The sequence below is a fragment of the Panthera pardus genome, unplaced genomic scaffold, assembly GCF_024362965.1.
Source record: "Panthera pardus isolate Hobbes unplaced genomic scaffold, ASM2436296v1 HiC_scaffold_348, whole genome shotgun sequence".
In the NCBI taxonomy this organism is placed as follows: domain Eukaryota; kingdom Metazoa; phylum Chordata; class Mammalia; order Carnivora; family Felidae; genus Panthera; species Panthera pardus.
Window position 1 is genome coordinate 104886 of NW_026526930.1, and position 72089 is coordinate 176974.

The 72089-nt window shown below is 42.9% G+C and overlaps 2 protein-coding genes and 1 long non-coding RNA gene across 4 annotated transcripts in view; 2 read left to right on the forward strand and 1 right to left on the reverse strand.

The window, feature by feature from the left end:
• Nucleotides 1-12051: 12051 nt before the first annotated feature.
• Nucleotides 12052-15948, forward strand: LOC109261418 (PWWP domain-containing DNA repair factor 3B-like). The gene is made up of 2 exons (XM_019439971.2): nt 12052-12252; nt 12990-15948. Exon 2 carries the CDS (start codon nt 13208-13210, stop codon nt 15560-15562), a length of 2355 nt encoding a protein of 784 aa, XP_019295516.2. The 5' UTR covers nt 12052-12252; nt 12990-13207; the 3' UTR covers nt 15563-15948.
• A 25871-nt stretch (nt 15949-41819) lies between these two features.
• LOC128774646 (uncharacterized) lies at nt 41820-45736 on the reverse strand. Its single transcript, XR_008419076.1, has 3 exons — nt 45322-45736; nt 44890-45026; nt 41820-43407 (listed from the first exon to the last, which is right to left on the reverse strand). It is a non-coding gene; the product is annotated as an uncharacterized LOC128774646 (long non-coding RNA).
• Nucleotides 45737-71921: 26185 nt separating this feature from the next.
• Nucleotides 71922-72089, forward strand: part of LOC128774644 (paraneoplastic antigen-like protein 6B) — a 3452-nt gene continuing 3284 nt past the window's right edge. For both annotated transcript variants that reach the window (XM_053893693.1, XM_053893694.1), the window contains exon 1: nt 71922-72089. This exon is cut by the window's right edge and continues 106 nt beyond it. The gene's annotated coding sequence lies outside the window, so the exon portion shown is untranslated.

Here is a 72089-nt window from a genome sequence, read left to right on the forward strand (position 1 = left end):
AAAAATCTTATGGGCACTCAATAATATAAAGCAAGCACTCAAATATTGATAACAGCACAATAATATTAATGTTTATAATTAGTTATACCACAATTGTGATTATATTATAATAATTTTTATATTGTCATTATTATGGCCACATTTTTAGCCACTGGTATACAATTTCCTGAACATCAAACATTGACTGCAAACTAGTGCCTGCTATATATTTCAGAGCCTAAAAAATGAATGTTTTGATCATCAAGATTAAATATAACATTAAAAAATTTGGGATGGGAAATATAATATATTTCAAGTATATGAATTATTTAGGGTGTGTCAAATGTCACAGGGCATTTTTATTCTTTTTATAAAAGTTTATTTATTTATTTTGAGAGACAGAGCATGAGCAGGGGAGGGGCAGAGAGACAGAGAGAGCAAGAGAGAGATTGAAGGAGGGAAACCCAAGCAGGCTCTGCACTGTCAGCATGAGCCCGATGCTGTGCTCAAACTCACGAACTGTGAGATTATGATCTGAGCCAAAATCAAGAGTCTGACACTTAACTGACTGAGCCACCCAGGTGCCCCTCTCGCAACTTCTTATTACCATTGCAAGTTCCTTCTTTTCAAATGAGCCCTCACATGATGGCATTCCTCAAGACTTGATTTTACTCAGTTCTTTTCTCAATTTATACCCTTTCCCTAAATGTTTCCATATAGGTCCATGGTTTTGATTACCATTTACATCATAGTTTCTCAAAGTGTGGTGCGTGGGATCACCTATATCAAAATCACAGAAAGGAGAGTGTTAGAGTCCAGATTCCTTGGGTCTATCCAAGGCCTGCCCAATCAAATATGTGGGTGGGCACTGGGAATCTGCATTTTATTTTATTTTTATTTTTTTATGTTTATTTACTTTTGAGAGAGAGAGAGAGAGAGAGAGAGAGAGAGAGGCAGAGAGAGAGAAGGAGACACAGAATCTGAGGCAGGTTCCAGGCCCTGAGCTGTCAGCACAGAGCCCTACACGGGGCTCGAACCCACGAACTGTGAGATCATGACCTGAGCCAAAGTCAGACGCTTAAACTGACTGAGCCACCCAGGCGCCCCTGGGAATCTGCATTTTAAATAAATTCTCCAGGTTGCTCTCAACCCCACTGAAGTTGGAACCACTGTTATTTGTCAAGGAGGACCTGACTGTCATTAACAATGGCAGCTCAACATCTCCATCTTGTGGCTTCTTAACACCATTGTCATTGTTTTGCAAATGCAGTCCATGGATGTTAGGAAACTATTAAAAATCTGAAAAACAGAAAAGAAATAGGAACAAAGGACATTAGTGGAGTATCTGCTCCACGAATAACCAAGACTGAGTTATAACATCTTTTGACTTTTCCAACACCAAACTTGAACTTATCTGTATTAAACTTTTAAGGGGAAGTCAAATTGATGCGTTTCAATTGTCATCCGACTACACGAAAACACAGGTATTGGATGGCTGCTATCTATAGATCATTACACCACGTCTTGGTTTCGTACAGTGATGCCAAGAGGATTTCATGAATTATCAAGTTATCCTTCTAGAGCTTAGCTAATAAGGAACATTCCACTTTCCAAAAATAATTTAATATGGAGCACTCTTAGTTAAATTCAGTTCTACTGTTAAGTCTTTCTTCTAATTATAAAAGCAATAAACATTCATGGTAAAATAATTTTTAGAAAATATAAAATTTATGAAGGAAATGAAATTCATACTTTATTCCACCACTCCGATATACCGTACAATTCGAAATTGGGGGATACTATTTGCTTTTGTCCTTCTCCCTTCCCCTCTCTCCCTCTCTCTCTTCCCCTATACTCTTTCCATTTGACATTTCGCTTTTTTGTACCTGCCTTACTTTCTACAAGCTCTGTATTTTTTTCTGTTTTTAACCACACATTTTACTTCTTTCATCTGAGATTTGGAAGCAAAGCTTCAATATTTTATTCAGTCTGATCACACTTTCATACTGCCTACTTCAAGTAACAGGTTAATGCTAAGCCAATGATTTATGTTTTACTTGCAGTTCTCTTCCTTATAATGCTCAGCATTTCACTGGCGCTTGTAAGCACACCAGTGTGTTGGGTGAGGGATGACTGATGATGACCATTCAATGGGGTAAGGATAGTCTCTTTAACAAGTGCCTCTGGGACAATGGTGCATCCATGTACAAATGAATGAAGTTGGACACTATAGTCACACCATACACAAAAAGCCTAAATATAACAGCTAAAAATTTTAAATTCTTAGAATAAAACAGAGGAGTAAACCTTCATGACCTTGGATTTCTTAAATATTAGACCAAAAGCAACAAACAAACAAAAAAATAGGTAGGCTGGCCTTCATCAAAATGAAAATGTTTTTGCATTAAAAGACACTATCGACAGAGAGAAATGATATCCTACAAGATGGGAGGGAACATTGGCAAATTATATGTCTAGTGGGAGTCTAGTAACTAGAGTATATAAAGAACCCTTACAACTCCAACCAAATGACCAAACAAACAGCAAAAATGGGAAAGGGATCTGAATACATATTTCTCCAAGGAAGATATACAAATGGCCATCAGTCACATGATAATATGCTCAACATAATTAGTCATTAGGAATTGGAAATCAAAACCTAACAATAGCTGTTAACACCCACTAGGGTGTCTAAAACTAAGGTGCAGGGGGAAGGGAAAAATAACAAAATTGCTGTTGAGAATGTGGAGAAATTGGAAGCCTTATACACACACTGCTGGTGGGAATTTAAAGTGGCGCAGCCACTGTTGAAAACAGCTTGGAGGTTCCTCAAAAGCTTAAACATATAATTAGCATATGATGCAGCAATTCTGCTCCTAGAGATATATACCACCCTCCATTTAAAACAGGCATTCCAAAAACGCATGAACATGTATGTTCATAGTAGCACTATTCAAAACAGCCAAAAGTGGAAGCAACTCAATCTTCTATCAACAGATGAATGGGTAAACATAAGGTGGAATATCCATAAAGCAGAATATTATGCAGACATTAAAAGGAACGTTGCAATGTAGATGAACCTTAAAATCATCATTCTACATGAAGTAAGCTAGACCACACTATGTGTGGTTCGACTCATATGAAATATTCAAAATAAGACAACCCATAAAGACAGAAAGTACAGTTGTGGTTGCCAGGAGGTAGGGGCAGGTGGGAATGAGGTGTGGCTGGGTATAAGGTGGGTATACGATTTCCTTTAGAACTTCTGAAAATGTTTTGTTAAGAAGATAGAGGTCATGATTTCACAACATCGAAAATTTACCTAATGCCATCGAATAGTATACTTTAAAATGTGACAATGGAATATTAACTGGCCATCAAAAAAAAAGATGACACCTTGACATTTGCAGTGACGTGGTTGGAGTTAGAATGTATTATGCTAAGCGAAATAAGTTAGTCAGAGAAAGACAAATACCGTATGATTTTTCCACTAATATGTGGAATTTACAAAACAAAACAGATGAACATATGGGAAGGGAGGCAGAAGAGAAGGGAAACAAACCACAAGAGACTCTGAACGATAGAGAACAAACTGAAGGTTGCTGGAGAGAGGTGGGTGGGAGATGGGCTAGATGGGTGATGGATATTAGGGAGGGCACTTGTTACGATGAGCACCGGGTGTTGTATGGAAGTGATGAATCACTGAATTCTACTTCTGAAACAAACATTGCCCTGTATATTAACTAACTAAAATATAAAAAAAAAACCTAAAAATAAAACTAAAAATAAATAAATAAATAAATAAATAAATATATGAATTTCAATTCAATAAAATATTTTAAATTTTTAATGAAAAATAATGCTTTTTAAAACCAATGCTACAGTGTATGTTAACTAACTTGATTTAATTTTTCAAAAATAATGCTCTTGAGGCCACTTTAATAAAATATTCAAGTATTTTGAAAAAGACTAAGCAGTCTATTTTTTTTTTCCTTCTTTAAAATTTTTTAAGCGTTTATTTATTTTTGAGTGCGAGAGAGACACAGGGGAGGGCAGAGAGAGAGGGAGACACAGAATCTGAAGCAGGCTCCAGGCTCTGAGCTGTCTGCACAGAGCCCGACATGGGGCTCAAACTCACCAACTGTGAGATCATGACCTGAGCCGAAATTGGATGCTTAACCGACTGAGCCACCCAGGCGCCCCGTAGCAGTCTATTTTAATGCATTCATTTAAAAATAATATTCAGCTCATTATTGCTTACATGTAAATATGGTTTTTGAAAAAATTACAATATTTTTGAAAACAAACAAAAGTATTAAAAGTATGGCATTGTTTTACATCTTTGCAAGTCTATTCAATACCTACCTGAATAGGAAAGGCCTCGATTTTCTTACCTGCCTCTTCACCTCTTACAGTCTGTTGTTTCAGTGGAAGGCAACCAAGAAATCCAGATTCACTGATACTGAGTAGGGAGAGGAAGACCTCACTGGCCCTCCAGCAGGTTCTCAGGGACCCCCCTCCCCACCAGGGTTCCAGAATGACCACCGGGCACTGCTGACGTCCAGTGTTCTTTCATAAAGTTTAATCAACCCTTTGAGAGCAGAGACACTATGAGCTGATTTGACAAAAACGGACACTAGGGAACAGAGACCTTAGGGCACAATGTGAAAGTCACACAGCTGAGGAGAGGCAGAGCTGAGACTTAAACCCACATCCGTCTTTCAGAAAGTATCTCTGATTTGAGAAGATCGACCATGAATGCACCCCACTATTTTCCCTCCCCCAAAACTACATAGGCTACACCGGGGGGGGTGGGGTGTCTTGATATCTCTCTCCCACTCCTCTACACTAAGAACATGTTGAAAGCCTTTATTTAGTTGGCACACTGTTATATAAAAGTCCAGCTTGCCCTTCTCTTGTGGATTGCATGCGGGATGGGAGGGCTTTGTCTTGCTTCAGAATCTGGGGTCCAGGGCTGTGCTGGGCCATCTGTGTCTGTGTCTGGATCCATCACCTCATGAGGGCTGATTTGGGGCATCACTCGCCAAATCAGCATTCAGTGACATCATGTTGGTGGCTTAAAGTCGGCCATAGTGGGAGTATTTACATCATGGAAATAGGAAAACCCTGGAAATCGGAACTGCACTCTCCCTTCCCAAAGACCTGTTTCCAGCACATCACTGCCCAAGACTGGCCACAGAAGAATCGCCTAGAATTCATTAATAGGAGGAAAAGCTGCACCACAGGGCCGCTCTGTCCCCTAAAATAAATGACCATGAGAGAAGAAGTATGTGCTGTGTGCCCTGATGATAGGAGCCCTATCTCTGAGCATAGTATTCTTTGGCAGTGTGGTTGCAGCAGTACATGCTGAGCACAGATCCCAAATGTGAGAGGTTCATCTCCACCTCCCTTAATGTCCTAGATCAATGACATTTGTGGAAGTTGTCTCTCTTCTCAGGAACCACTGGTGTCCTGAAAACCCTGTCAATACACATTTGTCCAAGTATTGACTCAGGGTCATTTGGTCCTGCTGCAACCTGAGTTTCTAGTTTGCCTTCCCCTGACGCCCAGGTCCTTTATCCTCACATGTTTTCTCCTCTTGGGTCATTTTAAATTGAGTGACAGTCCTTGGATCCCACCTACACAAATGCACCTGGCCTCATGTGTCCTGGAAGGTTGAAAGGAGGTCCTTAACAGGACTTGGATCCTAAGTGTGGGGCGTGTGTGTGTCTGTGTGTGTGTACGTGTGTGTAAAGCTGTTATCTTTCTACTTTATTTCCTCTCTAATCCATTTTGTGAAAACTCCCCTGCCCTCAATGCCTTTTCCATGAGAACATCGAGTAGTGTCTCTAATGTTTTATTCATTCATTCATTCATTCATTCATTCATTGGATTGGTCAGGGTGTAACTGACTGAGAGTGAGATCAACGCTCTGCATCTGAGGATGTATTAGTACTTCCTGGTTTCCATAGAAAGCTAACATCAGGGAGAACATTTTGATGATATTCTGGTTTCCATGACAACTGGGGTAAGCCATTCCTTCCTGGAGACAGAAACATTTAACAAGGATATTTACAGACTGGAGAGATGGAGTAACTGTAGAAACATCGACACTAGTCGGTGTCTGCTATCAATGTGAGTTGTGTGTGTGTGTGTGTGTGTGTGTGTGTGTGTGCATTGCCAGCGTGTGGTCTTTAGTTGGACATTGAGAGCTCTAATCTCTCCTGTTTTATAAGAGAGGATGGCAGCTCCTCTTGTGAAGGGTTAGGGTGATTGAATAACCTGTCATACCTCAGTCCCGTTTTACTGTCCTAAGGTGACACCACTGCACGAAGGAATTGTTACCTGAGTACTTGAAAGCAGAGGTCCCCAAGTATTTCTCATCATGTACCTCTGCTTAACGATTGTCCCATGAACCCTTAAGATGTAAGTTTACTCATTGACACCTACTTATAGTAAAATTATTGTGTGCATAAAATGAGAGAAAATTTGAAGTCAGTAAATGAGGGAAATGGGTAGGGTTGGGAGATCTAATGTTACTTTGTGTAACCTAGAGGATAATATTGTGAGTATTATCACACAATGAGTAGCTCATACACACACAAACTAAGAAGCATGTCTAAAAGACAAAGTGTGAGCCCAAGCTCTGAGGTCTCCTCCTCAGATCATGGCTTCTCAGAAGCACCATATCTTCCCTTGGTTTTTCTAGAACTACAAGTGCCCACTCTTCCTATCATGGTACTCTTGTCTCATTGCTCCCTTTTTGACTTTTTTTTTTTTTTCCTTTTTGGTCTCCAAAGAATTCTATCAAGTTCTCTCTAATTAAAATAATAAGAGAATATTGCTTAATAGCCATGCTTGTTTTTCCCTCTTTGTTTTTAAGGCCCTTCCTTTCCCTTTGGTTTCTAGAACTTTTACTATGATGAGCCTAGACCTGTTTGTATGTGTGTCTTCGTGTGTGTGTGTGTGTGTGTGTGTGTGTGTGTGTGTGTGATGGAATGTATTATGCTTGCAGTTTGGCACATCAAATATACCACCTGATATCGTTCTTTATTTTGGAAGATTGTTCCTTCACACATTCAGCAGTCCTTTGCTCTCTTCTTGGACTGCAATACAGTATCTCTTATGTGGTTAAAAATATACATTTTAATAATAATTTTTCCTTTGACCAATGTAAAGTACACCTCAAAGACATTTCAAATATATTCTCATCACTTTCTATGCTAACGGTATGGTACAGTTTTGGTTGCCTTCTTTTTGTTCACTTACATCCAGTATTTCACTTCATATCTCCTTAGAGTCCTTATAAAGTAAGGTTTTTGGTGCCTATGTACACATAAATGTGTCCTCCCTGTAATATTTTAAAACATGATTTGAAAAGTGATATAGGGGAGCCTGGGTAGCTCAGTTGGTTAAGCGTCCGATTCTTGATCTCAGCTCAGGTCTCAGGGTCGATGAGTTCAAGCCCTGTGTTGGGCTCTACACTGGGGGTGAAAACTACTTTTTAAAAAAAAAAAAAAAAGGAAAGAAAAGTGATGTCTACCCTCACCACCCACTTCCATCCTTTTTCCTCTTCTGTTTTCAGTGGAACCATACCATGACGTTTCTGTTTGCCATTCTAGACTTTTCTCTTTCATTTACATGTCTTTTGTGTCCTAAGATAAAGTATATACCATTGTTCTCCATGTGAATATGTGCTTTATGGAAAGCATATTATTTGTACTTAATTGGTCTCTAGTTCGATTTTTTTTGCCCGAATTTTCTTCCTGTGTCAATACATGAAGGTGTGCATCAGTCTTTGTGTTGGATACATAACATGCCCTTGTCAGATTAGATTATAGGTTTGTTAGTCTTTCCCCACGGGTATCAAGGACCTGGCATATGTCCAGTGTCGTTGTGACAAACTACAATGCAATGACTTATCATATGAACGAGGGCACATTTTTCTCCTTGTGCATGACACAGGGCAATCAATAGGTTCTGAAATTACACCTCATCAACTTGCTTAGATACTAGTAATTATGGAGGCTGCCCTTGACTTTTTTTAACCCTAATGCCATGCATGATTTCATTAGTGTTATAGAGGGTAGTGGAGGTTTCCTTGTGGCAGGTAATAGGGACCCAAGGGGTTAACAGAACATCTTTGGAAGAAAGTTAGCCTACTGGAAGGAAGAAACCACCTGAGTTTGCTAGAGGGATAGGAGAAAAGTCTCTTTAGTCTTAAAATAAGGCCCTGAGGGAAACCCTGAACTTTGTATAGTTCTTTGCTCAAGTGCTCTTGCTTCCCCTTCTGTGAGTAGATAGCTCTTGAAGATGTGTGTCTGCAAGACTAGGCGCTGTTGGTCCTTCTTTGTTAATGAAAAATTGGGAGGCAGACCTCAGCAATTTGAAGGTGTATGTCTATGTAGTGTCATAGCTGATCATTTGGAGGTGAGAAACAAGCCTAATTTTTTCACTTCTTTGAGACGACTGAGGGCAGTTCATGATTTTTCAGTTTGTAACATTTGCCATTTAAATGTTTGTACAAAAATGGCTCATGTTTCCAAGTAGGCATGACCTCTATGAATTTATGAAACTAGTGAACAACATAAGGGAAAGGTTTGAAGACCCCACTCAGTTGTCCTACAAATAGAATTCAAACCCAGTGAAAGCTTAACAACTCTTGCATGTGAAAGTTCATGCTGAATTCATCTGGCACTGGAAAGGTGCAAAAATAGGCAAGAATGTATTTTCTTTTATAACTGAAATGACATAAAATGTGCCTTTATAATAAAAAAGGGGAACTGCCAACTCATCCATTTAAGGAAATACATATTTAGGGGACAGTTTAAAATCACAAAACCTACAGCGTGAAAGAAGCTCCAACAAATAGGCAGTAATTGTAGGGATGGGTCATTGGGGTAAATATGAGAGAATTCCTGCATCTGGGGAGTGGGATGGGGGCAGTCATAGCAAGGAAAGTGCCCTCATTTTGAGACAACACCTCCAGAGGGTTGTTTTCTTTTCCTTTTTCTTTGGAAGTGAAGTGATTACAGCCCTCCCTGGGGAAAAGAGTTAAAGAATAGAGCTTCCAAAACAATTCTAAAACTCATGGCCGTTGATTGGATAAATAAATACTCTCTGCCATCAGGCTCTTTCATTCCATAACCAAAGAGCAAATGGAATAGAACAAAAGGTATACCAGGACTTAAAAATTGAAGCTGGTCCAACTGAAGGCTCTACTTCTTGATGGTCTGGAATTGACTGTGAAGTTATAGATTGTGGAGTTGCTATTTATACCATTCCACTTCTGTCTTATTCTATGTGATTTTACTGGGCAGGCATGTTTGATAGATCATAGTAAACTAAAATTCTGGATACATTTTCATATTCAAGGTCTCTGAGGATTGGGGGTCACTTGGAAAGTTACTTTCGTGTCATTCAAGATTCTAATTTTTTTAATTTTTTTTAATTTTTGTTTATTTTTGAGAGAGAGAGAGAGAGAGAGAGAGAGAGAGAACAGAGAGAGACAAGAGTGCGAGCAGGGGAGGAACAAAGAGAGAGGGAGACACAGAATCCAAAGCAGGCTCCAGGCTCCGAGCTGTCAGCACAGAGCCCGATGCAGGGCTTGAACTCACGAATTGTGAGATCATGACCTGAGCTGAAGTTAGACGCCTAATTGACTGAGCCACCCAGACACCCCAGGAGTCTATTTTAATTCATTGCCCCTGGTGTGCAAAAAGAGGATCAACATTTAAATATTATTATCTCTTTCTATCATGTCTGTCTATGCACCCACCTGTATACATCTTTAGAGGGAAAGAAGAGAGCTGAGCTTCTGTTAGTATGAAAAAGAAAACCCTCTGCAAGATTAGGTACCAACCCTTCATGGAAGATATTTGGACAATGGGCCAAAGCATATGGTGAGAAGGCCACTTAGGATTTAATATTTTCATTTCACACCCTTCTCTTCTGATTGCCTGTCTCAAAGATGCATTGCTTTAGTAATCGGAAAAACAACCGTAATTGCTGTTTTGGTTGTCTGGTGAAAGTTACTCCATCGAAGTGTTTCATACTTTTATAATAGATATACACAAATGTGAATATGAGAGAGTATTCAAATAGGTGGTATGGGTTTTGTTTTAAGCTTATTTATTCATTTTGAGGGAGAGAGAGAGAGAGAGAGAGAGAGAGCAAGCACGAACAGTGGAAGGGCAGAGAGAGAGGGAGAGAGAACCCCAAGCAGGCTCTGCACAGTCAGCACAGAGCCTGATGCAGGGCTTGAACTCACGAACCGTGAGATCATAACCTGAGCCAAGGTCAGATGCTTACCTGAATGAGCCACCCAGGTGCCCCGGTGGTACGGTTTTTAAAACCCTTTTTAGTATCTTATATAAAATATGTACAAATAGAGTCTGTGGACTCACATATTTGCAGTTAGCATTCTTCCTAGGTGATCAGATTATTGATGCTTAACATTTTTTGTACTTTATAATTTTAAACAGCATTTTAGATTTTCCACGTGTATTTTCATTTTTTTTAAATACGAAATTTATTGTCAAATTGGTTTCCCTACAACACCCAGTGCTCATCCCAACAGGTGCCCTCCTCAATACCCATCACTCACCCTCCCCTCCCTCCCACCCCTCATCAACCTTCAGTTTGTTCTCAGTTTTTAAGAGTCTCTTATGTTTTGGCTCCCTCCCTCTCTAACCTGTTTGTTTGTTTGTTGTTTTTCTCCCACGTGTATTTTCAAAATAAGGAGCTGAAAACAACATCTACACTGGAAGCAGAAACATTTGCTTGCATGTGTAGAGCAGAAAGCATGGATTATATGCATCAATATCAGGCATCTTGGGTCACTAACGTCGTTGCTCTGAGTGTATGTACATATCTGTGAGTGTATGTGCGTAAGTGTGTGTATGTGTGTCTTGGGGGTTGGTAGCTATCTGGTTGGGGCTGAGGTGACTCAGGCCCTCCTGTTTTGTGTGACAGGCTGGCAGGTCCTGCTGCAGGGAGATTGCAGTGGCTGAGTCACCTGTTTTTCCTTCTCCCTTTTGTTCTGTGTCCTCACGTGACACTTGTGTTCTGAGAGCCAGTACGCTGAGTTCTCTAAAGCAGAGGACACAATACCTGCATGATCATACAGTCTGGCAAGAAAAAGTGTGTGCAGACTATGCCCAAAGTATGTATAGTTAGTCATACATTTCATATTATATCTATGAGTATGTGTGAAGAAAGTTGTGCATACACACATTTCCTAGGGAAATAATATTTTGTATTATGAAACATATCATTTGAAACTGATAATGGATGAGCTAAAATCTATAAATGAATTATTATACATATTTGTACAGTGTATACAGAAAAGCGGAACCCATGAACAGGGAATTTCTGGGGGGGAGGGATTGAGAGAACAATTGCATTTTCTGCATTACACACATCTGAGTGTTTGAAATGTATTTAAATAAAGTTTTTAAATGTCAGGGAAAAACCATATTGTAAAGAGACTCACAAAAGTTATGTGAAAAATCAGCATTCACATGAAACAGTGATCAAATATGCTCTTGAGTGAAGAAATATAGTCCTAGGTAATATGCACCAGGCATGTGTATATGGATGCATAGGAAATGTGTGAGAAGCCCATACACCATCATATTGAGAGTAAGCATCTATAATGTATTGCCTCCAGTATATATCTCTCTACACGTTTTATGTTCTCCGCAAATGCATTTAGCGTTACTTCAGAAACACCAAAAACACACTTACTTTATAGACTCTGTTTTTGTTACACACACACACACACACACACACACACACGTCACTACTGTCATTAAATCTGTGTGTCCAAGACAGGCAAAGGCTACTATGAAAGCAGTACTTCCCACTGTTCTGAAATAGGAGGACTAGGATAAACTAAGTAGCTTCACGTGGAGATGTATTTGAAATGCAAAAGAAGGAAGAAAATAGACATGTCTACATTATAAGTGAGATTTAACTAACATTTCTGTTTCAGAATGGCCTGCACTCCAGAGCTGGGGAAGGGAAAATGATGAATCCATCCCCATTTCATTGGCTTAACTTCCCGTCTGCTTTTCTGATTTTCTAGATTGACATTAGAGGTGCATACGTCCTGGGTATCTATCTACATTTGACGTCATTTGATCCCTGGAAGGACAGAGCACCTCAGAAGCACAGAGCAGAATAAAGGGTCTGCTGGACATGCAGTTGGAGTGTGTGAATCAACAGATGCAGCTCACAGAACCACACCTCCCAGGATTTACGTGGCGTTCAGTAAGACGTTCCCATTTTACTAAGCATCTCATTTGCAGTCATCTCATGTTGAATCTGGAGTGTGGTTTACTTTGCTCCTCACTCTACAGCCACTTCTTTACACAAATTAAGTGCTTGGTGTGGGGAGGGTGGGGTGGGGGGAAGCCTTTTAAACCACCATAGAGAAATGAAAAAGTGCAGGTCACAGCCAATGGCCCATGCCTGCAGCAACTCTTATGAAGATGGTACCAGTAACCACCATAATGATCTTTGTGAACCTCTGGATTCTAGGCTCGTGCTCTTGAACACAACATTGTGCTGACATTCAGTGTCTGTAGGCTGGAGATCACCTCTGGCTTCCCTGGGTACACAGGGTGGCACCAGCACCCCAGAAAATAAAAACTGAAACATTCCCCCAGAATGAACCCGGGGGAGCACAAAAGGCACAGGATGTCCAATACCACAGATGAGATCTAGAAAATGACACCCACCTCCCCACACAGATGCTCTTTAATATGCAGTAGTAACAAGCAGGGCAAGAAGTTGGGTTTGGCAGGTTATAAAACTCCTCTGGTATCTTCTGTATTTTTCCCTGATACTTGCCGTGTATTTTACCCCCCACCCCCACCCCCGTCTGATACACACTCTATTTCTTTGCTTTACCTCTTATCGATTCTCATTGACCAACGTTGTTCTAATTTCACACAAAAGGAGTATTTTTTCTAATACTTTTCTTCTTTTCCTTTTCCACATTCCAGTACTCTCCAATATAGTCCATTCAAAACACAGGCTCCAGCGACCCTGGGAGATTCAGGTGAAGAAAGACAGGCCACATAAGGTGTAAACCCTTTGTGGTCCTAGGCCAAAAGGTGTGGTGAAGAACATTGCTTTAGGGAACACCTGCCATGGCTGTGGGTATGACGGCCAGACCCTTCAACTTCTATTAATTCCGTCTTGAGAGGAAACTCAAATCATAATGGCTGCTGAGTATATCCTATGCAATTGGAAAGGCCACATTTGGCCAGCAAAGGTTTTGTCCAGATCTGGGATCTCACCAAAATATATGAGGAAAAGAGCACTTTCTCTAGAAGTTCAAATACTCTCAGTAGGTAAAAAAATTAAAGTGAAAAGCACAGACATAAAGATCCTAAATGAGTCTCAAATTGAATCCATTACCTCCTTGCTAGTGTCCCAGTCAAAGGCCAGTGTTCCACCAGGACAGAAAGTGGCCTACAGAAATGCTCTTAAAGTGGCACTGGAGATCCTGAATAAGAGAGCAAATTTCGGTCCAGCAAGAGCATCAGATGGTCTAGAGACCACTACACCATCTCAAAGGGGACCACAAAAGCAAGCTCATAAAAAGTACCGGAAGCCTAAAGGTACCTTACTGAGGAGTCTTAGGAAAAGAAAAAACCTCAAATCGCTGCTGGTGTGTTCACAGAATAAAAACGCCCCAGACAGTGGCCAATCACAGGCGCACACAACCATCACGCATACACTAAGGGAAAGGCGAGCAAAGTCCTCGCGAAGCTGCAGCATGTGCTCAAAGTTCCCATCACTTTTGGAAGATGATCATAAGACAGGAGGCCGACCACACGCACACACAATGGTCACGCGTACTCTAAGGGAAAGGCGAGCAAAGGCCTCGCGAAGCTGCAGCGTGTGCTCCAAGTTCTCATCACTTTCAGAACATGATCATAAGACAGGAGGTCAACCACATGCACACGCAACAGTCACGCGTACTCTAAGGGAAAGGCGAGCAAAGTCCTCGCGAAGCTGCAGCGTGTCCTCAAAGTTCCCATCACTTTCGGAAGATGTTCATAAGACAGGAGGCCGACCACACGCGCACACAACGGTCACGCATACTCTAAGGGAAAGGCGAGCAGAGTCCTCGCGAAGCTGCAGCGTGTCCTCAAAGTTCCCATCACTTTCAGAAGATGATCATAAGACAGGAGGCAAAGGAAATAGGGACACCTCAAGAGGTATGTCTTTGCATCGCACAGTCAAAGAGAAGGGTACAAGTGCTAAAGATGGAGGTGTCCTTCCACCTTTGTCACCAAGCTTCAACCTCACTTTGCCCAAAGCTCACAAAGAAGGGGCACATGACACCTACCCAAGGACCCTGGCTGTCTCCTCTGAAAGCTCTGCCTTCTCAGGGAATGTTGAGGACCATGGAGAGGTTGCCTGGAAGCCAGGCTTGGAAGGTGCAGCAGCATCCTCCAGTGCCCCTAACCAGAGGCGGTGTTATTCACTCGGTCTGGCAAATAGAAAAAGGAAGCTGCAGGTGACAGAGTTTGAGAAAGGGCTGCAAGAACTTCAACCTTCAGTCAACTCAAAGGCTATTAACCCCACCACCACTATTAAAAAGAATGCCAACAAAGAAATGGGACAAGTGGCAAGCATGGGTTTTCCACAAGGGCCTTGTCCCATTGAAGGAGGAATGATGGTCTGGTTTAAATTTCAGAATCACCCATTTTGGCCTGCAGTAGTAAAGAGTGTCAGCCAAACAGAGCAGACTGCAAGGGTGCTTTTGGTTGAGGCAAACATGCACTGTGAAATGAGTGGCATTCGAGTTCCTCTTCGAAGATTAAAGCACCTGGATTGTAAAGAGAAAGAAAAACTAATAAAGAGAGCCAGGAAATTGTACGAGCAAAGTGTGAACTGGTGCCTCTCCCTGATTGCCCACTACAGAGAAAGGCTCAGGCGAGGTTCTTTTGCAGGCAGTTTCCTGGACTATTATGCTGCTGACATCAGTTACCCAATTAGGAAAGCCATCCAAGACAGGGATCTGGAGATTGATTTCCCAAAGGTGAATTATGCCGACCTGGAAGATTCTGAGGAGGAGACCTCCCTGGACGGGAAGAAGCCCTGCAAGAAAATTCTCCCTGACCGGATGAAGGCTGCTCGGGACCGAGCCAACCAGAAGCTAGTGGACTTCATCGTGAAAACAAAGGGGGCCGATCACCATCTTCTGGACATTGTCCAAGGCAGGAAACAGTCCAGGTGGCTGGTATCATTTAGGAATTCGAGCAGGTACGTGATCTGCGTTGAAACATACCTGGAGGACGAAGACCAGTTGGATGTGGTGGTAAGACATTTACAAGAAATCTACAAACAAATAGACAAGAAAACGCTGAATCTGGTAAGGGATGACAAAGTGAGTTTTGTTCTGGAAGTTCTTCTGCCAGAAGCAATCATTTGTTCAATTGCTGCACTTGATGGATTAGATTACAAGGAGGCAGAAAAAAAGTACCTACAGGGGCCACCTGTGCATTACCGGGAAAAAGAGCTATTTGATAAAAATATCCTAAAGAAAATAAGAAAGAGATAAGCAACAAGGAGCAAGACTAATTAACTCCCCCTGTACCCACACTTTAGCAGGAAGACCTCTCATTACCCTGTCTGTATGAAATGTGTGATCGTTCCGCTCTCTATGGCATGCAAATATGTTCTGGAAATTTGAGACCTTGGGAATATGCTGGATTCATTTTGGATCCATCTCTAGCACTTGTGGGTAGCACGGTCATCATCTTTTCTAGTACCCAAATGCCTCACAAACTAATTTGTTAAAATATTGCAAACAGTTGTACTTCCCTCTACTTGCTTGGATGTGTAACTGTCCAGATGTTTTCCTAACATGGCTTTTAACCGTACTTCATATTTTAATATAGCACACACACATTATTTTATTACATGAAAGAGCACTGGTATCAAACATTAAGCAACAATCATTTTTAAAATCCAAGATAGTGATTTGTGTGTGTGCAAAATTTTCAAGAGTTAGCTGTTTTGATTCACAATAAAACCACTGTATCTTTCACCTTGAACTTTTGCTTCATCATATTTATATAGATAGATGAATAGATGATAGATAGACACATAATATTTTGGAATTTTAGTAATTTAGTTGTCACCTTTATGGTTCATTATAAATTTTCTTCTAATCCTAAATATTCACTTTTGTACTTGTTTTCATAATTTTAGAAGAGAACCTTCCAAATGGTGTGAGCTTCAGGCCCAACAGAACCTTTTGGGACTCTGCCTGAGAGTCACCAATGACTCCTGAGGCATTCTGCATGAGCTAATCCACATGACGTTCTCATGGTCCTGGAAAGTACTTGGAAACACACCATCTCCACACTCTGTGTGGACCTTGTGCACTGGAACAACACACGTTAGTTCCTCTATAAACATCATGTTGCTGAATCAAATGTGTCACTCAACTTCAGCTTTCTCATATAGCCATATTTGGCTCTACATTCTAATATTTTCTTCACTACCTCATTCATTCATTCATTGAGCTGTCCATTGATTCATAGCATTGTGAGTCAGTAGAGTAAGATGTGGTTTAAGACCGCTCTGAGGATAAATTTCAGGTGCCACAGAAAGAAGATTGGCATCATGGAATGATGACCTATAAGTGAAACCAGAACCCCAGATTTTCCCATACTTGTGAGATCGTGGGTGTCCCTTGGTTGGGGATGACGGGAAAGGACCTGGTCCCTCCTGGGGTGCCATCGATGCCAGAGGCAGTCACTGAAGAAGAAAGACATGCCTAAGACATACATCTATTCTCCTCCAGGATCACATTTGGGGTATGCAGCTGGACTGGGGGCTGGCTGTGTAGACTGTGAGATACCTTACAGCTTGAACAGTTGTAGTTGTTAAGGTGGCTCTAAGATTGCCCTAAACTGGTTCTCTATCATGGGTGTGTGTGTCTGACGGGATAGCCCAATCTGTCACCCACCCTAATCTACTGGATTAAGGAGACCTCCTCTCCTGCAGTCATAAGGCAGATGGTGGAATATCAGGTCCTGATCCTAACTGTTGGTTGGCAGAGCTGCATGGAGATGGCATGCACAGAATTTACAGGTTTCCATATTTATGTATGAATCTGACAAAGAAAAAGTGGAACCCCGAGACACGCTATAGTGACCAGCAGGAGAACACTGAATACCCAGAATCCTCCTGAAACCTCACCTGATGCTTGCTACTGGAGAGAACCCCCTAATGCTTGCTACTGGAGAGAAGCTGCCTCATTCCTGGAGAGCCTGCAAAGACCTCATCTAGGGCAGCTGCCTGAACAGATGTTGCTTCTCTTATTCAATATTAATCTCTGCTAACTTTCATTGCTATCGGACTAATGACAAGGGCAAGTAAGACTAGGTAAGATCACAGCACAGGAAAACAAAATAAAGTTTTGTTTGGATGGGAAATGCCTTACATTCAGAAAAACTGTAGGACGTGGCTCTTCTCTACTTGCATGAAGTGAGATAATATATGTGCCGATGGATTTTGAGAATATTGAGCCTGCAAGTCAGGGGACAGAATATAAGTCGATATGGGGGAGAACTTAATAACGTGGGAGCACAGGGATGTGACTCAGGGTTTGATGTCCTTAAAGGGGCCAACCCAGCAGCCTAATATGCATGTTATATAAGCTTGGACAACAACAGTCTACAGTAAATGGCATGGAAATAATTGGAAAATTGAGGAATTGGCGAGAAGGTCCAGGGCGGAAGGTTTTTAGCTGTGATTTGTAACATGAGATCAGATGTCCTACCTCCGGCCTCTGTTTCTTTGGAGGGCAGATAAATCACTGCTCAAATAAGGAACATGCTGGTGAAGTGGCACTGGCATCTTTGAGAAACTCAGTGCTGACTCTCCTCTGCAAACCATTGTTGGAAGCAAGCAATGCTGGCATGGAATTGGCAATCAATGGAGAAGACAGGATTCTCAAAAGGCAGGGTCCCAATGGTGGCACAAAACTATCATGGACAGGGTGAGCATCATTACCCTACTGGGCAGCAAGGCCAAGGTGGTGGTCAGTCTCATCTGACTGACCAGAATCTGTGGCAATGTTATAGACAGTAGTGTTCCAGGATCTAGATGTGTGTACAGCTAGCTGAGTTGTTATTTGCTTTTTATAAGGAAAACAAAAAATAAACAAAATGAGAGCTGGCAAGCAGAAAGCTGATGTTAGCAGCTGTAGTGGAAAACTGTAGTCTCCCACCAAGTATCCAGGTCTAAGTCATCCCCCAGGCCCAGACAGAGCCCTCTGAGTGAAGTGGCGGAAAAACCCAGCCAAGCCTTTCCTAAAAAAACCCTTATCTATTTTACCAAGGTAATTGTGCACTGTGGTAAGGAGGATACCTGCATTAAAAAAAAGAGAATATTGAATATGAGTTCTCTGCTTATAAAGGGACTTATGAAGTCTAGGCAATAATGGACTTCTGTCTCATTTCCCTCTGACAGGACATCCAATGGTTCTGTGGGTCCACCCAGGGTTTGTTTGTTTGTTTGTTTTTTTTTCCTCCAGACTCTCAGTATATAGTTGGCAATAATGTGCTTGGTAGGTGACAGAATCTTCATATTAGCACAAGTGACATTATATGGAAAGGCACACATGGAAGCCTACAAAGCTGCTATCTCCCTACAATATAAGAAAATAAAAGAAATACTAATTCTGTACTAAGAAAAGTGAGAAGACTCAGATTACTCACAAGCAAAAGAAAAAAAGTAACTATGTGCATTGGTGGATAGGTTAACCAGCTTAAATGTAGTGATTATTTTAATGTGTAAGTATATTAAATCATCAAGTTGTATACCTTATATATATACAACTTTTGTAAATTAAATCTCGATAAAGCTTGGGAAAAACAAGAAAAAAAAGACATGAAATTGGGAACATTACTATCAGCCTTACAGAGATTTAAAAAAAAAAAGATTATAAGTGAATTCTATGAAAGATGGCACCAAATTTAAATAAGTTACATGAAATGGACAATTTCCTGGAAACACAACTGGCAAAACTGACTGATGAAGAAATAGAAATTCTCAATACACCCATGAAAAAGTAAAGAAATTGAATCTGTTATCAAAAACCTCAGAACAAAGAAAAGCTCAGGACCTGGTGGCCTCACTGGTGAATTCTACCAAATGCTAAAGAAGGATTACAAATCCTTCTCAAACGCTTCCCAAAGAATAGAAGAGAGGGGGGAAGCTTCCTAACTCATTTTATGAGGCCAACATTACCCTGATAGCAACGTGAGACTAGGACACCACAAGAAGAGTGCAGACCAATATCCTTTAACAATATAAATGCAAAAACACCAAAAAATATACTAGCAGACAAAACAGCAGTTTCCTTAATTAGAAGAATTTTAATTAAAAGGATTATACATCATCGTAAAGTGGGATTTATCCCAGGAATGTAAAGGTGGTTCAACACATGAAAAGCAATATAACACACCACACTAATAAAATGAAGGGAACAAACCACAGGATTATCACAAAATGATGCAGGAAATGCATGTGACAAAATCCAATACTCTTTCATGGTAAAAAGCATTCAGAAAACTAGAGTTAGAAGGGAATTTCCCTGGGGCACCTGGGTTGAGCTCAGTCAGTTGAGCATCCGACTTCGGCTCAGGTCATGATCTCACAGTTTGTGAGTTCGAGCCCCACATTGGGCTCACTACTGTCAGCGCAGAGCCTGCTTTGGATCCTCTGTCCTCTCTTTCTCTGACCCTCCCCTGCTCACGCTCTCTCCCTCAAAAATAAATAAACATTAAAAAAAATTAAAAATAAGGGAATTTCCCCAACTTGAAAATGGGCATTTATGAAAAACCCACAGCTAATATCACACTCCATGGTAAAAGAATGAAAGTGTCCCCCTAAGACCACAAACAAGACAAAATGTTCACTCCTGCCACTTCTATTTAACACTGTACTGAAAGTTTTAGCCAGAGCAATTGGGAAAGGAAAAGAAATAAAAGGCATCAAATGTGGAAAGGAAGAAATAAACCTAAGGGCACCTGGGTGGCTCAGTCGGTTAAGCATCTGACTTTGGCTCAGGTCATGATCTCACGGTTTGTGGGTTTGAGCCCCACATCAGGCTCTGTGCTGACAACTCAGAGCCTGGAGCCTGTTTCGGATTCTGTCTGCCCCTCCCCCTGCTCTCTCTCTCTTTCTCTCTCTCTCAAAAATAAAATAAAACATTAAATTTTTTTAATAAAATAAAAGAAGAAATAAACCTAACTCTATTTGCAGATCACAGAATCTTATCTATTTAAAAATCCTAAGAAATCTATTACAAAAGTTCCAGAATACAAAATCAGTACACAAAATCCAGTTGTGTGTCCATGTACTTGCAATGAACAGTCTAAAGAGGAAACTAAGAGAATAATTCCATTTCCATTTACAATAGCATTAAAAAGAATAAAATACTTGGGAGTAAAGTTAGCTGAGGAGATGCAAGACTTGTATGCTGAAAACAACAAGACATTGTTGAAAGAAGTTAAAGAGAACCTAAATAAATGAAAAGACACCCTGGGTTCATGGACAGGAAGATGTAATATTGGTAAGATGGCAACACTCTCCAAATTCGTCTACAGTGTCAGTGTGATCCCTATCAAAATTCCAATGCCCTAGTTGTAGAAATGGAGATGTGATCCTCAAATTCATATAGAATTGTAAGGGACTCCAACACCAAAACAAACTTGAAAACAAAAAACTGAGTACAAAGTTATGGTAATTAAGACAGCGTGGACATTTGGGCTCTTTCCATAATTTTGCTATTGTTGATAGCACTGCTATAAACATTGGGGTCCATGTGCCCCCTTCGAATCAGCATTTTTATATCTTTTGGATGAATACTTAGTAGTGGAATTTCTGGGTCATAAGGTAGTTCTACTTTTAATTTTTTGAGGAACCTCCGTACTGTTTTCCAGAGTGACTGCACCAGTTTGAATTCCCACCAACAGTGTAAGAGGGTTCCCCTTTCCCCACATCCTTCCAGCATCTGTTGTTTCCTGGGATGTTAATTTAAAGAATATATATATATATATATATATATATATATATATACATATATATATATATTCTATATATAGAGAGAGAATATACATATTCTTTATCATATGATTTCACTCATATGTGTAATTTAAGAAACACAACAGATGAACATAGGGGAAGGGAAGCAAAAATAAGATAAAAACAGAAAGGGAGTCAAACCATAAGAGACTCAAAGAAAACAAACTGAGAGTTGTTGGAGGGGAGGTGGGTAGGGAGATGGCTAAATGGGTGATGGGTATTAAGGAGGGCACTTGTTGGGATGAGCACTGGGTGGTATAAATAAGTGATGAATCACTGGGTTCTACTCCTGAAACCAATACTACATTGTATGTTAACTAACTTGAATTTAAATAAATATATTTTTTTAAAAAGATAGTGTGTACTGTCACAAGTCTAGACATTTAGACCAGTAGACTATAGAATTGAGGGCCCAAAAACAAACACATACACATACGGCCATTGATATTCAACAAAGGTGCCAAGACCATCCAGTGGGAAAAGAACAGTCCTTTCAACAAATGGTGCTGGAACAACTGGGTATCCACATGCAAAAAGAAGGATGGTAGACCCTCTTCTCACAACGAACACAAAGATCCACTCAAAATGGATCAAAGACCTAAATATAGCTAGAACTATAAAACTCTTTAAAGAAAACACAGGGGTAAATCTTCATGACCTTGGATTTGGCAATATTTTCTTAGATATAGCAACAAATGTACAAGCAACAAAAGAAAAACTGCATTAATTGGACTTAATAAAAATTTTAGCATGAAAGGACACTTTCAAAAGAGGGAGAAGACAACCTGTAGCATGGGAGAAAGTATTTTCAAATCATATATCTGATAAGCATCTAGTATCTAGACTATATAAAGAACTCTTACAACTCAACAACAAAAAGACAACTACATTTTAAAATGGACAAAAGACTTGAATATAGACATTTCTCCAAAAAAGATAAGATCTACAAACAGCCAACAAGCACATGGAAAGATGCTCAACATCATTAGTCCTTAAGGAAATAGAATTCAAAATTACAATGAGACATCACTTCACACTAAGAATGCTATAATTTTTTAAAAAGGAAAATAATTTCTTCAAATAAATTTCCTGCCCTCCCCTCTTTTCCTTCTGGGATCCCTAGAATGCAAATATTACTATGCCTGATGATGTCACTGAGTTCCCTCAACCTATTCTCATTTATTACCACTCTTTTTTCTTTTTGCTGTTCAGCTTGGTTGCTTTCCATTACTCTATCTTCCAGATTGCTATTCTGTTCTTCTGCATCCTCTGATCTGCTATTGACTCTCTCCAGTGTATTTTTAAATGTTTGCTTGTTTGTTTATTTTGAGAGAGAGAGAGGGAGGGATAGAGAGAGAGAGAATCCCAAGCAGGCTCCACACTGTCAGTGCAGAGCACAGTGCGGTTCTCCATCTCACAAACCATGAGATCATGTCCTGAGACGAAATCAGAAGTCAGTTAACCGACTGAGCCACCCAGGCGTCCCCCTTCTAGTGCTCTAGTGTATTTTGTATTTAAGTTATTGAATGCTACATCTCTGACAGCTTCTTTTTTTATATATATCCCCCATCTTTATTGAAGGCTTCACTGAAACAACATGAATGGGCCTGCAAGGTATAATGCTAAGTAAAGGAAGTCAGATAGAGAGACAAATACCATATGATTTCACCCATATGTGAACTTTAAGAAACAAAGCAAATAAACAAAGTAAAAAAAAAAAAGACAAAGAAGAAACAAGACTCTTAACTACAGAGAATAAACTGGTGGTTGCCAGATGGGAGGTGGGTGGCTGGACAGATGAAACAAATAAAGGGGATTAAGAGTACACTTATTGACCGTGATGAGCACTGGTAATGTATACAACTATAGAATGATTATATTGTACAACTGAAACTAATATAACACTGTATGTTAATTAAAAATAAAAAGGAAAATAATAAGTGTTGGCAATAATGTGGAGAAATTGTAACCCTCATATATTACTGGTAGAAATATAAAATGGTGCAGCCATCATGTCAAACAATTTGGTGGTTCCCCGGTGTGTTAAATTAGAATAACCATATGATTCATCAATTTCACTACTAGGTGTGCACCCAAAATAATTGAAAACAAGCACTTAAACAAAAGCTTCTACAAGAATGTTTATAGAAACACTATTCACAACAGCCAAGAGATAGAACCAGCTCAAATTTGCATCAAATGAAGAATGGGTAAACAAATTTGGTATACCCATGTGGTGGAATATTATTTGGTCAATTAGAATGAAAGAAGTTCTGATGTATGCTACAACATTCATGAACCTTAAAGACGTTATGCTAAGTGAAAGGTGCTGGACACAAAAGACCACGTGTTGTTTGATTCCATTTATATGAAATATTCCGAATAGGCAACTTGAGAGAGACACAAAACAGATTAGTGTTCACCAGATTCTGGGAACTGGGGGAATGGAAAATGACTGCTTAATGGGTAAGCGTTTCCTTTTGGGGTGATGAAAATGTTTTGAAGCTAATTAGAGGTGATGGTTGCACAACTTTGTGAATGTACTAAATGCTCCTGGATTGTACACTTTAAAATGATTAAAGTGGTAAACATTATGTTATGTGAACCTTAACACAGTAAAACAAGAAAAAGTAACAGGAAAAGTATGAAGGAAGATCCTACAGATTAAAAGGGACTTAAGAGACATCTCTACCAATCACAATGTATGATACTTATTTGGTTTCTGATTCAAAGAAGCAAACTGGTTAAAAAACTTTTTTTACTATTGCTTAATGTTGACCTAATGGTTTGAATGGTTTTTCATGCAATAGAAGAAGCCTTATCACTAACCGGATATTTAATGATATTAAGAAATTATTTTTAGAACCAACAGTTTAGGAGCGCCTGGGTGGCTCTGTCGGTTAAACGTCTGACTTTGGCTCAGGTCATGATCTCACGTCATTGAGTTCGAGCCCCGGATCGGGCTCTGTGTTGACAGCTCAGAGCCTGGAGCCTGCTTCAGATTCTGTGTCTCCTTCTCTCTCTGCCCCTCCCCTGCTCATGCTCTGTCTCTGTCTCTGCCTCTCTCTCTCTCTCTCTCTCTCTCTGTCTCTCTCTCTCTCTCTCTGTCTCTCTCAAAAATAAATAAAGATTAAAAATAATTTTGAAAAAAGCTTGGTTTTGCTTTTGTTTCCCTTGCCTGAGGAGAAATAAATATGTTGCTAAGGCCAATGTCCAAGAGATTACTGCTGATGTTTTCTTTTAGGTGCTTTATAGTTTCAGGCCTCACATTTAGGTCTATAATCCATCTCTAGTTTATTGCTGTGTATGCTGTAAGAAAGTGGTCCGGTTTCATTCTTTTACATGCAGCTGTCCAGTTTCCTCGACACCATTTATTGAAGAGAATGTCTTTTCTCCATTGTATATCCTTGCCTCCTTTCTCATAGATTAATTGGCCATATAAGTGTGGGCTTATTTCTGGGCTCTCCATTTTGTTCCAGTTATCTATGTGCCTATTTTTGTGCCAGTATCATACTGTTTTGATCACAGTTTGGGTCTCCTTCATTTAGTTGCCCTGTGCACAGAATCTGACCATTACATGAGTAGAATCATGGGACTATGAATTTTCCAGTTTCCAGGATCCTCCATGTCTACTATTCTTGAAGTCCTGGGAGCCTTCCAGGAATTGTTTCTCAGCCTCGTATCATGGAAGAAAGCATATCTTGGGCATCATATACCCTTGTTCTTGCCTTAGGTCTACTAATGGCCAGCCAGATAACTACAGGAAAGTTGTTCAAACTTGATATTGGAAAGGGATATCTAAAAGCATCAAAACCAGTGCTGTAGGCCCAGACCCTGTGAACAGAAGCTCTTTACAACTGCTCAAGCCTACTTGAAGAGAAGGAGGATCCTTAACCTGGATTTCACTGCCAATCCTCCCAAGCCTCCAGGTTTCTTCCTAATCTTCTGTTCCTGACTGGGACCAAAAGGTAACCCTTTAAACTAGGTTTTGGAGATGGGCTTTTAGGAAGTCAGGAAAGGTGAATTCTGACAACTGAAATCTAGCAGTGGGCTAAGGGGAAGCATAAATTCAGAATGAAAAGTAGAACCATAGTTGACGAAGGTGTTAGATTCACATTGGGATACAGACAACACTTACTGCCTTGGACATTAAGTAAAAGAGAGATGTCATTTATGTGTGTGACTCACAGAAGAATTATTTATTCAAAAGGTAATTTTCAAAAAAATACATGTGAAATTTGACTTTTATGTATTCAACTTGATAAGAATAAATCTGGAATATAAGAGAAAGTTGGTACATCTATTTGACTATTATTTAGATAAGGAACAAAAACAAGAACAACAAACTGCATTATAACCCCTAAGCTCTAATTTGCTATCTTAATATTGACTAATTTGAAACTTTACCATGTACCAAGTTTCCATGTACTATGTGTGTATACATACATACATACATATGTATGTATATATACATATGTATACACATACGTATATGTGTATATACACATATGTATATTCACATATGTGTATGTGTATATATATGCATGTATGTATGTATACACACATGCATATACATGTGTATACACGTATATAGTATGTCACTTCAAAACATTTGAAAAGCCCTAGATTAGATGGCCTCACATAACCTTCCAACTCCTTGGCTTCCTCTCTCTCTCATTTCAGAGTTCTCAGTGTTCTTTACCGCACTTTTTCACATTGCACAACTCTACCCACTGTTAGTATAACTTCATCTGTCCCAACCTACACATCCTAAAACCTCAAGTGGCAGTCACTGTGGGACTTTTATAGGGACCAGAAGTACAAACACATAATATGTAAGAGCATCATGCCCTGAAAAATCCCAACTGTATTTTATATAATACTTTTAATACTCAACATTTACATTTACATTCAATCCCTTGATTTTGAAGCCCCAACAAATGTTAATTCTCAGTCCACTCTAATTTACAGGGGAAAGAGATATATTTGCAATGGTATCTTACCCACACAACATGCAACACAATCCTAGGCAAAGGGGAGGACCCCAACATTTCCTACAATGATATCTCAGGATGGGAAGGAATATTAAAAGTTAATTTCAGTAATCCTCACATCCAATGGTCCCTCTGAGCATCAACATCCATTCATAGGCTCTGCCTCCAGTGTAAATACTCTGGTGCAATTCAGTAAAGGAATTATAATATTCATAGGGCTTTTCTGTAGTATGAATTTTCTGATGATGTATAAGGGATGCACTCTAGCTGAAGGTTTTTTCACATTTCTTACATTTATAGGGTTTCCCTCCAGTGTGTATTCTCAGATGTTTTGTAAGATGTGAGCTCTGAATGAAGGCTTTCCCACATTCTTTACATTTGTGGGGTTTCTCTCCAGTGTGAATTCACTGATGTTCAAGGTGTATACTTCTACTAAAAGCTTTTCCACATTTTGCGCATTTATAGGGCTTCTTCCCTGTGTGTATTTTTTGATGCTGAATGAGCCCTGAAGGGCTACTAAAGGCTTTTCCACATTCATCACATCTATAAGATTTCTCTCCAGTGGAAACAAAGAGGCATCTAGAAAAAGATGAGGTATCAACAAAGGCCTTCCCACATTCATTGCATTTATAGGGTCTCTCTCCAGTGTGGATCCTGTAATTCTGGGTCAGGTGAATGCTCTTGTTGAAGGCCTTCCCACACTGACAGAACTCTTATGGGTTTTCTCCAGTGTGAGTCCTCAGGTGCTCATTAAGTGATGAGCTCTTGCTGAAGGTTTTCTCACACTCAGGACAGCCATAGGATTTCTCTCCAGTGTGAATGCTGAGATGTTTGGTGAAGCAGGAGCTCTGGATAAAGGCCTTATTACAAATGTTGCACTCATAGGGCTTCTCTCCAGTGTGGATCCACTGGTGGTTAATAAGAGACAAGCTCAGGGGCGCCTGTGTGGCTCAGTCAGTTAAGCGTCCAACTTCGGCCCAGGTTGTGATCTCATGGTTTGTGGGTTCGAGCCCCACATCAGGCTCTGTGCTGACAGCTCAGAGCCTGGAGCCTGCTTTGGATTTTGTGTCTCCCTCTCTCTCTGTCCCTCCCCCACTGGCACCCTTTCTCTCTCTCTCTCTCTCTAAAAATAAATAAACATCAAAAAAAAATAAGAGTAAAGTTCCAAGTTAATGCTTTCCCACCTTCATTTCACTCATACAGCTTTTTTCTGGTATAAATTTGAAAGTGCTGAGTCAGGTATATGCCCTGGCTGAGAGCTCTTCCACATTCATTGCATCAGAAAGGCTTCTTTCCAATATAAGCTACCTTGATGGTGAATAAGAGATGAGTTCTGGCCGAAGAGAGGGGTTTTGTCACATTCACTGCATTTAAATAACTTTTCTCATGTATGAAATCTGAGGTGTTTTATTAGAGATGAGCTCTGGCTGAAAGTTTTCCCACATTCAACCATGATAATGTTTCTCTCCAGTATGAATTCTTTTGTGCTGAGCAAGCTCTGAAAGAGCATTGAAACCTTTCCCAGTCAAGACATTTATTTATAGGGTTTATGTCTTTTGTGAATCAATGTCATGAGTGACAGAGGAGGCATCTTTAAAGGTCTTCCCACATTCACAGAACTCATAAGGCCTCTCTCCAGTGTGGATACTGCGATGCTGGGTCACGTGTGTGCTGTGGCTGAAGGCCTTCCCACACTCATGGCACTCATAGGGCTTCTCCCCTGTGTGTATGCATGTGTGCTGAGTCAGGTGTGTGCTATTGTTGAATGCCTTCCCACATTCACTGCATTGATAAGGCTTCTTTCCTGTGTGGATTCTCTGGTGGTCAATGAGTGATGAGGTCTGGCTGAAGGGTTTCTCACATTAATTATATTTAAAGGGTTTGTCTCCAGTATGAGGTCTTTGATGCTTTGTAAGAGATGAGCTCTGAATGAAGGCTTTCACACATTTGTTATACATAAAGTGTTTTTCTCCATTGTGAATGCCCTGGTGCCCAATGAAGGTGGAATGGTCACATAATGACTTCCCACATTCACTACATTGCCGCAGTTTCTTGTCTGCACAGAAGCCCTGTTGAATAATCAGGTTTAAATTTGGTGTCAGACTCCCTCCATGTGTGTCACATGTAAGGAGATTTTCTCCTGTAGTAATCCCCTACTGTGAAACAAGAATTGACTACAGACTGAAGCTTCCCTCGAAAGCACTGCATTCATAAATAGTGACCTCCCTAAAGTTTCTCTTGTGCAGTATGACTACTTGTCCTGAATGTTTCTCTAAATGGTCCTCACATCCCCAAGTCTCATGCAACACAGAGTCCCAGGGACCATTCCCTGTCAGTCTTTCTATTGTCACTCCCTGGAATGAATCTTCTTCAAAAATGTCCTGCTGGGAAGTTGATCCTTAGTCTCAGGTCTGTATTCCCAGTCTGAAAGCAATACAAAAGTGGCAATTGGGCCAGGGACATGCAATGGAAAACAGTACCTCTAAGGCATACATGGTGTCAACAATTCTCAGAGTCACCTCTGTAGATTCAAAATGGGATTAGAATAGAGAAGTGGAACTATTTTTCCCCCTCCCCTTCCCCCATGGTCTTCTGTTAAGTTTCTCAAGATCCACATATGAGTGAAAACATAGTTACAAACAGAGAGGAAGGGAGGCAAACCACAAGAGACTCTTAAATACAGAGAACAAACTGAGGGTGGATGGGGGGGTGGGGGACAGGGAAAATGGGTGATGGGCATTGAGGAGGGTACTTGTTGGGATGAGCACTGGGTGTTGTATGTAAGCCAATTTGACAGTCAATTATAGTCATAAAAAAAGAATAGAGATGTGTACAAGCAGGCAGATAAATAACAGAAATGGTACGTGAGAAGTGAATACCAAGGAGAATGCTATGGTCTGAATGTTTGTGTCCCTGCAAAATTCATATGTCGAAACCTAATCCTCAGAGTGATGCTATTAGGAGGTGGGACTTTGGCGAAATAATTATGTCATAAAGATGGAACCCTCAGGACTGGGATTAGTGTCCTTATACTTATAAAACAGGCTCCAGACAGCAAAGCTCATCCTTCTACCATGTGAGGACACAGCAAGAAGTTGACTTTCTGCAAACAGAAGAGGGTCCTTACCAGACCACAACTATGCTGGCACCCTGATCTTGGACTTCCAGCTCTAGAACTATGAAAAATAAATGTCTGTTGTTTATAAGTCACCAAGTCTGTGGTATTTTGTTGTAGGAACCCAAACAGATGAAGACAGACAGCTTCACTAGGCCATAAAGTAGCTGGGAAATAAAGCCATGGGAAAGGAGGTAGAGAAGGATTGAAGATAACAAGCAACAGCAGAAGATGATCTCAGGACTGGGAGGACTGGTAGATATGACTGTACAGTGCTGAGTCTCTCTAATGGCTTCTTGGGTAATTTCCTTCTCTCCAGTCTCCTGATTTATCAAAGTCAATCTTGCATATTGTCAGGTAGAAAACCAAAAATTCAGGGATTTGGAATGAGCAGTGGGTGTTGTATTTAAGCAATGAATCATGGGAATCTACTCCTGAAACCAAGAACACACTGTATACACTATATGTTAGCTAACTTGACAATAAATTATATTTAAAAAAAAACTCAGGGATACAAATAGTATTTTCCTCTCTTATTCTAGTGGACAGTTACCTTTGTGGGAAAAGAGAGCACGCAGGAAACACAAAGATGCAGTGACTCTGCTGATTAAAATTTTGGAACACACTTTATAATACTAGAATAGACATCTCTTTGCAAAAGACCAAGAGCTGATTTGCAAATGACTTTTAAAATGTGTTAACTCACAGAAGATTCATAAAACTGATGAAGAATTTGAATTCTAGGGGTTCCTGGGTGGCTCAGTTGGTTAAGCATCCACCTTTGGCTTAGTTCATGATCTCGGGGTTCATGAGTTTGAGCCCTGTGTTGGACTCTCTGCTGTCAGCACAGACCCTGCTTCAGATATTCTGCCCCCCTCTCTCTCTGCCCCTCCCCTACTCACACTCTTTCTCTTTCCCTCTCAAAAATAAACATTAAAAAAAAGAATTGAATTCTAAATACAGACAGCAAATAGATGGTTGTCAGAGGGGAGGAGGATAAGGAGTTGGGCAAAAATGGGTGAAGGGGAGTAGGAGTTGCAGGCTTCCAGATATGGAATGAATAAGTCATGACAATAAAAGGTAGTATACGGAGAATATAGTCAATGATATTGTTTTTTTAATGTTTATTTATTTTTGAGAGATAGAGACAGAGCATGAGTGGGGAAAGGGCAGAGAGAGGAGACACAGAATCCGAAGCAGGGTCCGTGGCTCTAAGCTGTCAGCACAGAGCCCAATGTGGAGCTATTGTAGATAATCCTGCTATAAACTTTGGGGTGCATGTATCCCTTCAAATCAGTATTTTTGTATTCTTTAGGTAAACACCTAGTACTGCAATTGCTGGATTGTACAGTAGTTCTGCTTATGAATTCTCAACTCCCTTTGTAACTCTCAAACTCTCAAATTCCCAAACCTGTGCCTGCCATATCATCCCCATCTCAGTTACGTCAACTGTACTCCCAGTTGCTCAGGCCAAAAACCTTAAGTTCATCCTTGACTCTATCTCACATCCTACTATCTGACCTACCAGCAAATCCTGTCAGCTCTATATTCAGAGTATCTTTTGAATCTGTCCACCTCTCTTCCCCTCCAGGGCCACTCCCCTGGTCCAAGTCACCATCACCTCTTTCCTAGATTGTTGTAAGAGCAGCCAAACTGGTCACCCTGCTTCTGTTTTACTCCCTGATACACTCTACTCACAAGAGCCCAAGAGAGTTTCTTAAAATGTTATGGCAGATCATGGCACTTGTCTGCTCAAAGACCTCCAGGGGCTTACCCTCTGGCTCTGGGTCAAAGTCTAGGCCTTTACAATGCTCTAGAGAACTCACTACATCATGGCCCCTGGAAGGCTCTTGAATTTATTTCCTCCCATTCTCGCCTGCACTCCCTCTTCTTCAGTCCCACTAGCCTCATTGCTTTTGCTGTAACATATCAGATGCCCTTTTTCTTCAGGGCCTAGTCTGCAACCTTCTGTAATATAGTTGTATGTTTTTTTCCCCAAAATGATGTCTTGACCCAGTTTTGAGGCTTTGGTCACAGGCCAGTCAGTTCCCTTTCTTGAGCAGCTGGTTAAGTCTGTACTCCAACTACTTCCAACACCATGCTCTAACACTCCAGGCTACCTGTCCTAATTATCCTGGGGCCAGGTACCAGACACTTAGGGATAGCCTCTATGCCCTGGAACCTAGGAAATTATTTATATTAGCCAATCCACAGAGATCTTACAAAACCTAGCTAACCTATCCAGACTGCCATACATAACTGGCCGCTAAAGCTCCAAAATTTTACACTTAGGCCTTCCCTGACTGCCTATGGAAAACTGCAGCTCTCAGGCCTGGCACTTCATATCCCCTCACTGCTTTATTTTTCTTCACCACTTGCCAGGCATCATATGTTCATTGTGTCAATTATCTGATCCCATTCAAATGCCACCTTTATGAGGGCAAAAATTTTTGCCCCACAGTAGGTGTTCAATAAATAGTTGTTGAATGAGTGAGTGAATGCATGAGTGAATAAAATGGTAAGAGTAAAGTACAGAAATAGCAGAGATACTAAAGTCTCCAATGAGCTATGACTGCAAACACACAGGCACACACACAAATAAAACAGCCATAACATTTCCCAACAAAACAAGCCTCCAAGGATTTTTAAGCCATATGTGAAACAAGTCATCCAAGCCACTCTAGTAGAAGGTCCCTGTGGTTCACACAGTAGTGCTCAGCAAATATCCTATTTGTTTCTTTATATTTCCCAGTCCCTCCCTCCTCCACCTCGACCTGACCCCATGCAATTAGGAAAACCCATGTGATCAGTGCTGGCCTGTGGCCCGTAAATAGTGCATGAATGATGTTTAGTGCTTCTAAACCAAAGAATTTAAGAGTTGGTATGCTTTGTTCTTTGAGTATGAGGACGTCATGAGTTCCAGAGGATGAAGGTACAAAGTAGATGGAGTTCCTTGATTATCCAGGACCTCTGTTGACCTGTGATGAACAGGAAGGATGAGCTTTAAAAAGCAAGGTTTTCTGGGGTGCCTGGTGGCTCAGTAGGTTAAGTGTCTGACTCTTAATTTTGGCTCAGGTCATGATCTCTTGGTTTATGAGTTTGAGTCCCACATCAGGGACTGCGCTGACAGCATGGAGCCTGCTTGGGATTCTCTCTCTGCCTCTCTGTCTGCCCCTGTCCCACACGTGTTTCCCTCTCTCTCTCTCTGTCTCTCTCTCAAAAATAAATACACTTAAAAAAATAAGGTTTTGTGATGAGAAGGTACTAGCATTGGAAGCTATCAGTTTAGTAGCATAAACTGCCCTACCGTGAACAATTCCCATAGTGTGCTGTTGAGCATTTGGTCTAATGGGGCTACTGATTTCTATGTACATTATATGAATATCTATGGGTGATATAATTTTTATGAAAGTACTGTTTTAGTTCAAGTTGGTTTCCTTTTTTTCTCTTGGGAGGCAATCCACATGGTGGTAAGAGTCCAGTCTCTGGCACCAGACTGCCTGGGCGTCTGTCCTAGCTTTTCCACTTATAGTTTTCACTCTCTGGCCTTGTTACTTTACCTGGATAATGGGAATGATACTAAAATCTAGGCTCATAAACATTAAGAGTTAAAACATGTGTCTTAAACACTCGGACAAGAATGTGAGGCAAATCTCCTCCTGAACCCGATACTCATTGTCACTTGCAGATCATTCTCCTCCCCTCTTCCCTAAAAAACACCAAACTTTAACCATCCTGTCATCAGACTCTGCTAAATTCTACCTTTCCCTGTAGTCATTGACTAACTCCAAGTCAGTATCCCTCTTTTCTTGCAGACTACAGCTCCTGGATGAATGTTTCCTCTCCAAGCCATGAAGAGGATGGTTCTTTCCTTCCCTCTATCTCCTGTTTATCTTTCCTCTTCAGTTCTTCTTCCTTTCCTGGCCCTGAAGTGTTTCAGTTCTCAGGTTCCCTTCTCTGCCTTGTGTTTACTTCACACTACACTCTCCCTGAATAATCTCGTTCTGGCTTCAACTATGACCTTTAACAATGTCTTCCAAATCTCTACCTCTAGCTTCTAACTCTCTCCCAAGTTTTCAATACAAATTTCTAAGACTACTGAAAATTCCATGAGTATCTTATTTTTAGTGTGTCCAAAATCAAACATTAAACATTATTTCCCTTACTACCCTTGAAATCCCTTCCTAAAAAGTAAATACTTCAACTACATCTCTTCTCTCCATGCTTTGCAACTGTGCATCTCCATTGCTAGGATTGCTTTAATGTAAATTTAATCCAGCAAATATGTAGCAAGCATCCACTACAGTGTCACACTCTATCCATTTAAGTCCCAAACCTGTACTGGCTGCCTCTCGCATACTGGCTCTCTTTTGTCTTCACATTTCCCTCTAATGACAGCCCTGGTTCTCTGTGCTCCTTCTCAGTAAAACTCTTCCATAAAGTCATCTGCACAGTTTTTCTCTTCCTCCTTCACTCACTCCATGGGGACCATTTGAACTCCTGGGAGTGGTGAAGGGGTAAAGATGCACTAGGGAAAGAGGAAGCACATGGGCCACATGAGGATAGCCTCAGGGTTACAGAGTCCCAGGCCTTCAGAGTAAGCAGGTTACAGTGACATTTCCTCATTGTACAGATGGGGAAACTGAGGCCCTTGGAGGAAATGGACTTGCTCTATGTCCCACAGTGATGGGACGGCATAGCTAAAGCTGAAACATGCTCATTTCCCTAGTTCTTAGATATATACCATGCTACATTCAATTATTATAGTGAATTCCTTTATGGTTTTCATGGTTTTTGCCCCACAGTAATAACATGATATATTATATGTAAAAGAATGTAAACGGTCCACATTTATGTGGAACAAAATATAAAAGCATATCATGGACCTCTTACAGTCCCACATGCTCTATTCCTCTCCCCAGCGGTACCCGCTGTCAATGATGATAATGATAAAAAGAATCACACTCTAATGAACTGCCTCTGGAGAGTTTGCTGCACTTTCTCAGGCTCATTTGCCCTGGAGGTGAACTTGCCTTGGGCCAGCCCCTCTCAGGCTGCAAGCTCACTCTGCCAGACCCACCACTTGGCTCCCTTTTATTGCTCATGGAAGTTTCTTTGGGTTATTTTGTCCTAAGAGACCTGAGTATGTCCCAGCAAGACTCCTCAGTTTAGAAATGACCTTTCCTCCACGCCCAATGATCTTGATATCTCTCTCCCTCTCCCTTCCCCTCACCTCTCTGTTTCTAAATGATAACCATAGCCCTGTGGTAATCCAAGGTAGGTGCCTGGGACCAAATTCTCACATCTCCTTCTCTCCCTTACTCACCCACATTTACTCTGTCACCAAGTTCTGTCCATTCAGCTTCCAGCAGTCTTCCAAACCCACCAACTTCTATCTCCATGGCTACACCATAAGTCCAAGATGCCAGTATCTTTAGCTTAAACTACTGACTGCATTCACCTCCTATTTGGTCCTCTTGTGACCTTTCTTTCCCGTTCCATCTTTCTTTCCCAAAGCAGCTAGAGAGATCCTTTAAAAAGTAAATACAAACCTGTCACATCCCTCTCTTAAAATATGCCAGGCTGGGTCTTCATATCTCTCTTGGAAATGAATCTTGACCTCTTCTCATGGCCTTCTGCCTCACTGACCCAAGTGCCTATCTGACCTCACCTCATGCTGATCCCTTACTCACTCTGCTCCAACCACTCAGATCTCCCAGTTCTAGGGACTCATCAAGCTCTCATGTGCTATTCCTTCTTTTGGGAGTGTTCTTCCTCTCCAGATGCCCAACACCTCCCCATCATTCAGGTCTCCATCTAATACCATTGCCTCCGCAGATGATGTAGGAAGATTTATTTGGTCATAAGTCTCCCTTCCCTCCCTGTCCTTGCCATGGTTCACTGTAGGTAGAAAATACTTACATGCCCCACTCCTTTGGGCTTTGATCCATGACTTGCATTGGCCAATGAAATGTGAACGGAGATGAGGTATACCATGTCCAGCGAGAGGCTTCAATGTGATTGCGTCATTTAGCTTGCCATAGTCTACCCCTGTCCTAAACCATCAGGAGACCCTGCCTTACTCAGGTAGCCACTGTTCCTTCCATTTGGGTCCCAGAATGAGAAGACAAATGGAGCAGACCTGAAGCTATGTCCATAAACTGATGCACACCACAACCAACCCAAAGGCCTGTGCATGAGAAAGAAATGTTATAAACCACTGAGGTGTGGTGACTGAAGTATTCCAGCAAATGCTGATGCATGCCTTGGGGTAGAAGCACTTACTAAAAACTAGAAAATGAGGTGAAGGTGTAGATAGATGAACAGTGAAACACCCAGCTCCATTTCCCACCCAGCTCCCAGACCACTGGTAATAAGGTGAATATCTCCCAGGCAAAAGATGAAAAAAAAATTTCTCCATTGAGAAAAAAAACAAAAAACCCTAGGTCAAGAGAAGAGACCTTCAGACACTACCATGAGTAAATCCACCATAGGAAACCCAGTTCACCTACTTCTGACTCCACAACCATGGCCTCCAGTGAGTAAGTCTCTCTGACCCCTGTACACACAGAGCTTCTAATCAGTTCCAATCCATTAAGGGCCTTACCCTTTTATATGTATATATATATATATATATATATATATATATATATATATATATACATACATACCAACTCTTCATTTTGAAGTGAGTAAGAAGTGAATATTCATCAAAAGAGACTCCTCTGCCTTTGCAAAAGGGGGCTATAGTGTGAAGCTTGGGGCCTACCCAGACACACCTCCCTGGGGTGCTTCTGCATTGCTCCATGGCTACTGCCTCTCCATGCCACTGCCATATTTACCAAGGATAACTCACTATGTTCCCAACCACTCACTCCTTGTTTGGGTTTCTTCTGCACCCATTTTCCAAAAAGTAATCAGGGGGTCATTCTAAAATGCTTATCTCAAGGGGCACCTGGATGGCTCAGTTGGTTGAGCATCTGACTCTTAACTTCAGCTCAGGTCATGATCTCATGGTTTGTGGGATCAAGCCTCATGTCCGCCACCCCGTGTCAGGCTCCCCACTGTCAGCACGGAGCTTGCTTGGGATTCTCTCCCTCCCTCCCTCTCTCTGTCTGTCCCCTGCTCATGCTCTCTATATTTAAATAAATAAGAAAAATTAAAAAAAAATAAACTGCCTATCTGATCACGTCACTGCTTGGCTCAGAACACTCCAATGGCTACCTGACTCCTGTCCATGGCCTATGAGGTCCTTGCCTAGTCCTCCCAGTGCAGCTCCCACTCATGTCCCTTTCAGTGGTTCTACTCCAGGCAAGGGGCTTAGGCCTTTTTATATCTTGAAAACGCCTGCCTCAGAGGTTAAACCCTTGTTGTTCCTTTGCGTTCCCGGGCTTTTCCCCAGTACTCCCAAAATTTGGGCTCCTTTTCATCCTCTCATCTTCTTAAAGTGGCTTTTTAAACCACCCTGCATACAGTAATTCTTCTTCAATGCTTACTTTTCATCCTTTTGTTTTCATATTGACCATGATTTGCAATTATATAGATTTTCCCCTTGATTTATTGTCCATTCCCCTCATTGACTGTAAGGACCACTGGAGCAGGCCTCATTATGACATTCAGTTTGGAATCGCCAGCATCTGGTGCAAGTCTTGGACCAGAGAAGGCCTTCCAGAAATGGCTCTGAATGAAAGAGGAAGGTGGTATCAGTGTTAAGGGGGAAAGTGCTTGATGTAAGTACTCACTAGAGGGCAAACCACCATGTCTCTATGTGTGTGGTTGGGGGGAAATGGGGCAGGTTTATGCACAAATGAAATCAGAGTGTTTCTCTGCCCCACTGTCACCTTCTCTGCCTTCTCTCTGGAGCGTTTCTCTCCCCTGGCCACATCCCTGAGTTCCTGGGCTAAGGGCTGCAGCAAAGGCAGAGAGACTGGAGAAAGGGGAGATGACTGGGTCCTGTGTATGCAGAGCAAAGATCTTGGAGAAAGCGGGAGCCCAAAGGGGCTGGAGAGAAAGAAGCAAAGGAGTAGAAAACTGTGTCCATCTGGGGAAGGAGAAGGAACCGTTCCTACAAATGGCAGGGGCTGCATGGAGGAGGCCCCTAGGCCCAGCTAGCTTCTCCCCACCCCTCCACCCAACAGTCCCAGCACCCCTGAGCCCCCACGATGGAAAAGGTGCACTTGGGCCCTCTTTGGGCCCATGTTTGGCAACATGAAAGGGGAGCCTAGGCCCTGGGCAAGGCTGCACTGGATGGACTCTGTGGGACAGTGCCCTCTGAACTAGGGTGTTGCGAATGCCACCACTGCTCCTCTGTACTTGAATGACAGAGAAAAAGAAGACCCCCTTCCCTTGTCCACCAAGTTGTGCCTGGACACAGCCACTAAGAGCCTAAGGTTCCTCAGGAAGTCCTGGAGAGACAGGGACATGGCCTGAGGTAACAAGTCCCAGCTTGGAGCTGTGCAGCTGGAGCCCCAGGAGAGGGAGTTGTCCCAGATCCAGCAGGGGTGTGGGCGAGGGGGTAGGGCAGAAGGGGTTGTCCTGAGGGCTGTGCCTGACGAGGTTGAGGGCCTCCAGCAACAGGCGATGTGCTCCGCTCCGGGGCAAGGAAGCACAGCCCTGGGAACACCAAGTACAATCTAAGGGGACAGGAGCTCCTTGTTTCAAACTGCATGGTTGCCGCAGGCTGAGGGGGTCGGTGAGAGGACTGGCAAGGGACACGGGGTCCACAGGGTCCACGTATGTGGGCAGTGGCCTGGCCCTGATCACCCCGAGGCCCTGTGGCCTCTCTGGGGCCTTCCCCAGGCCTCTCCCAGGGACCAGTTTCTGCCCCAGGAAAGACCCCAAAGGCTCTGGGACAACGTGGGCAAAGGCATCCCCTTGTGCCAGCTCAAACCCACTGGCCCCACAGGGGGGCTCCCCATCTTCTTGTGCAGCCTCACCTTGCTTCCTGCCCATGTGTCCAGATCCCCTCCAATTATAAAGCTGTGCCAAGCCCTTTCAGTCCTGTTCCTTGGTCTCTACTAGGAAGTCTGACTCCCAGGATGGGGTGGGAGTGGAGATGGGGACATGAGTCCTGCCTGACATGCACTTCACACCTGAACCACTGATCTGCCTCCCCTCTGGGAGTCCGTTTCGCCCTGGGCTTCCACAGAGCCTGGTGCTGGTCCCCACATCTTCTGGTCTGAGGACAGCCACAGCATCAGACGGAGGGCCTGGGAAGGACATGAGGGTCCCCCAAGGTCAGGTACGGTGGGATTAGAGCCCACGTCTGCAGGCCCCGTGTCTGGCGTCTGGTGTGCTTTCCGGAACAGGGACTAAGGTGAGCCGAAAGGCCTGTTCCACTTCTGCCTTAGCCCTTCTGTTGCTCTCTTCCTTTCCATTTCCAGGGGTCCTGGCCACCCTTGCTTGCCATCATGCTTGGACCAGGGTACCACGTGTGCAACAAGTTTGACCTGGCTAAGAGTGAGCAGGTGGTGTGCACAAAAAAATGGTGCACAAAGACACACCCAGTAGGGCCCCAAGACAGGGAAGGGATGACATCCCAGGGGACGCCAGAGAGACATCCCAACACCTGCCCCAGCAGAAAGCTGGCAACAGGGCCATGCCTAGGAGCATGTGGGAGGTGAAGGCTAGGGCACACCCCACTGGGTCTCTTCTGCCACTGTGTCTAGGAGTGCACGCTTGACTAAAGGCTTCAGAAGACAAGCTGAGAATTCACCATCATCGCATCTCATAAGCATGCAGTTGCCGTGAGTGTGCGACACGTGTACATCCAACCTCTTTCTTGGAGGCCTTAAAAAGACATCGACGTTCTTGAGTTTTTGCTTTGATGGCAGAAGCACGACATACTCCCCACCCGGGGAGCATCCATCACTGCTCCCCACGTGCGGTATGTCTTTCATTCAGCTATTTCTCAGGGCTGTCACCATTAGCAATCTGCCGTGTGTCCGTCGGCTCTCCTTCCAGGACCGTCACTGCTACCCACATGCCTCGAGGTTCTTTCCGTTGTTTCCAGGGGCCGGGCTGTGTGGTCTTGCCAGCCTGACCTAGAATCCCAGCACATCCACTGAGGGGCTGTGGGACTTTGAGCAAATCTCTGCATCTTTCTGCACCCAGTTCTCATCTGGAGAAGAGGGGCCATAACAGTGCCCACCTCCCGCCAGGGCTCCTCTGAGGACTCTTGGAGAGAGCGCAGGCCCAGTTGCTCAACCCAGTGCCTGGCATGTAATGAGAATTGACGTTACTTTTAGTTGTTGTTTGTTTGTTTGTTTGTTTGTTTGTTTTCATAGTTAAGGCTATGCTATTTATGTGTACAATTTCATGTTTTGGCTTTTTTCTTTAGCACTATTAACCATGTACCTCTGTTCTTTAAGTCTTTGTTTCTTTTTTTAACTTTTTAATGTTTATTTATTTTTGAAAGAGAGAGAGAGAGAGAGAGAGAGAGAGAGTTGGGGGGAGGGGCAGAGAGAGAGGGAGACACAGAATCTGAAGCAGGCTCCAGGCTCCGCACTGCCGGCACAGAGCCCAATGTGGGCTTCAAACCCATGCACCATGAGACCATGACCTGAGCTGAAGTGTAACGCTTAACCGACTGAGCCACCCAGGCACCCCTGCTTTCACTGTTTTTAAGCTCAGAATATTCTTTCCTATCCAGAGTCGATGTAAGTACTCACTGGTATTTTATTCTAATATTTGTCTTTACATTCTGCCTTTAATCCTGTGGATATATATTTTAGAGTACGCCATGTGTTAACGATCTGCTCTGTTTTCCTCCAAATTGCTAAATGTTCTGATACCATCTCTGAATCATCCTTCCATGGTGATGACTGCTGTTTCCTTCATTTATATTGTACATATGTGTGCGTGTGTATACCACCTGTAGTCTCTTTCTAAACCATTTGTTTGTTTATTTTGATGCCACAGTGACTTGGTGACTCTACAGTCTAGAGTTCTATGTTGTAGCACTAGGAGACGTGTGAAATTCTGGCATCAAGTGAACCACAGGCAAAAATAGATGAAAAACAATTTGTAAACATGAAGTTTGTTGTGAAGGAAACCTATGGTGGCATTGTGTTAGTACCTAAGTTTTAGCTTGCTTTAATGAATAGAGTTCAGTTTTGTACCATATTTTGGCAAGGAAACTTAAGCAAGGAGGCAGGAACTCCCGCCTCCAAATATACAACCCTGAGGGCCACAGCTCCCAGAATTTACTGTCTGAGCTGCCCCACTGGCGACAACATTCAATCATTACAAGGCAATCACTAAAAGGTCTACGTGTCTTAAGTGAACCAAGTGATTAGCAGCTATGTAATGTGAAACACACAGTTAGTGAAGAGAAAGGAACCAAGGAGCATTTGCAAGAGGCCCAGAAGTAGCCAAAGCTACTGGGAGTGTAGCACAATGACACAAAGCAAGTGTTTTTAAGAAAATATGCACTGTCCAACACAGAGAAGCACAAGAGAACAAGGATGAGGGCCAGCCAATGGGGACCTCCTTCAGGATCAGGGGTCACATGTTAAGTACACATTGGAGGAATTTGACAAATTCCTTAACACTTCATATACTAGAAAAGGGAATAGGAGTAAGTATGAAGTTCTGATTCTGATGGAAGGCAGAGAATGCATGACTTCAAGGGGAAAGGATGAAGTTGCTGAAGGGAGAGAAGACATAATAATTATGGGGACAAGGGTATGAGGACAAATTAGGATGGGCTTCAGAGTGCAAGCAGAAGGGCATGCTTTAAAGAGGAAACTAGAAGGAGTAAGATAATCCAAATATCCAGGTTAAGGGTCTATGGTTCGCCAGATCCCCTGTCATTAAAAGGGGAGCCTGAGGGAACAGGGGAATAAAACAAGAAATGGCCAATAAGCACTTGAAAAAAAAGTTCAAAATTAAAACCGTTTTCCCCTTTTCAAATTGGCAGGGATTTTAAAAACTACACTACATGCTGGCAGGGTATAGGGACATATGCATTCTCATATACTTCTACAAGAATGTAAACTGGAAAGCTTTTTGACAAACAATTCATAACACAAATCAAGTACCATGAAAATTCCTCTTCTAGTTATTCTAGAGGGAAAAAACAGAGCTGTAGAGAGACATTTAAATGCAAAGATGTTCATAACAGTGTAAGTAAGTGAAAAGGGAAAAAATTAAAATTTCCCAGAGCACATAAATGATTAAAGTAATTATATATCTAGATGATGAAATAGTCATTAAATACCATGATTCTGAAGAATTTTTTAACTTTTTTAAAAGAGTTTATTTATTTATTTTTGAGAGAGAGAGAATGCTCGGGAAGAGCAGAGAGAGAAGGAGAGAGAGAAAATCCCGAGCAGGCTCCGCACTGTCAGTGTAGAGCTTGATGCAGGGCTTGAACTCAAACCTTGTGACCTGAACTGGAACCAAGAGTTGGACGCTTAACCGACTGAACCACCAAGGCACCCCTAAAGATTTTTTAGTGATTTGTAAAACTGGTTATGATTATAAAATCAAACAAAAACCAGTATACATGACCATAATCTTTTCTAGTTATAATGTATAAGTACATATATACTTACACGTGTATATAAAAAATAATGGAAGGAAATACACTAAAAACATTAATAGTGCTTTCCTCTAACAAGTGATTTTATTTGCTTCTTTATACTTTCCTGTCTGTTAAATTTTTTTTCTGCAACCAACACAACATACTTTTATGATTAAAACAAACTCTGCCAACAAGAGACATTATTTACAAACAAGGAAGGGAGAAATCCCAGTTTCCTCCAGCCCTGAAGTTTAAAACTGCATGAAAGAATCAAGGTCCTATGCAAAATTGCCCACTGCCTTGAATAAGGAACCAGAAGAGACTTTTGTTCCAGAATGAGTATGGCGAACTTGGCCTTGAACAATAGGGAGGGGAAAGAGAGATGTAGAAAGCAGGATCTTGTATTAGTTCTAGAGGGTTCATTCAAACACAAGAAGAGGCTTACATCCTACCAAATGAACACAGGTAACTTCCACATCTTAATTCAACTGAGATGCTGGGGGAGGAAGGGATTATGACTGGCTGCTCACAGAAGTTGAGTAGCTAGGGCATGGAGCACCTGTGTCTACCACCTTTGTGAACTGGCAAGGGAAGGCACATTAGCTTAGATGAACCTGTAAGCTTCTGGAGCCAAACTGCACAGGTTTTATTCCTGGCTCAACCACATATTTGCTGTCTGAATTTGAACAAATCACTTAGTCTTTTAGGGCCTACGTTTCTTCACCAGTGAAATGAAGATGTTGGTAATTTCTACCTAAGACTTTTTATAAGATGAACTCAGCTATATTTGAAAAGTACATACAACTGCATGCCTGACACACTGTACATGCCATACAAGTGTTTGCTATTGTTATTATCTGTTGCCATTACCTGCGTACTAATTTGAGACGACCTAAAATACAAATGGTGAATGCTAAGGGGTTCAGTTCTAAAATGGGGAAAGTCATCAATCTGTGAGGGAGGCACAGAAGAAGTAAAAACAATAGAGACTTGGGTGAAAACGAAGAAGTTAAAGGGAACCCCACATCCCAGTATCATCAATCTTCCTCACAGGCCTGGGGAAGCTTTTAGAAAATGTTGTCAATTACTTTTCTAAGATCAATTCACTGCATTTGGCATTTAGTTAAAAATGATTCAGAAGTATCATGAGTTTAAAGGAAATAACATATTTTAGATGACTTGAACGTCACCATTTGCTCCATCAATGCCACTGCGAGGAATTTATCCGTAAAAGATAGCCTGACAAGTTTGCAAAGATGTAACAGAAGGTTATTTGACTTTGGTGTTGCATAGAATAATGTAAATCTGGAAACAACCTAGTTATCAATAGTGGACTGGGGTAAATAGAGGATAACATGCTGGTAAGGTGCAATGCTATGCAGCCACTGAAGGGGGTGAATACCCAGCTACACATATATATGCAATGACACGGAGAGCTGTCCACAACACACTATGAAGGCCAAATGGCAGGTAAAGGATCACAGCACGTACCTCAGAGTAGCCACATCTCCACAAGTAGTTGTGTGGGAAGAAAGGGATCAGAAGAATGCTTATACAAAGGTTGACGGTGATTGGCTCTGGGAGTTAGGATTTCAAGACATTTGTGTTTTCTTCTGGATGTCTCTCTCAATTTTTTTGAGCACATATTATCTTTGTCATAGGCCAATCTGGGTAAAAAAATCTATTTGTTAAATGAATGAATGTCTTTTAAAAAAACACAAAATGCAACAAATAGTTTTCGTTGTCACCCTACTTCCACCCTTTCTTTGGGGTCAACTTACCATTAATTAAAAAAAAATTTTTTTAATGTTTATTTATTTTTGAGAGAGAGAGAGAGAGAGAGAGCGAGTGTGAGTGAAGGAGGGGCAGGGAGAGACAGGGAGACACGGAATCCAAAGCAGGCTCTGGGCTCCAAGCTGTCAGCACAGAGCCTGACACAGGGCTTGAACTCACAAACTGTGAGATCGTGACCTGAGTCGAAGTCGGACGCTCAACCAACTGAGCCACCCAGGTGCCCCTCAACTTGCCATTATTAAACACGCTATTCTTTTGACTGGAATGTAAACATCCTGTGAAGGAGAATGCAAGTGGGAACACCTCACACAGAATTATGAATGCTGAATGTGAGTAGGTAGCAGAGGCCAACAAAAACACCACACAGCATTTAGAATTCTTAAAATGTTCATTTTTCTTCTCAGAGCTAGAATTGCAAACCTTACTTCAATCCAGGGTCTCCAAATGGTCAGTTTTCACTTTCTCTGAATGGATCAGGTATGAGTACCTCCCATGGGGGATACAAAATAAACATAAAACTGCTCTCACTACCAGAAAGTGAAAAAGGCCTTGCACGCTTTTGCTAACCAGAAGGATATCAACTTACTTGGCTTTCACTCACTCACCTAGACAGAGGCTTCATGGCCCTTCTCCTTTAAGCATCCATGATTCCTCTGCTGCTCTAACTGGGAAATCAGGTCTGGTTTGGGAATTGGAATCCCTGGTTTTTGAAAAATAAAGGGGACTTAGATATTTGTGCTAGGGTCACAATGGTGTCCCACAGATCCATTCCAATCACTTGGCTTCCAGGAGGAAAAGGTACTCTAGGACACCACACAGTGGTACCAAGAATATCTCCACAGGGTCCAATGTGACTTCCAAGAAGGACAGGAGGAAGGGAAGGAGGATGGGTATGGGGGCAGGAGTGGGAAACTCTCAGCTGCAAGGAACAACTAGCTTTGCCTTCCCAGATAGAATGGAAATCTGGTCATCTCCAATGGAATGTGATAGGAAAACCCCCGACCTAGAAGATCAGAGGACAGAGAGACCAAAGTCCCTGAGCACCATAAGGAAGTTTATCAACAACTCCATTTGTCACTGGTCTTGCAACAGAAAACAGAAACAGAAACGATCTGTTTCTGGCTCCATAGGAAACACAAATCAGAGACCTGGCTCTCCAGCCCCAGCTCATAGGGTCCAGAGAAGGAATGCTGTCCTTACCGAGGGAGATCAGGGTCTTGTACTTCGCTGGTGTCCCATCCTTACCCACATCCTGCTGAGCAGGGGCCAGCTAACTACCACCCTCTTGACAAAAGTCTGAGGGCATATCTGTGAATATTACAGACTCCTAAAAGACCCAAACCATTCCTACTTACCATGAGCCTCCTTGGGGAAGGCTGGAGTTGGTAGCATTGTAGGAAGAGAAGATGGACAGGAAGGTCTCCTCGGCTCCAAGTCCGATGCCTACTGAGCACCTAGTATATGTCTAGCTGAGTGTTTTACTCCATGGAAACTACAAAAAAAGAGTGGACACATATCTCTCAAGAAGAAAGTCATTTAATCGGGAAGAAAACACTTAAAGCAGATTCCAATGAGCCCCTACATGCTGGGCATGGTGGAGATAGGAAATTCAGTAGCAAGGAACTGGCTTGATTTGCCCCTTGGTATATGCTGAGGACTCCCAATTCTAATCCCTTCCAGCCCCAGATCTCTGCCTGCTCAATAAATAATTGTCAGGAGAATAATTAAAACAATTTGATTTTGGGGTGTTGAGTTTGATAAGTTCTTTATAGATTTTAGATACTAACCCTTTATCCAAAATGTCATTTGCAAATATCTTCTGCCATTTGGTCAGTTGCCTTTTAGTTTTTCTGATTGTTTCCTCTGCTGTGCAGAAGCTTTTTATCTTGATGAGGTCCCAGTAGTTCATTTCTGCTTTTGTTTCCTTTGCCTCCAGAGACGTGTCTAGTAAGAAGTTGCTGTAGCCGAGGTCAAAGAAGTTGCTGACTGTTTTCTCCTCCAGAATTCTGATGGTTTCCTATATTACATTTAGGTCTTTCACCCATTTTGAATTTATTTTTGTGTATGGTGTAGAAAGTGGTCCAGTTTCATTCTTCTGCATGCTACTGTCCAGTTTTCCCAGCACCTTTTGCACTGTTGGTGGGAATGCAAACTGGTGCAGCCACTCTGGAGAACAGTATGGAGGTTCCTCAAAAAGTTCAAAAATAGAACTACCCTATGACCCAGCAATTGCACTACCAGGTATTTATCCAAAGGAGTTAAAAATACTGATATGAAGGAGCACATGCACCCCAATATTTAGAGCAATGCTATAACAATAGCCAAAGTATGGAAAGAGCCCAAATGTCCATCAACTGATGATGAATGGATACACACACACACACACACACACACACACACACACAATGTAATATTACTCAGTGATGAAAAAGAATTAAATCTTGCCATTTGCAACAATGTGGATGGAACTAGAGTGTATTATGCTAAACTAAGTAAGTCAATCTGAGAAAGACAAATATCATCATTTCACTCATATGTGGAATTTAAGAAGCACAATAGATGAATATAGAGGAAGGGAAGCAAAAATAAGATAAAAGCAGAGAGGGAGGCAAACTGTAAAAGACCCTTAAATACAAAGAAAAAACTGAGGGTTGATAGTGGGGAGGTGGGAGGGTGGATGGGCTAGATGGGTGATGGGCATTAAGGAGGGCACTTGTTGGGGTGAGCACTGGGTGTTATATATAAGTGATGACTCACTATATTCTACTCCTGAAACCAATACTACACTATATGTTAACTAACTTGAATCTCAATTAAAAAAATATGAGTGGATATAAAAAGAAAAAAAAAACAAACAATTTGAGAATGAATGCCCTGATTACAAAGTCAAATGATTAGTTTTATTGTAGAGAGCATACAGCCTGCTGGAGCCACAGAGAAGGAAGAGAGATGGGGGTGGGGTATGGTGGGGGTAGTGATAATGGATTGAGAGTGGATTTATGAAGGAGGTGATCTTTAAGGGAGGGTAAGACTTGTAGGGGACAGTTCCCACATTTGGTCCATGGCACCAGAAATCCTTACAACAGTAGTTCAAGCCCCTTCAACTGCCATTGCTTTGTAGGGAGGCATCCCCACTGCCACAGCCTTCTGCTGGATTACTGTGATTGTTTTAGAACTGGATTTACTGCCACCTCTAATCTCATGTTCTACCATTCCATTGTCTACACCAGAGTGGCCATTCTGAAAAGCAAACCTAGGCCCAGCACATTTATTTTTAAAAATCCTCTGCAAGCACTCCTTCAAAGATGAAAACACATTCCTTCAGGTGATATTCCAGACCTTTACCAACCTGGACCTGACCTACCTGTCTGTCCTCATCTACTCCAACTCCTGCCCACATAGACTCCATACTCCAGGAAAACTGTCCTTTTCACTGTTCTCCGAATACATATGTTACTATGCTCTTTTATGTTTCCAATGCTTTTGTAGTTGCTTTCAAACACATTTAAGTTCAAAGGTAATTACCATCTGGTCTTAAAAATATCCTCACTGTCTCCTTGGGGATTTAAAACATCTTGGGGGGTCTAGGGGGCTCAATTGGTTAGGTGTACAACTCTTGATTTTGGCTCAGGTCATGGTCTCACGGTTCGTGAGTTCAAGCCCCGTGTCAGGCTCCGTGCTGATAGTATGGAGCCTGCTTGGGATTCTCTCTCTCTCACTCTCTCTCTGCCCCTCTCCTGATCGCTGTCTCTCTCTCTCTCTCTCTCTCTCTCTCTCTGCCCCTCTCCTGATCGCTCTCTCTCTCTCTCTCTCTCTCAAAATAAATAAAACTTTAAAAAATTATAAAACATCTAGAACCTCTTTACATGCATAAGTGGAAAAGGTGATATGATATAACAAAATAGATGTACAAATGGACAAAGATTAGAAGGAAATACACAAATTTGAAATAAGTCTTGTTGAGTAATAGAGCTATAAACAGTTTCTTTTCTTCTACAAGAGAAGATATGTTAGTGTTGCTTTAATATCTTGTTTAATGATTAAAAAACCCAGCAAGCAATAGTGTACCAAATGACAGGAAAGCTTTAAGGTAAAGAATCTGCTTTGGGGACAATTATTCAAGTGAAAGAGCACAGTGGGCTGGATTTACCACAGATGCCATCATGGAAGAGAAGAGTTTTGAGTAAAAAGTAGGAGGGAATGGCCTAAAGCACGTCACAACATCTAGAAGGAGCAGGAGGTCTTGTGCTCCAGAGACACAAAGACTATAAAAGGGGGGTCAGGTACCAGAATGGAAAGGCTTTGGGAGTACAGGAAAATGGATGGAAGTCAGACAACTCCTAGACAAGAGATAATGTGACCATACTTGGGGCCTGGAATGGCCACCAATATCTAGAAATGGTACATGACTTGGTACCTGAGAACACACTGGTTCTGCTGCACAGTTACCAGGGCCATATTCTTGAGAGTGGGAGAGTGGTGAATTCCCAAGGAGCCTGTTATTCCTTTGGGAATAGCAGAAGTTTCTAAGAATAAGAGGAAGCAGGAATGAAAATAATATTTGTTGAGTATCTACACATGCTAGGCACCATGGTCAGAAGTTACATATAGTAGGCTGTGAAACCTTCACAACAACCCTGTGAGGTATATACCTCTTATATCCTTTCACAACAGAAATACATTCAGAGTGGTTCTAGAACTTGCTTAGCACCTAGCATGCAAGTGACAGAGCTAAGAAGTGCCTATGTATACTTCTGAGCAACCTGAAAGGGAACACAGACAAAAGTTAATCACATTGAACAGTGAGATCATGGGTGCTTTCCTGATGACTTCTGGTAGTTTTTCTTAATGTTGTTATAATAACATTAAAGCAATTTCTCTTGACTGTAAATGAAGAAGGAATTAGTTTGATGGATTCCTAGATGTACCCCCCCTTCCATAACCATTACTGTGATCTGAAAGTTTAACAAATTTAAGTATTAGGATTAAAAGTCTCGAAAGGCGATTGCTATAATTTTTCAAGTAATTTTTTAAAAGATAAAATAATAGGGGCACCTGGGTGGCTCAGCCTGTTAAGCGTCGGAAATCAGCTCAGGTCATGGTCTCAAGGTTGGTGCGTTTGAGCCCCACATCAGACTTTGCGTTGACAGTGCAGAGCCTGCTTCAGATCCTCTGTCTCCCTCTCTGCCCCTCTGCCTGCGTGTTCTCTCTCTCTCCCTCTCTCTCAAAAATGAACATAAAATAAAATAAAATTATTAAAGCAAGATTTTTAAAACATTATACAGAAAGATCTTGAAATGTAAAAACAGCAATAATTTAACTCTATATCAACTTTTTACAAGTCAGGGAATGAAAATATCTGGACAGTTCCCTGAGAAGCAGCCAGAGGCCAGGGATCTTGGTTCAGACAGCTGAGCCCCTGAAGGGATTTATGTGCCTTGCCAACAGGGCAGGAGAGAATCTGGATGTTAGTGTTCCCAGAGGGAAACGAGTTTGCAAAGTGAAGCTTCTAGAGGAGGTGACTTTGTCAGAGTCTGCATTGTTGAGTCACAGGCATTTCTACAGGAGCTGACAGGGCAGATGAGCAAGCAGGCCAGGATTCAGCAAGTTCAGTACCCCACAGGCAAACAGAGCAGGTGTCAGTCCCTGTGCCCCCAAACAAACCAGTCCCAAGAAGGAAAGACTATGGTTGGTGCTGCAAGGTTGATATCAGCTAATATGTTTATACCACACAGCCCAATGTTCACATCACATTCTAAAGGCAAACAATACAGTTTTATATAATGGGGACAATAAAGACTACAAAGGTTTATGCTCTGACTAGAAAATGCAACTGAACCCTGTTTACTCTTGTATCTGTGAAAGAGCTGATTCCTTTAAGCTGCTTCTCTCTCAAATTCTGTGTCTCAGGTATGTAAATCATGTTTAACAAATAAGCCTAAAGTATGGAAAGCAATAGTCTTATTTAGATCTCAGAGTCTCTGAAAACCTTGTGCCAATTCACATGTCCAACACAAGAAATGGATATAAACAAAACTTGAAATCTATTCATTTATTTTTGGCTCTAAATCCACTTCCCTGGTCTTGAGAAGAGTTGCACTGATATTAGATTTGTAGATCTGAATTTATATGCAATGTGAAATTTAAAAAAACCTGCTACTTTGAAAATTGACCTAAACTTCTTAATTTGAAAATTGACCTAAAATCACAGGGAATAAACACCTTCTTTATTGTGGCTAATACAACAGTAAAAGACTAAACTCTCTTCTGCCTGTTTTCTTGCATCCAGTCAAAAACAACTAGCTGGCACCAAAAAGCAGCCATTTCCTCCAGGTCTCTGCCTGACCAGGTTGTGCCTCGTTAGTGGACTACAGGAAACCCTTCAGGAATCCATGACTGACTACTTGAAGCAACTGCCCAGGAAAAAGTGGGGGCCTTTTCTCTTTTACACATTGCCAACGGCCTGGAAATTAGATCTTTGAAACCCTTCTTATGTGTAAAACGATGGATTCTTGGAGGGTTTCCTGAGGCCCGCTAATGGCTTCTCATTTAGGTAATAAGGGCTGTGATTGTGACAGCCTTCTGAGCTAAAACAAAAAACAAAACAAAACAAAAAACAAACAAACAAACAAACAAACAAAACCCCGCATACACACACAAAACCACATCAGGTCACTTTGGGTCTTCCCTCCTCTAAACACCCTATAGACTTGCCCTAGAATACTAAATGTTTCCCAGCTTCCTGATGCACACGCAGTAAGGCCCAGCGAAGCTGACTACCGACAATATACACACCAACCTGGAGGACGTTATGCCTAATGAAAGAAACCAGACACAAAAGGACACATACTATAGATTCCACTTACTAGATAGAGCAAGGTCATAGAGACAGAGAGTCAAATGGTGGTTACTGAGATGCGGAGTTAATGTTTAATAGAGACACAGAGTTTGGGAGGATGAAAAAGTTCTGGGGATGGACAGTGGTGGTGGCCGCACAACAATGTGGATGTGCTCAATGTAACTGAGCTATACACATAACAATGGTTAGAATGGTAACTTCTGTGTTATGCATATTTTGTCACGGTAATGTTTTTACAAGAGTGTAAACACCACCTGCGTTTCTTCTTACCTATGAACTTTGATTTATGCCCTCACACACCTTCTACTCCAGCCTATCTTCTCATTAGTCCTTGGAAAATCTGTTCGTTTCTGTCCCTGAGCCTTTGTCATACTCTCCTCTAGCCTGGAAACACCCTGTCATTTCCACATCTCCAAATGCAGCTTAAATTTCTCCTTCTGTTTTTCCCCAGAGTACTTCCTGTTTAAACTTCTGATATGGGTAATCATGCAGTTTCTTATTATTTCATCATTTCATACTCAGATCTTGTCCTGTTCTCTCTCCCCCCACAGTCCCTAAGTTCCCTCATGCTAGGGACTGGGTCCCACATAGTAGAGAACGTTGAGGCACAGAGTAGATCTCAAAGGTGTGATGAATGATTAAATGGTGGGTGGAGAAGAGAAAACTGAAGAAAGGTGTCCTATGGGTTCCATCTTCTTCCAAGATGGGAAATCTATGAGGAGTCTGAGGCTCAAGCTCCTGAAGGAAACTGGCTTGGCAAGGGCTCCAACACTAAGCCATTTAGGTTCCAAGATTTGGGGCGGAGGGACGCTCCCGTGTGCAGCTGCAGTCACAGAGTGCATTTGGTCCTTGCGCCAGCTTACCTCCAGCGCCAAGACTCGCCGATCTCCTCCAGCAAGCTCTCATCCAGCCATCATATGCTCCAAGGCACGGCCGCCACGACAGTAACTTAGCCTCACAAGCTATCAAACTCACTCAACGACAGCAAAACCGCAGCCTCGGGAAGGCCACCAAGCCTTCCACAGGCACACAGGGCGCTTGCGCTCCACTCTGCAGCTGCAGCCACAGCCGCCTCCCGAGCTGCTCCTGGGCCCGCAGCCGCGTTTCCGCAGTTGCTGCCTCTCAGATGTACACTCCTAAGATCGCGCTTTTAGCCATCTCTAGCTTCCAGGACAGACGGAGGCGGTCCCGCCCTCCCGAACGATCTTGGGAGTTGTAGTCCGCAGCCCAGACGCAGGCGGGGTCGACATGAGCACCGCCCCTCCACAGGTGGCTAGCCTGGAGGCCACAACCTTGGCAGCTGTGTCAGCTGCAAGGTCCTTGAGGACGAGAATCTCGGGGATGAGCTAGTGCCCAGCCGTCTGGCGGCTCCTTCAGCCCAGCTGCCTGCAAACACACCTGCAGCCATGGGTGTCCTGGCAGGAAAGGCACCAGTGTGGTTACAGGACAGGCACTTGGTGCTCCAGCAGACTGCAGGGGACAGAGTGAGGTCCTGAAGATTAATTCTGAGTGCCTTTTGTGGGCGAGGCACTAGCCCAGTAGGGAGGCACTAGCCCAGGCTCAGGAGAACAGAGAACCCAGACGGGCACAGGCCGCACCCTTGGGGAGTTCAGCAATTACAGGGCAGTGAGTCTAGGTGCAAGGGTGCAGGAAACTACTGAAAAGGGTAGCCAACCCTTAGCCTACAGTAACAGTAGAGGTGGGGCCCAGTAGGTAACTTTCAGCCAGAAAAATGTCTGAGATACCCAGATCTCACCTCCGCAGAGCCCAATTCGATTCTGGGTCTGTGGGCCACCTTCATGTATCAAAGCACTACTATAAGGAACAACACAATTTAGCCAGACAAAGGTGAAGGACTGTAAGGGTTAAATTGTAGTGTAAGGCTAACGCTTAGCCTGAAAAATAACAACTTTGTTCTGACACTGAAGGTCAAAAGATAACAGCCTTGCTTTTACTCTTGTAAATCATACTTCATACTCTTGTGAATCAGGCTTTACCAATGAAGGAAACAAAAGCTCAAAAAAAGAGCATCAGAGACAAGGCCAAGGAGATCCACTGGTTGCAACTTAGCGGCAGAAAGTCTAAAATAATCACCTCATTCAATAGCTGTTTCTAACTCATCTGGGAACTGTTTCTCTGTTCTGTTCCCAGATAATGATAAAACAATGTGATCGGCTTTAAAAACTCTGTACCCCGGCTGTTTGGAGCCACACTCTTATCAAGAGTGTTGGTCCCGATCAGTCGGCCTTGCCTCTCATTGTAATAGACTTTGTTGTGACTGTCACTGCTGCCCGTAGCATTCTGTTTCAGGAGTCGTGTGGATGCAACAGGACAAATACCAGTTACATCAATAATCTCCTTCAACAACCCTAAACATTATCCAATCTACCTTCAAACTATTTTCAAAATTGTTTACTTTCCTCCACTTCTTTACCTACCACCATAGTCCAACCGAGTGGCCTACAAAAATGGGGTTCATGTGCCCCTGGGGATGTGCACGCTTTCCAAGGGTTGGGTGGGTGAGGCTATCTTTAATTTCCACATTCAGGTGCTTAAGAGCCTGACACTTTGGTCATGCACTCTCTCCATCTCCACAATCACATTTCGTGTACTTACTTTACAAAGGAAAGCATACTCATTATTCATCCTCAAATACTTATACTGACAACTGAACTATACAATCCCAGGAGTTAAAAACTCCAGTGGGTTGGCAAAATAAAGGAACACCACCAGTCATTAGTTTGGAAAAACCTTCCATCAGTGAGTTAATGAAAGCATCAAGAAATTCCTTAAGACTTGAATTTTCCTACCGTACACACACTAATTTCTGCTGGAAATGAGGCATGGTTCAAAAACATCAGTATTTTAGCCTGTGTTGAGATATTACGATTTCAGATATATTGTATGCTAGAGCATGGGAGTGATTTGACATCTAATGTGCCATAATATTATTACTTAATTTATATTTTCTTAAATACAGACTTTTATTTTTCCCCATAACAATTATTTTGCCAGTTATTCTTGAAACTTTTGCCTAGAACATGTAAATAGCTAGGGAAAACTACAATCAAATAACTGAATCAGGTTAGAATAATCATCATTTTGTGATTATCTGGACAATATTTAATTTAATTTAATTTAATTTAAGTTTACTTTATTGTTTTACATCTGGAATATTTTCTAATGCTACCAACATTCAAGATGCACTGAATAATATCAACAAATAAAAAGTTTACAAGATTTTGAGATAAATTAACTTTGTAAAATAGTTAAAAACTATTTTTACCAAATTGAATCGAGAAGTGTTCCAATTATCATTACCTATTTCACTGACAAAATGTTTTATGTTTTCCACCTCCTTTTATAAAACAAAAGGCCAGCTAACAGACTGATTAAATTTTAACAGTATATCCATTTCTCTTTTTTTTTTAATGAAATTTATTGTCAAATTGGTTTCCATACAACACCCAGTGCTCATCCCAACAGGTGCCCTCCTCAATGCCCATCACCCACTTTCCCCTTCCATTTCTCTTTCTTAATGACATGAGGAAATGTTGCCCATAATGCCTAATATAATTAATGAAATTATTTCGGAGATTCACATGACTGTGATTTATTTATTCCCAAAGGACAACACTAGCATGAAAAACACACAAGGATGCATGTCATGCTTTCCGTTATAATGCCTTATTTGATAACATAAAATTTTAGTTACACGGGTGCCTGGGTGGCTCAGTATGTTAAGCGTCCAACTCTTGATTTTGCCTGGGGTCATGATCTCACAGTTGGTGAGTTTGAGCCTCATGTCAGGCTCTGCGCTGCCAGTGTGCAACCTCCTTGGGATTCTATCTCTCCCTCTCTCTCTCTGCCCCTTCCCCGCTTGCTCTCTCCCTCAGGATAAATAAATAAACTTAAAAATTTTAGTTATAGTTCACATAGGTTTATCATACACTAGGTGATGAGAAACAGCCTTATTACCCAGTTTTACAAGTGATTATAAAATGGATAAAGTATGTTACCTCTGTAGTGTTTAAATCTCGATATTGAAGACTCTAGTAATATCTATATTCAAAGAAGTATCCTATCATGTATTTCTTAGTGGTTTAAAAGATGTTCTTCCAAAACTGAGGGTTGATGGGGGGTGGGTGGGAGGGGAGGGTGGGTGGTGGGTATTGAGGAGGGCACCTGTTGGGATGAGCACTGGGTGTTGTATGGAAACCAATTTTTTTTCAATATATGAAGTTTATTGTCAAATTGGTTTCCATACAACACCCAGTGCTCATCCCAAAAGGTGCCCTCCTCAATACCCACCACCCACCCTCCCCTCCCTCCCACCCCCCATCAACCCTCAGTTTGTTCTCAGTTTTTAAGAGTCTCTTATGCTTTGGCTCTCTTCCACTCTAACCTCTTTTTTTTTTCCTTCCCCTCCCCCATGGGTTTCCAATTTGACAATAAATTTCATATACTGAAAAATAAATAAATAAATAAATAAATAATAAAAGATGTGTTTCCAAATGCATATTAATGCAATTATTCAAATTGCCTAAAAAAAGTCAGACTGTTCTGACAGAAATTAAGGCTGACTTGCCTCATTGGTGTGACAATGATGAGGGCTTTCCCCAACAAAGTTCCATGGCATATATTTCCCATATATTGAATGAGCTAGATCTGCAACTTTAAAGTTTCAGCAACAATATGTGGAAAATATGCATAAGGTAAGAACATTTTTATCAAGAATTAATTATTGTCAAAACTGTATTTAAGTTAATTTTCAGTGTGCCCAGACTTTTCTGAGCAAATCAGATGAAACAGAAATTTGTTTTCTTTTTTTTTTCTTTTTTAAAATGTTTATTTATTTACTTTGAGAGAGACAGAGAGAGCACTATGCGTGTGTGGGGTTGGGAGTGGGGTGGCAGAGGGACAGAGAGAATCCCAAGCAGGCTCCCTGCTGGCGGCCCAGAGCCCTATCCCACAAACCGAACTGTGAGATCATGACCTGAGCCTAAATCAAGAGCCGGTCGACAAGCGACCGAGCCACCCAGGGACCCCTCCTTCTTTTTTTTATTTAAAGTTTATATTTATTTTGAGAGAGAGAGAGAGAAAGAGAGAGAGAGAGAGAGAGCGCGCACACGTGAGCAGGGAAGGGGCAGAGAGAGAGAGCGAGAGAGAGACAGAATCCCAAGCAGGCTCCACACTGTCAGCGCAGAGCCCAACTTGGGGCTCGAACCGACAAACTTTGAGATCGTGACCCAAGCTGAAATCGAGAGTCAGATGCTTAACCGTCTGAGCCACCCAGGCACCGCGAAACAGAGTAGTTCTAAGTAAAAAGAGTAAGAGAATTTATAGCCGTGTCTTTGCAAGGGCTTTTTGGTATGTCTCAGAAATTGTGAAACAAAGGACTGTAATGAGTGGAGGACCAATCCTTTTGCAGGCCAGGTGGTTTCCAAAGGGACTTACTTGAGTTGTCAGCTGATTGATAGGTCCTTAACTGATGATGAGAGATTGTTGTGCGATTGTTGGCTGACCTCACCTCATGGAAGGAATTCAAAGAATGAGATCACATAGCACATTCAATCTTTTTTTGCTCCCATCCTCTTTTTTTTTTTCTTTTCTGATTTTGGGTTTTTTTTTTTTTTTAATGGAGAATAATTGACATACAATATTATATCAGTTTCAGGTGTACAACATAGTGATTTGACACTTGTATACATTACAAAATGGTCACCACACTAAGTCTAGTTACCATCTGTCACCATACAAAGTCGTTACGATATCATTCACTATATTCCCTATGCTGTACATTAAGTCCCCGTTGTCTTATTTATTTTATAACTGGAAGTTTGTACCTCTTCACCTATTTCATCCATACTCCCTTCACTCCCCTCCCCTCTGGCAACCATCAGTTTGTCCTCTGCATCTATGAGTCTGTTTCTATTTTGTTTTGTTGGTTTTGTTTTGTTTTGTATTTTTAGATTCCACATGTAAGTGAAGTCATACGCTATTCATCTTTCCCTGTATGACTTATCTCACTTAGCATGATACCCTCTAGGTCCATCCATGTTGTCACAAACGGCAAGATGTCCTTTCTTTGTGTGGCTGAGTAACATTTCATTACCATATCTTCTTTATCCATTTATCTATCGATGGGCACTTAGGTGGCTTCCATATCTTGGCTATTGTAAATAAAGCTCTGATGAACATATGCCTTTTTGAATTTGTGTATTTATTTCTTATGTTTTGATTAATGCCCAGAAGTGGAATTGCTGGGTCATGTGGTATTTCTATTATTTTTTTTTTTGAGGAAACTCCATACTGTTTTCCATAGTGGCTGCACCAATTTGCATTCCCACCAACAGTGCGCAAGGGTATTAAAAATAGAACTACCATATGATGCAATAATTCCACTACTGGGTGTTTACCCAAGGAAAAAGAAGAAACTAATTTGAAAAGATATGTGTGCCCCTATGTTTATTGCAGCATTATTTACAATAGCCAAGATATGGAGGCAACCTAAGTATCCATTGATAGACGAATGAATAAGGAAGATGTAGTGTGTGTGTGTGTGTGTGTGTGTGTGTGTGTATCTGCATATTAACACAATTATTCACACACACACACACACACACACATATACACAATGGAATATTACACACCCATAAAAAGGATGAGAGCGTGCCATTTGTGACAACATGGATGGACCTAGAGGGTATTATGTTAAGTGAAATAAGTCAGGCTGAGAAACACAAACACCACATGGATTTCACTCACATGTGGAATCTAAACAGCAAAACAGGGGCACCTGGGTGGCTCAGTCGGTTAAGCGTCTGACTTCGGCTCAGGTCATGATCTCGCGGTCCGTGAGTTCGAGCCCCGCGTCGGGCTCTGTGCTGATGGCTCAGAGCCTGGAGCCTGCTTCAGATTCTGTGTCTCTCTCTCTCTCTGACCCTCCCCCATTCATGCTCTGTCTCTCTCTGTCTCAAAAATAAATAAACATTAAAAAAAAATTTTAAAAATAAAATAAAAAACCAAACCAAACAAACAAACAAACAAAAAGCAGAATCAGACCTGCAAATACGGAGCACAAACTGATGGTTGCCAGAGGGGAGGGAGGCGGGGGTATAGGCAAAACGGGTGAAGGCAAGTGGGAGATACCGGCTTCCGGTTGTGGAATGAGTAAGTCGTGGGAATAAACGGCACAGCATGGGGTAGATACTCAATGAGATTGTAATAGTATTGTATGGTGGTAGATGGTAGCTATACTTGTGGTGACTATAGCGTAAAGGATAGAGTTGAGTCACCATGTTGTACACCTGAAAGTAATGTAACATTGTGTGTCAACTATACTTTAATTAAAAAAAATAAAAATAAAATAAAAGGTTTTCCCCAAAACTCCAAAGAAAACCTACAACTCCCCCCAAAACAAACAAACAAAAAATCAAACCACACAGAAAAACAGTGCACGAGGCTTCCCTTTCCCCCACATCCTCTCAGACACAGGTTATTTCTTGTCTTTTTGACAGTAATCATTCTGACAGGTGTGAGGTGTTACCTCATTGTGGTTTTGATTTGCATTTCCCTGACAGTTATTTATGTTGAACATCTTTTTGTGTGCCTGTTGGCCACCTATATCTCTTCTTTGGAAAAAAATGTCTACTCGGGACCTCTGCCCATTTTTTAATCAGACTGGTGGTGGGTTTTTGTGTTTGTTTGTTTGTTTGTTTGTTTGTTTTGTTTTGTTTGTTTGTTGGATATGGAGTTTTATGGCTTCTTTATATATTTTGGATGTTAACCCCTTATTGGGTATATCAGTTGTAAATATCTTCTCCCCTTCAGTAGGTTGTCTTTTTGTTCTGTTGATGGTTTCCTGTGCTGTGCAAAAGTTTTTTAGTCTGACGTAGTCCAACTTGGTTTTTTTTTTTTTTGTTGTTGTTGTTGTTGTTGTTGTTGTCGTCCTCGTCTGAGGAGACAGATACAAAAAATCACTAAGACCAATGTCAAAGAGCTTACTGCCTGTTTTCTTCTAGGATTTTTATAGATTCAGGTCTTGCATTGAAGTCTTCAATCAATTTTGAGTTTACTTTTGTATATGGTAAAAGAAAATGGTCCAGTTTCATTCTTTTGCATGTAGCTGTCCAGTTTTCCCAGCACCATTTATTGAAGAGACTGTCTTTTCTCCATTGTATATTCTTGTCTCCTTTGTTGTAGATTAATTGACCATACAAGTGTGGGTTTACTTATGGGCTCTCCATTCTGTTTTACTGATATATGTTTCTGTTTTTGTGCCAGTATCATACTGTTTTGATTCCTACAACTTTGCAGTATAACTTGAAATCTGGGAGCACAATACTTCCAGTTTTGTTCTTCTTTCTCAAGATTGCTTTGGCTATTTGGGATCTTTTGTAATTCCATACAAATTTTAGGATTCTTTGTTCTAGCTCTGTGAAAAATGACATTCATTGGTAGTTTTGATAGGGATTGCATTGAATCTTTAGATTGCTTTGGGTAGTTTGGACATTTTAAGAATATTAATTCTTCCAGTCCACGAGCATGGTGTATCTTTCCATTTATTTGAGTTGTCTTCAATTTCTTTTAGCAGTGTCTTATAGTTTTCAGAGTACAGGTCTTTCATATCCTTGGTTGACTTTATTCCTAGGTATTTTATTCTTTTTTTTTTTTTTTTTTTTTTTGGTACAGTGGAATTTAGGATTGTTTTCTTAATTTCTTCTTCTGATAGTTCATTATTAGTGTATAGAAACACAACAGATTTCTGTATATTGGTTTTGTATCCTGCAGCTTTACTGAATTCATTTATTAGTCCCAATAGTTTTTGGTGGAGTCTTTGGGGTCTTCTATATACATATAGTATCATGTCATCTGTGAATAGTGACACTTCTACTTTTTCCTTTCCAATTTGGATGCCTTTTATTTCTTTTTGTTTTCTAACTGCGGTGGCTAGGCTCATCTGCTTCTTTAGATTAAAAAAAAAATGGAAATAGCATTACAATTAAAGCAGAATCCTGCCCCATATTTGCACACATATTTGCATACTTCTCCATGAAAACATTAATTCATTTAAAAAAATCCCACCCACCTCTTCTAAAGACTCATTTCCAACCAAATTTTACTTTACATGTTGATTAATTATTTTTCAAAAGTTTTACTATCTTTGCTATTCTGAGCAACTGGGTGTCATGATCAACAATTGTGGTGATGAAAACTTAAAAAAATGTGGAGTCTTAGCACAGTGAATAAAAATCACAATGAATAAAATAGCATTTCAACTTGTTTATATATTTTTGTTGCAAAGAAACACCATAGGGTTCCACAAAAGATGTTGAGGATAAAAGATAGTTTACATTCAGATAAAACTATGTGAGGGAAGGGGGATGGAGATATAAGTTCGTGGAGATGAACTGTGGATGTCAATTTTCCAACTTAATGGAGAGTTTTTTGGTGTATTTTTAAACAGATGATGATGGGTGTCAAATTGCCAGGATATTTAGATTTCATTGGATACCATAAAAGTAGTGATGTTAAGGTTTTGTTCTAAAATGTCAACACTTACAATGTAGCAGAAATGACATATTTACTATTTGGACTTAGAGTGAGATGTTTTAGATGTCAACTTCCATGTGTGAGGGGATATACAGTTTCTCAGAATTGTTTGAGAGGGGTTGTGAGCAAACACCGACTACTTCCCATCTAAGCTGTTCTCCTCTGCTGGATAGGATTCTACAGTATCCCACTAACTGGTCTCTCAAAAGACCACCTTGCCCCATCCAAAACTTTCTCCGCACTGCAGCAAGAGTGATCTCTTAAGGTGCAAATCTGATCACATTAATCCCTTGCTTAGAAAATTTTCAACGACTTCCCATTGTGCTTTGAAGTAGGGCTAAAATGCTTAACCCTGGTTTACACAGGCTGAGATTTATGATACCTGTCTGCCAACCATGATGATCTCAAACCAGCCTTTCACTCTTGCTCGACCTGCCATATTTCAGACCCTCTTAGGTAATATTGTCCCCACCACTGGACGTTTGAACATTGCTGTACCCTTGGCCTGGAATGCTCTTACCTTCTTCCTTCCACTAGGTATGCCCTACATGTCCTTCAGGTCCCAGCACCCTGCCATTTTCTTGGGAAAGACTCCCTTGACTTCCCAGACTAATTCATATCCCCCTTGAGAGTTCTCATATAGCATTGTGTACCTTTCTCTCATAGCACTAGTCATATTTGCCATCTTATATGTGTTAGCAGGTATGATACTTAAAGCATATCCACGAAGATTCAAGAGTGATTTTTTTTTTTTTAGTTTTTATTTAAATTTTAGTTAACGTACAGTGCCATATTGGTTTCAGGAGTAGAATTCAATGATTCATCCCTTACATACAATACCCAGTGCTCATCACAACAAGTGCCCTCTTTAATACCCATCAACCACCTAGCCCACACCCCCCACACCCACTTCCCTCCATCAACCCTCAATTTGTTCCCTATCATTAAGAGTCTCTTGTGGTTTGCTTCCCTCTCTCCTCTTTCCCTCTCTTCCCATATGTTCATCTGTTTTGTTTCTTAAATTCCACATATGAGTGAAATCATATGGTATTTGTCTTTCTCTGATTGACTTATTTTTCTCAGCATAATACATTCTAGCTCCATCCACGTCATTGCAAGTGGCAAGATTTCATTCTTTTTGATGGCTGGGTAATATTCATATATATATATATATATATATATATATATATATATGAGAGAGAGAGAGAGAGAGAGAGAGACAGAGACAGAGAGAGAGAGACAGAGAGAGAGAGAGACAGACACACGCACCCCACGTCTTCTTTATCCATTCATCAGTCGATGGACATTTGGGCTCTCTCCATAGTTTGGCTATTGTTGATAATGCTGCTATAAACATCGGGGTGCATGTACCCCTTTGAATCTGTATTTTTGTATCCTTTGGGTAAATACCTGGTAGGGAAATTGCTGGATCATAGGGTAGTTCTATTTTTAGTTTTTTGAGGAACCTCCATACTGTTCTCCAGAGTGGCTGCACCAGTGTGCATTCCCACCAACAGTGCAAGACGGTTCCCGTTTCTCTGCATCCTTGCTAACACCTGTTGTGTCTTGAGTTGTTAATTTTAGCCATTCTGACAAGTGTGAGGTGGTATCTCATCATGGTTTTCATTTGCATTTCCCTGATGATGAATGATGTTGAGCATCTTTTCATGTGTCTGTTAGCCATCTGGATGTCTTCTTTGAAAAGTGTCTACTCATGTCTTCTGCCCATTTCTTTACTGGGTTATTTGTTTTTTGGGTGTTGAGTTTGATAAGTTCTTTATAGATTTTGGATACCAACCCTTTATCAGATATGTCATTTGCAAATATCTTCTCCCATTCCATGGGTTGCCTTTTAGTTTTGTTGACTATTTCTTTTGCTATGCAGAAGCTTTTTATCTTAATGAAATCCCAAGAGTTCATTTTTTGCTTTTGTTTCCTTTGCCTCTGGTGACGTGTCTAGTAAGAAGTTGCTACGGCCAAGGTCAAAGAGGTTGCTGCCTGTGCCCTCCTCTAGGATTTCGATGGTTTCCTGTCTCACACTGAGCTCTTTCATCCGTTTTGAATTTAATTTTTTGTGTATGGTGTAAGAAAGTGGTCCAGTTTCATTCTTCTGCATGCCGCTGTCCAGTTTCCCCAACACCATTTGTTGAAGAAACTGTCTTTCTTGCATTGGATATTCTTTCCTGCTTTGTAGAAGATTAGTTGACCATATAGCTGTGGGTCCATTTCTGAGTTTTTTATTCTGTCCCATTGATCTAGGTGTCTGTTTTTGTGCCTGTACCATACTGTCCTGATGGACTGCAGCTTTGTAATATTGCTTGAAATCTGGAATCATGATGCTTCCAGTTTTGTTTTTCTTTTTCAGAATTGCTTTGGCTATTTGGGGTCTTTTGTGGTTCCATACAAATTTTAAGATTAAAAATGCTGGTGGTAGTTTGATAGGGATTGCATTAAATGTGTAGATTGTTTTGGGTAGCATAGACATTTAAACAATGTTTGTTCTTCCAATCCATGAGCATGGAATGTTTTTCCATTTCTTTGTCTCCTCTTCAATTTTGTTCATAAGTGTTCTATAGTTTTCAAAGTAAAGATCTTTTTACCTCTTTAGTTAGGTTTATTTCTAGGTATCTTTTTGTTTTTGGTGCAGTTGCCTAAAGTCAACAGAAGAAGGGAAATAATAAATATTAGAGCAGAAATAAATGATATAGAAACAAACAGACAAACAAAAATCAGGAGAACAGATCAATGAGACAAAGAGCTGGTTCTTTGAAAAGATTAATAAAATTGATAAACCTCTAGCCAGACTTATCAAAAAGAAAAGACAAAGGGCCTAAATAGATAAAATCACCAATGAAAGAAGAGAGATCACAACCAACACCACAGAAATATAATTATAAGTTAATACTATGAAAAATTATATGCCAACAAACTGGGCAATCTGGAAGAAATGGATAAATTCCTAGAAACTTACAAACTACCAAAACTGAAACAGAAAGAAGAAGAAAATTTGAACAGATCCACAGCCAGAAAAGAAATTGAATCAGTAGTAAAAAATCTCCCAACAAACAAAAGTCCTGGGCCAGACGGCTTCCCAGGGGAATTCTACCAGACATTTAAAGAAGAGTGAATACCTTTTCTTCTTCAACCATTCTAAAAGATAGACATGGAAGGAAAACTTCCAAACTCATTCTATGAAACCAGCACTACCTTTATTCCAAGACCAAAGACCCCACTAAAAGCGAGAATTACAGGCCAATATCCCTGATGAACGTGGATGCAAAAATTCTCAATAAAATTTGTAGCAAGTCGAATTCAACAGTACCTTAAAAGAATTATTCAACATGATCAAGTGGGATTTATTCCTGGGCTGCAGGGCTGGTTCAATATTCACAAATCAATCAATGTGACACACCACATTAATAAAAGAAAAGATAAGAACCATGTGATCCTGTCAATAGATGCAGGAAGAGCATTTGACAAAATACAGCATCCATTATTGATAAAAACCCTCAAGAACATAGGGATAGAAGGAACAGGTCTCAACATCATAAAGGCCATATAAGAAAGACCCACAGCTAGTATCATCTTCAATGGGGAAAAACCGAGAGCCTTTCCCCTATGGTCAGGAACAAAACAAGGATGTCCACGTTCACCACTGTTATTTAACATAGTACTAGAAGTCTTAACCTCAGCAGACACCAAAAGGAAATATAAGGCATCCAAATCGGCAAGGAAGAAGTCAAACTTTCACCATTCGCAGACAACATGACACTCTATGTAGAAAACCCAAAAGACTCCACCAAAAAAATTGCTAGAACTAATACATGAATTCAGCAAAGTTGCAGGATATAAAATCAATGTGCAGAAATCTGTTGCGTTTCTATACACCAATAACGAAGCAGCAGAAAGAGGAGTGATTTTTAAAAAATTCAAAATTACAGTTCCTCCACATGCATTCCCAAGCCATCCACTCAATTCCTTTTGAATGACAGAACAGCTCTTTGGCCTCCGTTCATTCCTTCCTACACTACAGTTTATGGGTCACTCTCCATGCTCTGAGTTCTCCTCACTTGATGAGTCTTGACACTAAAAAAGGACACTTTTCTGTTTCATGCACCTGGCTGCGACATCCAAGAGTCATAGTTTTCAAGAGGATGGTCTTTGTCAGGCCCCATAGAAGAAAGAAAAGGAGGAGGAGGAGGAGGAGGAGGAGGAGGAGGAGGAGGAGGAGTGGGAGGAGGAGGAGGAGGAGGAGGAGAAAAAGGAGGAGAAGAAGAAGGAGAAAGAGAAGAAGCGGGAGGGGATGGAGCGAGGGAGGGAAGGGGAGAAGGAAGAGGAGGAGGAGAATGAGGCCAAGAGTTATACCCTTTATTCTCTCTGGACGTTTCTTGTTGCACTGACTGCCCGGATCCCTGAACTCTAGAGCCATACTTGACTTGAAACAAGCACTCAGTGAATACTGGTTGATCCTTTGCAGCTCTGTACTATCCATTCCTGGAAGGGAATGTGCACAAAGAGCTTTTTCTGCCACCTGAATGGATGCCAGGACACTGGGGTAGGGGTGGGGTGAGTCCCCTTGATGGATATGACAGAGTTTATTCCTCAACGTTTGCATGGGGAATAATTTCTTTATGGTCTGTGGTCACCCCTTAGATTATGCACTGAGTTAGGGCAGGGTCTACTTCTGCTCTGATGTGCAGGCGGAGGCTCAACACATACTATAATGAGTGGAATGTAGAGGGTACAGCTCAACTCCTTGTTGGATAAATTAAAGAAGTTCCTCATTTTGTCTGGGGAAGGCCCTCGGAGCTCCCCCAAGTTCACCAGGATGGAATTTCCTTCCCCGTGGGGGAGAAGGAGGGAAGGAAAAGATAAAACATATCTTTCCTTCCCAAGGGAAGGGATCCCCTGTACACCTGGCCCTTGGAGGCTAAAGGAACACTTGCATTTGGAGAAGGCTGGAGGTTAGTTACGAGAGAGGCAGCCCAGGAAGGAGGGCCATAGACAAGTAAGCAAAGGCTTCAGGGCTCACTGAGGTCCTGTTGGGTTGGATTGGGCTGGTCTGGCTCCTGAGGGAGAACGTGGACTCGGTCACCCGGGTCAAGGCATTATAGGGCAGGACGCACCCTTATTCCAGGCACAGAGGTGGCAGGTCAGGAGAGACAGACTTGTGCTCCTTTCAAGGGCTTCGTTCCTAGGAGGTGGCAATGGCAATGGCTAGGCTCTGAGGAGGCAGGGCTGGGAGAGGAGCCTGCACATTACAGAGGCACCGTACTCACCATGGCAGGGAACACAATGTCACCTCAGGAGAATGCCAGAACTTGGAATCTTCCAAAACACTACCACATACACTCTCTCAGGGGATTCTCACAGCCTCCCAGTGAGACAGGCAGATGACTCCGATTGACAGATGAGGAAATAGGGGTTCTCCAGGGAAGTGCGACTTTCCCAGGCAAACACAAGGGAACCCAGGTATCTTAGTTATCTCAGGCCACTGTAAGGAAATACCACAGACTGGGCAGCTTAAACAACAGACCTTGATTTTCTCATAGTTCTGGAGGCTGGAAGTCTGAGATCAGGGTGCCAATGTGGTTGGTTTCTGCTGAGAGCTCTCTTCCCAACCTGTAGGTGGCTTCCATCTCTTTGTGTGCTCACAGGACCTCTTCTTTGTGCATTTGGAGATGGGGGAGAGGGGAGAAAGAGAGACAGTGAGAGAGAGAGAGAGACAGAGACAGAGACAGACAGAGCACTACCTGGCATCTCTTCTCAGAAGGACACTACTCCTTATCGGATCAGGGCCTTATGATCTCATTTAACCTTAATTGCCTCCTTATAGGCCTTATCTCCCAATACAGTCATTGGGATTTAGGGCCCTGGCATACAAACATATGTACGTACATTCATACAAACACTGGGGAGACAAAATTCAGTCCATAGCACCAGGTGCTCTGTAACAGAGCCTTAAAGAACATGGTTCATTTTATTACTGCTGCCTCTACTCAAAGTGTACACAGTTTGATGCATTTTGAAAATTGCATCCACCCAGTGACTGACCCAGCCCTTTGTCAAGCTACAGAACATTTCTGTCTTCCCAGGAAGTACCTCTGACTGCCTTGCCAGTTGCTCCTGCCTCCCTGGAGGCAACCGCCCTCAGAATGTCCTGTGCCACAGATCCTTTTTGCCTCCTCTTGCATTCTGTATCAGTGGAATCATACGGTGTCACACTCTGGCATCTATCCTCTCTCACTTGGCATATTGTCTGTGAGACACACCTATGGGGTTGTGAGGGTCAGGGGCCCACTGGTTTTTACTGCTGGGTGGGATCGCCACAGGGTAGGGATTCACAGCAAGCCCCTTATCCCTTCTCCTGCTGATGGGCATTTGGGTTGGCTCCAGTGTGGGGCTATTATGATGAAAGCTGATGGGAACATTGTTGAGTGAGTCTCCTTCTTTATGTTCCATTCTCCTAGGTAAATAAGTAGGAGAGCCAGGGCTGGGTCTCAAGGTAGCTGGATGATTTGTTGAAAATGACTGCATGCACATATTTAAAGCTGTTCTGACAATTCACACTCCTATCACCAATTCTCAACATGAGAACCATCCTAACCCCGACCCAAGGCAGAGAGAGGCTGGCAACCACTCGAGGCTGGCCACACCCCGAGTCCCACATTTGTACTGAGCCTGCTGCCACCCAGCTCCGCCAGAGGGACTTCCATGAGTTACAGAGTGTGCCGTAGGCAACCGGGTCTGTGAAGGACCGAAGGAGGACATGCTGACACTTATCCAGCCCAGCAGTACCCTGAGTCGGGGAAGCATGAGTGCCACGTTGAGGTGATGCTCCAAAGCGCCGTGTGAACCCAAAAGGAGCCACCTGCACTTTTGAGGTTTCAGTGGGCAGGTGGACACAGAGGGGGCTGGCAGCCAGGAAGAAGCTGAGAAAGTACTGTCCCCCAGGTAGGAGCAGCCAGCAAGGAGATGGGGGGTTCAAAAAGGGAGGAGAGGGCCCGCCTGGCTGCCCAAGAGCCTGTGGAGGGCTTGGGGCAGGGCAGGGAGCCCCCAGAGGCTAGGAGCAAGAGCCGGGTGTGTGAGGAAAGGGGGTGGTGGAGGAAGACGGCTGTTGAGCAGCCAGAGAAGTCTTCGGCTGGCTGGGACCTGGTCTGAAGCCACAGTTTAGGAAGCGTGGATGGGCACTGCCTGGTAAGAAGGTAGGAGGGAACTTCAGCCTCTCCCTGGAGGAGACAGGAGGGGCCCGTTTGGCTGTGCAGGGCTTGGGCCCTTGGCGTTTGTGGTGCAAAGCAGAGAAGCTCTTCCTGGGTTGTGAGCAGACAACACTCTCACTCAACCTGTGGAGGTTAAGGGACACACCTGAGGTCAAGTGAAGCAGCCAAGTGAAGGGAAGCACCGAGACCTCCCTCTGCTGCCATGCCCATGTTCTATGTGCTCAGCTAGGCTGGCCATCCCTTGGACTTTATTCCCAACAGCCACTACTAGAGGAAGTATGTTATGGGAGCGTCCAGTCACCTAGTGGCCCGGGCCCTCTGTGAGTCTTGATGGAAGCATCTCTGCGCCACCCAAAGTGAAGTGTTTCTGTGCTTATTTCTCCACGTGGTTAACATCTACTGGGTGCCGGCTCTGTGCAGGGCCCAGTACTGGAAATCAGGGGGACCAAGCCAAAAGATGGAAGACCCTGGGAGCTGGGCCAAGCAGGTGGCACAATTACAATTCCTTTACCTCTACCAGGGAGCCCAGCTGCCCACAGGGCCTGGGTGGCAGTGGGGGTAGGAGGAAGAGGGCAGAGTGTATATCTACCTGGGTGTCACACAGGCCTCTCAAATGCAAGCATGGCCACAAGAACTCATCCCCACCCCCGTCACCCCACTTCCCAACACCCTCTCTCACAAAAGGTGAGAGGAAAAGAAAGATAACTGTTGGTGTGATTCTCCATGTCAGAGAAGGACCCTCCCATCCTCTGGGCCCACACACAAGTGAAAAATATGGGACCCTGCTTGAGCCCTCCCTGTGCCTTCTCCCTCCCTAGAGATTGTATCTTCTCCCTTTCTCTTTAAACCCTCTGCCTGAAGAGACCGAGGCCATCACTGTCTGGTCTGGCCGACCGCAGAAAACCCCGTCTGCTCCAGGCTTACCTCCCTGCTGCCCAGTTAACCACACAGCAGGTCTGATCCTTGCCACCCTCTCACTTCAAACCCATCAGGGCCCTCCACAGCCCTCAGGGTAAAGGTCCCAGGCCCGTGGCAGATGGCAGCAGGCTGACATATTCAGGCGCTTGCTCAAAACAAGGCACTGAGGGCCTCCTCTGGGCCAGGCTCTGGGATGAGGCCCTGGGATGAGAAACATGGGCAAGGCCCCTTCTCCTGGGGAGCTTGCCATCTGGGGAGGGAGACCCTGATGCCCCAAAGCAGAGACCCAAATCTCTGCTTTCTATCTATCATATGATGACATATAAATCAATGCTGCTAATGTAAATATGAATGGAGAGTATTCCAGGTTCCACTTTTGATGTGGGTGGCTGGGCAGAGGAGGCCTCTGGGAGGAGAGGGCATTTCTGCTGAGACTTGAATGAGGAAGAGGAGGAGGAGGAGGAGGAGGCCACCACCACAGGAAGTTCTTGGGGTGGGTTGTCCCACACAGAAGCAGAGGGAAGGCAGAGGCCACAGATGGGAAAGAGCTGCGTATGGTGCTCTGGGGCCAGCTGATAAGGCCAATGAATCAGGAGTTTGGTGAGAGGTGCTGGGGGTGGGTGGTATGGGAAGAAGAAGACCATAAGAGGAGGCCAGCTCCCGGGGGGGTGGGGGTGGGGCAAAAGGGGCTTTTGGCCAGGGAAGGGACTTTGGAGTTTCCTTAGTCTAAAGAGATGGGGAGCCACAGGGAGGACTTGTCACCGGGGAGGAGCATGGTCTGGTGCTGTTGCAGAGAGTTTGCCCTGGCTTCCCTGTGGGTGGGAGTGAAGTAGAAAGAGAGGCCAGAGTGGAGGCTGGGAGAGCAGGAGACCATGGAGACGTGGAGAGGGCCAGCAGTCATCGATTAAAGTGGATAAAATCCCACATTGGGTTAGATTGGGCGTAAGGAACAAAGGAGAGGGGAGAAAGAATCCTGGCATCTTTGCTGGAGCAACCAGGTGGAAGGTGGAGCCCTTGGGGGAATCCCGGGGAAGAAGCAAGTGTGTCGAGGAGGATGAAATGCTCTTGTTTGGACATCTTCATTCTGCAATTCCCATGGGGCATCCAAGCGTGCAGTTTGATGAGGACATGAGGAGCTCAGGGAAGGGGGTCCCACCCCACCCAGAGACAAAACATTTGGAGCCATCAGCGGGCAGATGGTCCCTCGGATGAGAGGACTTTGGGCGAGAATGGCGTTGGAGGCACCAAAGGTCCTGGGGCTGAGGCTGGGAGCCCACCTCCACCGCACTGAACTCAAGCAAAGGAGAAGGAGGAGGGAGTTCCAAGGATGGGCAGGCAGGGAGGGAGGAGATTAGCCCAAAGGTGGGGGCTTACAGAAGCTGAGAAAGGAAAAGGTTGTGAGAAGGAAGGAGGGTCAACTGTGCTGAGAGGTGGAGCAAAATGAGGGCTGAAAGGTGACAAAGGAAAAGTAGTCAAGGCATCACAGTCCAGCCCTAGCGGGGGGAGGGAGTAGTGGGCACCCCAAGGTAGAGCCAGACAGTCCTGGACTTGGAGTCAGCAGGTATGGAAGGAAGGAGAGTAGGAAGAGACGAGGCTGAAAACAGAGGGAAGGAATTGACAGTCGGTCTGCAGGCCAGCTGGCTGGCTGGGGACACGGGACCCATGTATGTTCCCACGGGAGCACCCTGTCTGAGGAAGGACCCCAGATAAATCATGGCAGAAACCAAGAAAGAGGACAATGTGGGGTGCGAGCCATGGCAGGGCTAACACCAAGGTTTGGTGGACAGAAATTCTCACTGTGGGTGTTTAGAGCAGCAGTTCACCTGTATTAGGAGAGCCTGTCTTGGCCCTCAGTGGGGAGAAGGGGAGGGGGTCCACACACGAGGCCGACTGGGAAAGCTGGTTTGTGACAGAACACTTGTGCTTCTTCATTTACCCAGCATTTACCACCTGACAGACAGGAAAGTCGGGAGAGTAAGACCATATGGGCCAGTCAAGCTCCCACTATGAGACCAACTCCAATGTGGCCTGTTTCTGGGCGATGGGTGAGTGTAGAAAAAAATGAGAGTGCCTTTGCCCTTGATGCTAGGAACTTTCTCCCAGTAACAGGCCAAGGAGGCTTCTCAGCAGTGGGGAGGAAATGAGCAAAGGAGATTCATAGAAGAGGAACTGGGAATGGCCAACACACTTGTGCAAGGATGCCCAACCTCACTGCCGACCAGGGAAATGCAAGGCACACAGTAATGAGGTAGCACTTCTCCCCATGGGAGTGGGCAAGTGGTCAAGGCTGGACAAGGCCAAAGGCTGCTCAGGCTGTGGGGGCACACAGGACCACACCTATGCTGCTGGTGGGAGTGAACACAGGTTCAGCCACTCATGGGAGATAACAGATTAGCAACACCTGGCCATGGCTTTGATGGGCACAGCCCAAGTCCCAGAAAAACCACTTCTTGGTGTACGTTCCAGAGCCTGTTGGGCCGACAGCGGCTAAGACAGGCATGCGTGGGGTGCTGGTGGCAGCAGTGTCTGTAACAGTCAAAGACTGGGAACAGTGTGAACGCCCATCCACAGGGTCATAGACAAATAAACCAGGGCTGTGATTCAACAAGGAGCATGAGTGAGCTGGACACTCAGGAAAACCTTGACCGGTATAGCTTGAGTGTGAAAGGCAAGTCACAGAAGAGGATGTCTGGCCAGATGCCAGGCAGGCAAGGAAAGAGAAGCCAACAACGCCGGGAGGTGTGACCCCAAGGGAACCTGTCTGCCATCTGACCGGTGGAGAGGCTGTCCACATGGCCCCAGACTCCCATGACAGGATGGGTGCAAGGTGGCGAGACCCAGAGGGGCTGGCGCTCCATTTTGAGTTGTGGCAGCACTGCCTTGGTACAGTGACTAGCCTAGGTAGCAAAGGAAAGGGGAAGGATCTGTAGAAGAAGACTGACTCCGGGCCAGACAGAGGTCTCTGGGGAGGCACAACACCCATGCTGCTCTCAGGGGCCAAGAGGGCAGATGTCTCAGAGCTCATTAGGCTGGTGAGAGCACAGGGGGGCAGGGGACACATCCAGCGCTTCACGCCCAGCCCACTGGCTCTCCTGTACACACCCTCAGGTAGAGACCCCAGTTCTGTCCCTCCACTGATGCCCAGAGAAGGGGCAAGGACTTGCCCAAAGGACACATGGTAAGATACAGGCCCAAGGGGTTGAGCTCTAAGTAGCAGAAGCCCGTTCTTGGGATTGGGACATGAAGTGAGCAAAACAGGAAAGTCCTTGACACCCTCCTTGGGGCAGGGCCCTGGCACTGGGGCAGCGACGCATCTTGGCCCGTCGTGTGCCCACAGCGGCCACGGCCCCCGCGCGAGTATGGGGACTGCTGACCCCCGGTTGCGGTGGTGTGTGCGAGCGCTCATGTGCGCAGGTGGCATCTATTCCACGTAGTCGCACCTGGACGAAGTGCTTCTCGCCTAGCTGGGACAGGACCCGTTCTGGGTGGAGTGGAGGAGGGGCGGAAACAGGTGAAGGAGCCCCAGAACGCTCCCCCATCCCGCGCTCCACCCATGCCAGAATGCAGCGCTGGCGGGCGCATCTCGGGCCTGCCCAGCGGCTCTCTGGTGGGCACCCGGGGATATGGACCCCTCGCCAGGCTGACGCCCCGAGAGCATGTTCCGGGAGGGGCGGGCGGTGGGCAGGGTTGGGTCTAGGATGGGGGCACTGGCTCTCGGGTCCCCAGGGTCCCCACCTGTGCCAGCGCCCCCTCGGGGGCGGGGGAAGGAGCAGGTGACGTCACGCGCGGTCCCGGGGTGCCCGCGGCGGTGGCCACAGCCTGGCCGCGTGACCCGCGCGCGCCAATGGCCCGGCGGTCTCCGGGGCGACGCGGAGGGTCCGCGCTCCGCCGCCACTGCGCCCCCGCCCCGAGTCCGCACTGCAGAGAGTGGTGGCGAGCAGGCGCCGGCGCGCTAGCCCACGTGCCGCGCTGAGAGAGGGACAGGGAGAGGAAGAAGGAGTGA

Excerpts from the sequence above, each read along its gene's own strand:
- LOC109261418 (XM_019439971.2), top strand. The coding sequence starts at position 13,208 with ATGGCTGCTGAGTATATCCTATGCAATTGGAAAGGCCACATTTGGCCA.